General features: G+C 37.5%; 2 protein-coding genes and 1 long non-coding RNA gene across 7 annotated transcripts; 2 read left to right on the top strand and 1 right to left on the bottom strand.

The window, feature by feature from the left end:
* Nucleotides 1-18,517: 18,517 nt before the first annotated feature.
* On the top strand, nucleotides 18,518-20,311 carry LOC113360750 (pectinesterase-like). Its single transcript, XM_026604219.1, has 2 exons — nucleotides 18,518-19,487; nucleotides 19,599-20,311. The coding sequence occupies exons 1-2, from the start codon at nucleotides 18,518-18,520 to the stop codon at nucleotides 20,309-20,311; spliced, it is 1,683 nt and encodes a 560-aa protein (XP_026460004.1).
* Nucleotides 20,312-21,787: 1,476 nt separating this feature from the next.
* Nucleotides 21,788-24,223, top strand: LOC113316616. Its single transcript, XR_003343002.1, has 2 exons — nucleotides 21,788-23,396; nucleotides 23,980-24,223. It is a non-coding gene; the product is annotated as an uncharacterized LOC113316616 (long non-coding RNA).
* Nucleotides 24,224-28,833: 4,610 nt separating this feature from the next.
* On the bottom strand, nucleotides 28,834-32,589 carry LOC113316598 (50S ribosomal protein L9-like). 5 transcript variants are annotated; one of them, XM_026564772.1, is made up of 7 exons: nucleotides 32,459-32,589; nucleotides 32,161-32,347; nucleotides 31,921-32,055; nucleotides 31,152-31,262; nucleotides 30,237-30,329; nucleotides 29,713-29,881; nucleotides 28,834-29,395 (listed from the first exon to the last, which is right to left on the bottom strand). In XM_026564772.1, exons 2-6 carry the CDS (start codon nucleotides 32,308-32,310, stop codon nucleotides 29,717-29,719), a joined length of 654 nt encoding a protein of 217 aa, XP_026420557.1. In that variant the 5' UTR covers nucleotides 32,311-32,347; nucleotides 32,459-32,589; the 3' UTR covers nucleotides 28,834-29,395; nucleotides 29,713-29,716. The 5 variants fall into 5 exon arrangements, with proteins under 5 accessions (XP_026420557.1, XP_026420552.1, XP_026420545.1 ...); XM_026564767.1 differs by having other exon boundaries at nucleotides 28,834-29,157; XM_026564760.1 differs by having other exon boundaries at nucleotides 28,834-29,157; nucleotides 29,756-29,881.
* Between the last annotated feature and the right edge of the window lie 39,500 nt (nucleotides 32,590-72,089).

Below are 72,089 nucleotides of genomic sequence, written 5' to 3'. Positions count from 1 at the left end.
GCAATCCTTATTCACTGTTAGATGAAAACCTGATTTAGATTCAAACTAATATTTCTCAACCGTTAGATCGAAAAATTAGCTTGTCACACACACTTGGTTAAACGTTTACTGGGTTTGCGAAAACCATGCCCAAAAGTGTACGTGTATGTTGGTTCAACATAGTAACCAAAAAGGTTAACCATATGAGCATTTCATATTAACCTTGTTCTTCTTCACCATAACTAGTTCAATTGACTCAATTGAACTAGTTAAAGAGTTTTTCAATTGTTATGAGATCTTATGTAACTACACAAGACAAAATTAAAACAAAGATGATTCAGTTCGATTGAATCGTCTCATGAACATTATAGCCACGGTTTACATAAAGCATTCCTTAGTAATTTAATGTTTCATGTTCAGAGCACATCTTTAGATCATATCCTCTTAAGTTCACAAACAAGTTCGCGGACTTAAGTAAACCGGTTGAGTTTTCCAAACTCAGCAGAAATTATCGGAAAGAGAACTTCCGCCAGTTCGCGGACTAAGCACACAAACGAGTTTTGGAAAATCCAGCAAAAATTCTCGGTCGAGAACTTCCGACAGTTCGCGGACTGAGTCTGCGGACTGGGTTTGCGTACTTGGAAAGCCAATTCCACAATCCTTCCGATTTCTCTTGATCAACAAAGTTCGAAAACTTCGGTTCAAGGAGTACATGGTTATGTAATCTAAACTCTCATTTCAATCATTGATACATTCTCAGATGACGCTGTGTAGCCGTTATTCACAGACCGATTCACGTCAGAGAAATTCTCAAAGTGATTCAAACTTTTCATGACTTTCGTCACTAGGTGAAGATAAACTTGATCAAAGTAAAACGCTTTACCAATACATGATTTTGAGATATAGATAGGCAATGAATGCTCAGCTCGAAATGTCAAATGTGTATGATCTAGTCTATATAGCATACGACTTTTGTCTCATAAGAAGTAGGAGATAGAATAAATAGACTTTTGAGTGATAGATAAGTTCAAGTCTCCACATACCTTTTTGTTGATGAAGTTCCACGGTTCCTTTTATAGATATTCGTCGTAGTATGATGAATCGCCATGAAGTCTTTGAGATCAACTAAACTTTTATATCCTAGTCTGAGACTTAGCTATGTAGGCTAGAAATTAAGACTCATAGTTTTGATCACCAACATTGACAAACATGCTTGAGATAGCAATGCGAGGTTGACCCAGCTATGCTCTAAAAATCTCCCCATTTGTCAATTTTAGTGACAAAATTATTAATACATATGGAATACAAAAAAGATAAAATTTAGCGGCTCCTATTCCATAGTCTAATCTTCAACGTTCTCTGAAATCTTCGTCCTTCCAAGTACTCTAATGATCCCAAAGGTTGTAAGTTTAGCATCATTGTTGTTGAAGATCCGTAGTTATAACAATGAGAGAAATCGAGATTCTCAATCATTATTATGCAGTGTCATAGTATTATCATGTAACATCAAAGTCCAACTGCATCACGACTTTAACAATAATACTAAAGTGATATTTATCACTCCCCCTTAGTCAATACTCCATCTCGATCATGGAAACCACTCCCCTTTACACAATGATCCGAAAACCATATGTATTTGTAGTGTGAACTACATTATTTCTCCCCCTTTTTGTCAATAAAATTGGCAAAGGTACAAGAACGGGATCATAATGAAATTTCCACAAGATACATTTCATAGACTAAAACAAAAATACAGACCAACTTAATTTAGATGCAATCATAAAGCCGAAGCTAAATGCATTCATCAAGGAGTTTTAAGATACAAGATAACCCCTATAAAATTTCACAGCCGCACACCCCGCAAGATATTACCATTAAGCACAAGTTATAAAGAACTCTCCCCCATTTGATGTCATTCCCGAAAGAACAACAAGAGCGACCTTAATTTCGAAAGAAAAGAAGGATTTTTTAATTCGGACACCAAAAACCATAGAAATGATTTTCTATATCCAAAACTCAACTAAATTAATCACAAGTAAACCCATGATTAATTCAATTGGAATACGCAACCAAATGAAACCACAAAAGTGATCAATTTAATTGAAAGTGCTCAACATAGGTAAACTTACGGATCTACGACTAAGGTAATCATGCGGGGATGACTAACTTAATCGTTCACATACTCACATAAGGAAAACCTTACAGAATATACGACTACATCAACCAATAGAACATGATTATTATAGCCGTTCATATAATCAACACAAGAATTTGTGGAACATATGAAAACCCAACTAGACTAGATACAAGAGAACTTATAATTAATCTAATTGGAATACAAACAACCAAACTAATCACAAAATTAATCAATTTAATTGTCACAAGAATTTGCTCGACAAAAGAAGACTTTCGGAGCAAATAACTAAATAACCAACCAAGATGATTAATTTAGTTCATAATGCTCAACAAATAGCATCTTATGGAACAACCAACAAGCCAATAAGAGAAATAGACTTAGTTGTATCGTGCTCAACAAAAGACACACAATGGAGCCTTCACGGTAATACATAGCAAAATGGATCATTCAGATCAATATCGTGGATAACATACAAGGATCTATTCTATTTTCCATCATAACGATATAATAGACTTTATCCTTGTCAAACAAAAGATTTTATCATATTTTCCATCAAATACATGACTTCATAGGCATAACTTTTGTAATTGTCAAAAGTCCATTCGTCCTTTCATCAATACGAATACCAATTCATGAACGACTTTACTTTTGACCGCATATGGAACCTTCAAGTTCACGGACTCAAACAATACATATCCCATAAACAAATTGCAATATCACTAAATCATAAAGATCAATACTGCAATAACATCACCCTCCAAATATTTTGAGAATTTAATAACCAACAAACCTAAAAAATAACATAAGAAGATGAAAACAAAAATAACTATGTGTAGTCACAATCATCGCTATTCAAAGCACTAGTTATTCTTCCAACTAATAAAAAAAGACATATTAGGCAACAAAACCTCTTATAAATCATTTCATTTACCTTGAATATTCTTCTCGTATTCCCTATATTCTTCAAGATCATCTTCGATTAGGTCAATCCTTGATTCAAGACTATCCATTTTCTCCTCAAGTCTTTTGGAAGAAACTTCAAGTTCATTTTTCAGAGCACGAACTTGCTCCAACACGAGATTCATGGTTAAAGAGAGCTTATCAAACTGAGAGACAGTAGGGTTCTCATCAGAGGAAGAGACATGTTTATCATAGCACATCTCATTGTCAGAAGAATCGAAACGAATCTTCTTTGAAGGAAATAAAACCATTCATACATCACTATGTTTACTCGAAAGACTATATGAGGACATGATAGAGAAGATGAAATGAGAGTGATCAAGAGGTAGAGCTTTAAAAAGAAATACATGTGTAGAACTCCCAAAAACACCCTTTTTACGAAACCCTAACAGAAGTTGGTTATCCAAAAAGCTGAAGCCGTTCACAAACAAGACCTGGTAAAAGAACAAACAAAAAATAACAAGATTAAATTACAGTCCCCTTGTATATCATGATTCTTGTATAAGAGGAAGAGACCTCAAGAATTATTTTTCATCAAGATTACTGAGGGTAAGGCCTCCAATCCAAGGTTGGACTGGGATAATCTTTGCAAAGAGAGAAACCACCCATTCCACTAGGTTTTTGCTTATCCATATGAAAAAGAGAGTTATGAAGAACTTTTCTATCCAGTGTAATCACAGTTTTAAAAACATTGACTGCTAATCTTTGCAAATTCTGCACCGTTTTTGAAAACTCCTTTTGATGAAAGGTAGATTTCCTTTTCCTTTTCTGCATACAACGGTTAGCCGGGCAGGACTGTTTTTGATTTATCATGCTAAGATGATCCTGAGATGAACTCAAAGGAACAGAGAGATTTGGTAGGGCCTTCTCCGAGAAACTTCTGGAGTTCAACACAAAATCAGGAGAGGTTTGTTGACCCCACTCATGAGACATAGACGAACATGTCATGGAGGAATTATGAGAATGATTTTCAGCAAAAAGACTGTGAGAGAAATCATAGATTTCCTATGGACAATAATCAAGAATATTCATCCATGCTTTAGTTATCTCTCTTACCTCCGTTTCTGGATCTTTCGAAGTGACCAGAACACTTTTATAGCACGTGAGGCCAGTTTCATTAGTACGGCTTTTCTGGATATTCTTATCCTTTATATTGACTAACGGAGTATCTTTTTGAGACTTTCTTTTACTACGTCTGAGTATTTTCTTAAGTTTCTGTATAAACAGAGACAACATAGAAATAAAGCAATTCTCACATTTCTCGTTCGTCGACGACAGGTCTTACAATCAGGAGAAGTGACATGATTGCCAGAAAATTGATGCTCACCTCTTGACATGTATTCGCGATTGAAAATTCTAAGTTTTTCGACAAGTCTGTTTCGTGAAAGAGTATTAAGGTTATTTCCCTCAACGATGGCATGTTTTTTGGACTCGTATATGGATGGAAACGATCGAAGGATTTTCATCACAATTTTCTTTTCAGGAATGGTCTTAGCCAATGCACATGATGCATTAACAATTTCAGACAGTTTGTGATAAAAATTGTCAAACGATTCTTCTTCTGCCATATAAAAAAGGTTTTCCCATTCGGAATTAAGGTTTTGAAGCCTAGCTTCCTTTTCACTGGGGTTACCTTCAAATACGCTTTCCAAAGTATCCCAAGCTTATTTAGATGTCGTGCACAAGGCCACATGATGTCGAAGATTTGGGGTAATAGCATGTAGAATGGCATTCAGCTCGTCGTAGTTTTGCCTTGCAGCAATTAACTCGACAGCATTATACATAAGAAATTCTTTAGGTACAAATGCATCTCTTTCCATAACAACAGGAGTTTCATAGCCATTCACAACATAGATCCATGATTGGAAGTCACGCGACTGAAGAAATATGCGCATAGAAACTTTCCACCATAGATAGTTTGAGCCATCGAAGACTGGTGGTATGTTTACAGAGATAGCACTTCCGTCCATAGAGTCAGATCGCTACAAACAAAGACTTGTTAGGTCTTAAACGTGTTTGCCGCTATGATACCAATTGAAAAAACGGAGGTCTAACAACACCACCCAATATTTCGCTTAGCAATCTATATGGACTAACTCTGAAATACTTCGCTAGATAATCAACTAGACAGTCAGACTCAATCTAGATATAAGTATCTCAAGGAGTTAATATCTCTCTCTTGTTTTTGATATTACTCAAGCTAATAGAAATCAGCGAATCCTAATCAAAACACAAGGAATACTTGGAAGGTACCAAAGACCAATGTCCAAGGATCAATCAATAGCAATCAAAAACCAAAGGTTGGATTTCCAATTGATGATCACGAACACACAACCTGTATTATTTCAATTATATAAAATACAATGCGGAAAAGAAATAACACAGACACCAGAAATTTTGTTAACGAGGAAACGGCAAATGCAGAAAAACCCCGGGACCTAGTCCAGATTGAATACACAATGTATTAATCCGCTACAAACACTAGCCTACTCCAAGATAACTTCGGACTGGACTATATTTGAACCCCAATCATTCTACCACCGATCCAAGGTACAGTTGTACTACTACGCCTCTGATCCCAGCAGGATACTGCGCACTTGATTCCCTTAGCTGATCTCACCCACAACCAAGAGTTGCTGCAACCCAAAATCACAGACTTGATAATAAACATATCTGTCTCACACAAAAAAGTCTATCAAAGGATAAATCTGTCTCCCACAGGTAAATCCTAGGTTTTGTTCCATCTTAAGATATAAAATCAAGGTGAACATGAACCAATTGATAATCCGGTCTTATATTCCCGAAGAACAACCTAGATTAATCAATCACCTCTATACAATTCTTCCTGACTACACAGGAGGTTTGTCGAGGAATCACAAACAATGAGACGAAGATTTTTGTGACTTCTTTATCTTTCCTATCAGAGAACTCTCACGATCTCAAGCCAATCAATCGATTGTACTCGTACAATAAAAGATGCAAGATCAGAACACACAACTACAACAAAAGTAGTATCGGTCTGGCTTCACAATCCCAATGAAGTCTTTAAGTTGTTAACCTGGTTTTAGAGAAGAAAACCAAAGGTTAAAGGAGAATCGACTCTAGCGAGCGCACTAGTATCACACAGACGTGTGGGGATTAGTTTTGCTCAAAGTTAGATGTCTCCTTTATATAGCCTTCAAATCAGGGTTTTTCCTTAGTTACAAAGTAATCCTTATTCACCGTTAAATGAAAACCTGATTTAGATTCAAGATAATATTTCTCAACCGTTAGATCGAAAACTTAGCTTGTCACACACACTTGGGTAAACGTTTACTGGGTTGCGAAAACCATGCCCAAACGTGTACGTGTATGTTGGTTCAACATAGTAATCAAAAAGGTTAACCATATGAGCATTTCATATTAACCTTGTTCTTCTTCACCATAACTAGTTCAATTGACTCAACTAAACTAGTTAAAGAGTTGTTCAATTGCTATGAGATCTTATGTAACTAAACAAGACACAATTGAAACAAAGATGATTCAATTCGATTGAATCGTCTCATGAAAATTATAACCACGGTTTGCATAAAGCATTCCTTAGTAATTTAATGTTTCATGTTAAGAGCACATCTTTAGATCATAACCTCTTAAGTTCACAAACAAGTTCTCGGACTTAAGTAAACCGGTTGAGTCTTCCAAACTCAGCAGAAATTCTCGGAAAGAGAACTTCCGCCAGTTCGCGGACTGGGTTCGCGGACTAAGCACACAAACGAGTTTTGGAAAATCCAGCAGAAATTCTCGGTCGAGAACTTCCGACAGTTCGCGGGCTTGGCAAGCCAATTCCACAATCCTTCCAATTTCTCTTAATCAACAAAGTTCGAAAACTTCGGTTCAAGGAGTACATGGTTATGTAATCTAAACTCTCATTTCAATCATTGAGACATTCTCAGAGGACGCTATTTAGCCGTTATTCACAGACCGATTCACGTCAGAGCAATTCTCAAAGTGATTGAAACTTTTCATGACTTTCGTCATTAGAAGATAAACTGATCAAAGCGAAACGCTTTACCAACACATGATTTCGAGATATAGATAGGCAATGAATGCTCCGCTCGAAATGTCAAATGTGTATGATCTAGTCTATATAGCATATGACTTTTGTCTCATAAGAAGTAGGAGATAGAGTAAGTAGAATTTTGAGTGATAGATAAGTTCAAGTCTCCACATACCTTTTTGTTGATGAAGTTCCACGGTTCATTGTATAGATCTTCGTCGTTGTATGATGAATCGCCATGAATTCCTTGAGCTGAACTACACTTTTCTATCCTAGTCCGAGACTTAGCTATGTAGGCTAGAAATCAAGACTCATAGTTTTGATCACTAAAATTGACAAACATTTTTGAGATAGCAACGCATGCGAGGTTGACCGAGCTATGCTCTAACAATACCGATTAAGGGTTCTGCTGGGGAACATAGCACAGGAAAGTGCTTAGTGAGTCTCGTATTGGCGAGGTGCCGAAATTTACAGAGTGTTATGGATAAAAGTGTATTTAGAGGCTCAATAAATATGTCGGTGAAGAGGTTAGTACTCGCAGCACCGCTTCCTTGCAGAGTGACGTCACATCTGATGCAAGGTTTTACGATTTTAACCCTAAGATAAAAACCACCATCAGCACCTGCGTAACAGCCAACTGACGGGAGAGCACTTGAACCTGTCGTTCGATTTCCGTAATCCACTTAGACTCCATCACCTCCTCATCATGAGGGTTAGCACGAGTAGTCATTCGGCGTCCTCCTCCTCTTCCTCGAGCCATGAACGTGATTAGTTTCTAGCGCCAAAACTGGTGCAGGGTTACAAGATTGACAAAAACTGAACATAAGAAAACTCCGCGAGTTTTAAATTTTCTTCTTATTAATCAACTGCCTCATATAACATTCAAGAAAAACTTAAATAGAACCCTAAGACTTGGAAGTTAAGTAAAATATAAGAAGATAAACCAAATCTAAGATATGAAGAAATCTAAAACCCTAAACACGTGAGAATAAAATACCAATACTAAACTGGATTTCATAGGCATAAAACTCTATACTTGAATCCCCTGTTGGATCGCTACTGGATTACTTGACCCTTGTCGGGTTTCCAAGTATGCCAAGGCTAACTATTCTACGCCATCAATTATGCACTTAGGTGCAACTTGTAGAAAGTGTTTTCATGTCATACTGTGCTTTATGCACCTAGGTGTAACCTTTGCAGATGTGCATTATGCAGCCAGGTGCAATGTTCCAAAACGTAGTTTCATGTCCAAATTAAACATAAATTATGACATGATTATTACTGTTTACTAAAAGAAAACCAAAACTCTTATCACTACTACTGCTACTATTTTTCTTCCCCCTGATTCAATTTTTGCCAACATTATCTATCACAATGCAAATCGAAATCATACTTCCTTTAAGAATATTACAGATTCACCACAAAACTTAGCTTAATAAGTAAAAATCATTCATGGGTTTTTGTTCATTTACGAGATTAAGCCATAACATTGACAATTCTAAATAAAATCCCAAAATCTTAACAAAAACAGAGAACTCAGACCTAAATAACAAAAAAAAAAGATCATTCAATTTAACAAATAATTTCAAAGTCAGGTAGCATCAAATGGAATTCCTGGTATTTGTATTGGTGATGATGTTGCTGGTGATGATGGTAATGGTGGTGGAGGTGGGTGTTGATGTTGGCATTGACGGAAACTGGAATAGGAAAGAAGGAAGAAAATATCGAGTTTTGAGATGTGTACGAGATGTTGAGATTCTCTAGCTAAAAATATTATCGAAATCATGTTGAGACACGATCATCGATCAATTTCTGGTTAACCGGAGCTGGTTGAGAATAATACATTGGTACTCGTCTGTTTCAATCGGAGATATTGAGACTAAAATGAAGAGAGGGCATTTCTGTGAGATGGCTTAAAATTAGTTAGGTGAACCATGAATTTTGAATTCTTGGTTATTTGAAAGGTAGTCATATTTTGCTTGTTTTCTAGATCCAAAAATTCAAATTTACGTTATTTTTTCCGGATATGAAGTTGCGTATATATGCAATCGTAGAGCATATGTAATAGCAACTTGTCACGATCTCCCCACAGTAATATTTTTCATCAAATATATCTTCAAATGAATCCGAATTTAGGTATTTTTATAATATATCTTTTTTATCGGTTATATGGTTGCTTTAAAATTTAACTTTATCTACTTATTTAATTTTATTGTTAATTCGAAAAGTGATTGATAATGGTAATGGTGGTAATTCACTGTTTAGAACTAAATTTGGTTGTTTTCATTTAGTTTTAGATTTCAACAGTTCCACAGAGACGTACTAAATAAACACCATAAAACTGACTATCTCGGATTCGCCTTCCCAAACCTAGCAGGGAATCCCATTTTTAGGTGTATCTGTCCCAGTTATGTAAGCATTTTGGTTTACATTTTTTGTATGTGCAGAAAACCAGTATGTAACATGGTGCTTAGTTCTTGAACGATTTTTTAGGGACCATGGTTTTTTTGAAGGGATCATGATTTTATTAGGCCACCTTCCCTATAGTTATAAGTGGTATCCTAAAGCATTGAAATGACTAACCTATCATTAACCTAATTTAATTTAAAACCAACCCAATAACCACCACCTCCTCCCACCACCACCGCCGATTACCACCACCACCACCTCCGATTATCACCACCGATTACCACCACCACCACCGCCTCCGATTATCACCACCACCAACCACCAATTACCACCACCACCTCCTCCCATCACCACCACCGCCTATTTAAGAAATGTAACAACATCAATGCAATCACAATTAAGTTCGGTTACATAATAATTTTATCGAGTATAAAAGACGCCAGCTGCAACATGATTCTGCCATGGGACCACTCCGGAGGTATTTTCCAACAAACACTTCACTTTAATTTGATTTTGATTGTTTCAATCGAATAAAAATCATCAAAATAGGGTTTTAATAGGAGTTAGAGAGCCATGTTCGGTTAGGACGATTTTCTAAAAACCCTAGTTTACTAACCGAACTTCTTGAAAATGAAAAATACGAAGAACAGTTCGGCTCTATTGGATTTAAAACTAAGTCACTGAACTCTCTGTTCGGTTGTTTCGCAAAAAAAATTAAAACTACAAAGTAACCGAACTCCACCCTTAGAACCGAAAAAAAAAAATCCAGTCTAACCGAACTGTGTTGTTGTGGCCACTATATTGAGTTCCAAAATAACTGAACTTAGCCAATAGAGTTCGGTTTGTTCACAAAAACTTTTAAAACTACAAAGCAACCAAACTAAGCCAATAGACGCTGGAACTTCACATTTTTTTTGTTTGTTAAGTCGGTAACTTCACAATTTTATCGCAGAAACCGGACTCAGAGTTTGGTTGGTTAGCTGTTAGGTTTAAGTTTGCGAAACAACCGAACTTTGTAAACTTATATACTCTTATATTACGTAAAGTTCGGTTGGATAAAAAGTGCATGCAGTTTGCGAACCAACCGAACTTGGTACACCAAAGTTCGGTTAGTTGAGAACCAACCGAACATAACGCTTTAACTCCTAGAAATTCTATTATTTGAGAGTTCGGTAACCTGCGTGTTTGGAACAAGTAACCGAACTACACTTTCAGAGCAACCAAACTACAGCTTCAGATGAGTTCGGTTACTTGTTCTTCATATAAAGTAACCGAACTGTTCAAAATCCAGTTCAAATCCGGATCATTTTGAAGATTAACAAATATTCTAGGAGAGGATGGAGATGAAGAATCAGATGAGTTTTCATCATTTGAATACTCAAACTTAGTGAATTGGAAAAAAAAATTATTTTCCATGTTTTTCTCCTTCATCTTCTCTAACTCTACTCTCTCAATAATTCTACTCAACTAATAATAAACCCATCTTTTAATTTAATCTCACTAATTGTTTTTAACTAAATCATTCACTAATCATAACCTAAAATTAATTAAGAGGGTAGATTAGGTATTAAATAAATAACTAGATATGGGGTGACCTAGATTTACTTCTAATGCCTTTACCCAAAATAAAACCATGGCCCCCCCAAAAAAACCATGGTCCCCAAAAAATCGTTCTAGTTCTTTTACCTACCTAGTTGGGGGCCTAGGGCATTTATTTGGGCCTATCAAATTCCTCACCCACCTAGACTAAGGGGATAAGGGGTGTCTAAACTAGGTAAAAGTACTAAGTTACCCTCACTATCAAATTCAATCCCAAGCCATATCCTTCATCAAAACCTAAATCATTTATACGAACAATCTTTCGTCAAAACCTAATTTTTTTTCAATTTTCATGACAATTAAAAACTAAAACATAAACACAAAACAATTCAGTTCTCCATTTTTTAGGTTTTCAAACAATATTTCTCGGCAACCAAAAATTCGAGTGATTGAGTTAAATCCTTTCAAGACAAGCCTTTTAAGAGGGATTCATTAATGATTTAACTATTAATCTATGAAATTTCTTATCAAAATTTTCTTAAACTCTACCAAAATCGTTTGATGTAGACATTAACATAAATCGATTATTTTTGATTCAACCGACCGTTGTTGATGTTCCCCAAAATCGGTATGTATTTTACACCTACATAAACCGATTCTGGGTTTATGTTCTTCGTGTTTGATGAGCATCAACCACAATCGGTTTATGTTAATTCCTACATCAACCAATTCATTAACCATGTTTAATTTTTTGCACAAAACCTGAAATTTTTATCTTAATATTATAGAGGATGAGAATACGAATTGAACGCAAAAAGAATGAGGTCATTCCAACATCGGATGAAGATGTTATGAGAAAAACTGTCGAAGAAATGTCCAGATTTACAATCGGTTTATGTGGGCATTAACATAAACCGATTCTGGCGAAAACAAATCACAGAAAAACTGTTGAATTTTATAATCGGTCTATTGCTAAGTATTAGAAACCGATTCTTACAATCGGTTTATGTGGGATTAACATAAATCGGTTCTTGGTTGATTTTTTCAAAAAAAAAAAAAAATCAATATTTTTCCATGTTTTGATGATGAAGTAATATTAATTGATTTCTAGATTAACATGATTAAACATCAATTAATCAAGGATAAATTAGACATTATGTAAAAAAGTTGGATAACGGATTTTCCCTTTACCTTTTAATGATCTTTTTTGTCTTTTAGAACAGGCCCCAAATAAATTGGATAAGCCTCAAACTAGCCTGATTTTTTTTCTTTTTACGAAAACAAAATAATATTGACATGGTGCTAAGTTATATCACTTCAGTTCATTTATCTCTCTCTTTCCTGCCTAAATTGGGGCCTATGCCACTTAGTTGGGGCGTATAGCTAGATGGCAAAATAGGGTCATTAAGAAATATTTCATAGAAACCCCTTATCCACTAATTATGTTAATACCTAATATACCCTTGTTAAATTAGTGCTAATTCGTATTATTAAATATTACTTAATCAAGCTAATTCTGAAATTAACTTTCATTAATGCATAATTAACAGTTCTCAAAATTTTTAATTTTCTTTCGAAAGACTCGATCCAGAATCGGTTTATGTTAGTTAATTTGTAAACCGATTCTGGGTTGAGTATTTTCAAGTAAACCCATAATCGGAGTTTGAACAATACCCAGATAAACCGATTCCTAAAATCGGTGTTGATATATATATCTATATAATCTGATTATTCCCTACTTTCAGGAATAAAATATTCATTACATAGTTTAGGAAATTATCGCAATACATATAGGATTCAATATGGGAATTCTAGAATTTGACACATCAAATGCTCGTCAATGAACCTCCGAGCACGTCGGTACAACGTCGTGTATTCTTTTTGGTGAATGAACTTTCTTTCCCCATTACGAATTCTCCATAGCCCGTTGAAACGTTCCAGCTGAAATTCAATGAATTCTTAAATGTTAGTACGTAAACTTTTGATATTGGTATAAAAATGATCGCATTACTCACTTTTTGCGTAAGAGGAGCTCGTGGATGATAATCGTACACCATATTTCTAACTTTTACGTACTCTCGCATTGCACCTTTAATGTATTGGAATCGAAATGCCAAGTCTCTCCATTTGCGGTTATTGGGATTTCGATATGCTCGTAAAAGAACTCTTTAACTCTCTTCCAAAACATTGAATAGATTTCATTAAGACGTTCACGGAACGTATTAGAAAACGATTTAACGAGACACAAATCTTCATACGGTTCTCATTCCATTTTCTAGGCTAAGTGTGTGATATGGGAGTGGCTGAAAGAGGTTGTCCTTATATAGATAAGGACTCAACGGCTATGTTTTTCAAATTCAAATCAAACAATCGGATTTTAGGTATGTCCACATAAACCGATTGTGTCCTTGCAAAATCATATAAATTGTGCCTCTCAACAATCAGGCTTTTGTAATGTACATGTAAACCGATTGTCAAAGTTACAGAACTTTTCTTCTTAGCAATCAGATTACATTTATGTACATAAAAACCGATTCTTGGCTTCAAAAGTTACATGAGTTTTCTTCATAACAATCGGATTTTATAAAGGTACATGTAAACCGATTTTGAAACTGGACCTCTGGGAAATTATCAGAATCGGTTTACATATAGTTACATGCAAACCGATTTTGACTGAATAAATGCCAGAATCCTACAATTTTTGCACATATTGTGGTTGGTTATTTTATCGCGTCTTGGACAAACACAAACAATTTTTTAAAGTGACCAGATTAAGTAATTCATAAAATAGGAATATAACCAAACATAATTCGACAATAAGTTTAAGACGAGACATAAGTTTTGACTCCATAATTATCCATAGTTAAAGACATACACATGAATGTAACCATTCAGTCATCAACATCCCCACCACGACCACGTCCACCGCATCCTCGTTTAGGAAGTTGGGCACTGCTTGATACACCATCAGACATCCATTTTGGGGGTGCTCTCTTCATTTTTTTCTTTGGCTCCTCCTCCTCCTCCTATTTGCACCAGCTTCTACATCTTCGAGACCGTTCAATTCATCAATTAGCTTTTCATTGTCCTTCACACTTTTTCCTTCCCTGATTTCTAGCTTTGCTTGGGTTATCAAGTGTCCGACTCATCTTCTCTAATTCAATTTCAAATAACAAACATTCAATATATAATGTTAAAACCATTAAAAAAATCGTAATTGAGTAACAATACGCACCAAGTAATCTAGAGCCGTATCTTTGTCCTGTATCTTGGGCCTCTCATCTAATCGTATCACTCGAGTATGTGAAACTTTGAGGTACCACGGTATGTAACCCCGAATTGTCTCGTCATCTTCTCAAGATGGACCATCCAAAGGATATCTGTGAAACGCTTTGTCTTCCCAATAATCACATGATGGTAAAGGCTTGTGAACAATGAAAACATCATTATCATATGATTTGGTTTTTGTCCAATTGATGTTGAACATCTTGTGAGACTTTGGGATTTTTTGTACGTAACCGCATTGTCTTGCAACTCTCGTCGGGTTGTACATTACATATCCTCTTATCCTCTAGGGTGAAACAAAGGACCAAAATATTCACTTTACTCTCTGCATCCAACCTTATTTCCTTTTCCTTTATCCAAATCCTGTTTGTAAGGATCAAAGACAAATCCTTCGTCGTCAAGTTCTCTAACTAGCGTCTCAAATTCAGAAAATCCTTTTTTTTGTTTCTTCGTCTTATTTTTGTAGTTGTACTTGTCTCCATAATGCTATTCGTACCATTCCTTGTTCTCAAAAGCCCTTTTAGCAAATATTGGGAAGTGCAAATATATCCACGCCTGCAGAAAAGCCATATTCCCTCCGAGTTGGTTCCTGGATGCCCTAAAAGCATTTCTCAACTCCTTCAATGAGTGTGCAAGCATGGAAATTCCCCAAGAGTATTCATGCATCTTGTCAAATGGTTGCAACAGCTGGATAAAGTTGGCGTTCACACGCGCACCGGAAACGTCGGGGAAGATAACAGCTCCCAGGACATAGAGTACATACGCATTGGCCGTGGCGGTGATACATTGCGGCGTCACCTCTTTTCCATGAGCACGAAGCTTCTTTGTTACCATGAAGTTGTCCCTCATCTTCGAGAGATGGAATATCATCTGCTTTGACTTGCCTACTAGCATCTCCTTCTTGGTCTTCTCCTCATCCCATTGGAACACTTCCTTGGTCCGCGCATAAATCTTGTCCCACGCAAGCTCTTGCGCGTGCCCTTTGTGCTTCACGGCTTTAACTTCTATGCTTAGCCCGGTAACGAACTTCGCATCATTTGGAGTTATCGTCATTCATCCAAACAAAAGATGTAAGGTATCCGTTTCCCCGTAGTATCTCTCGGCAAAGGCGGAACAAAGAGGTCTGTCTAACCAAGGTGGTCCAAATTTTCGACCGCAGATACTAACCCCATAGAATTGACTAGATCGACTACTTCCGGAACTTCTCCTTCGGTGGATTCTGGTGCTATAAGTGGCCATTGCCTCATCATACTCACTGACGTTACTGTCTTCATAAGACGAACGGAATCCTTGTGATCCTATAAAACAAAACAACCACGATGGACAATCAAAACACTACACGGATAATAATGTTTACATCACATAGCATAAGGTTTAGGTACTTCCTATGGTATTGTAAACGACGGAGGCCCATTGTAACCCCATAATACATTTCCTCCATCAGCGGGTATCCCGAAAGGTGGATCATCAGGGCCGCGAGCAAACATCTTCAGCGGGTCAGGCATGTGGTCACCTTTCCTCTTCTTTGCTCCTTCTTTCTTCTTACCTTTTTCTTGAGCGTCTCCTCCTTGGTCTTGTTGTTGAACTTCTTGATCTTGCACTTTTCCTTGAACGACTTCTTTTATCTCTTCATCAACTTCCTTATCACTTTCATCCTCACCTTCTTCTTCATCACTTTCATCCTCACCTCCTTCTTCATCACTTTATCCTCACCTCCTTCTTCATCACTTTCACTCTCATCACTTTCTTCTTCAACACATTTCTTGCCACAACTTTCTTCTTCAACACCTTTATTTCCACGACTATCTTCATCACTTTCACTCTCATCACTTTCTTCTTCAACACCTTTCTTGCCAAGACTTTCTACTTCTACATTCATCTCCTCCTCACCACCTTCTTGTTCAGTAGGTGTATCAGAATCAGATTCCTCATGTGTTGGTTGTTTCACTGGAGGTGGTGGGTCATTGATGTTGATCCCTTTGGCTTTACTCCCGTGGCCCTTCAGTGGGAAGCATTCAAATTTTTACCGCCTTTTCGACGAGGTCCCAAAGGTTTAGGATTAGCAAGGTCATGTCTCTTCTTATATTTCTTTTCGGCTTGCTTTTGTTGGTTGTCCTTGTTTGGCATGTAGAATACGGAGTTAAGCGACAAACAAAAATGAAATCGAATGCATTTTTTCTAAATCAAGATACACAATCGGTTTTTGTTAAGTGTTAATGTAAACCGATTCCAGAAATCGATTTACTCGATATACATATAAAATCCGATTCCAACTACACAATCGGTTTTATGAAGACATATGTAATCCGATTTCAACAAAATAAAGATCCAGGAATATTGGCTACAACAATCGGGCTATTTATACATTAATGATCCACGATTCATTTTCACATGTAGAACAATCGGTTTATAAGTTGAAGAACATAATCCGTTTCTAACAAGCATCGGGTTACTTCGACATTAACGTAACCCGATTCTGCGAACACTGAAAATTTTTGATTTCAAAACTCTCGATTTCTAACCTAATGCATGTTACTAAAACCTAGTTTAGAGGATTGGGTTGATAGAAAAGTACCTGATTCGACCAATTTCTTCCTCTTGTGCGATAGGAGAGGCTTCAGATTGTTCTTGCACTTCCTTCGTTCTATTTCGAATCGCTTCAACAAGTCCGGGATTGTCCGCACTAGAATGATTCCTGTTAGTAGCATACTTAGTTCTTGGTTTTGACATTTTATAGAAGAAAGAAACGAATAATCGTTTTTGAATCGTCGATCATCGACGATTTTCGGTTTCAAAAATATAAAAAGAGAGGGAGTAGAGGAGATGAAGAATCGGTTTTTAGGTTAGAAATGAAAACTGATTTTTGTTAGTTATGTTTATTAAGGATTGATGGGATAATTTAGTAATATTAATATTTTTTGAGGGTAATTTTGATAGTTTACATAAATATTAGACATCCCTTATTATCGTGTATTAGGTAGATGAAGTAATCTATAGGTCCCAATGGCATAGGCCCCAATTTAGCCGGCCTTTCTTTCTTTCTCAGGTATTAGATTTTGGCATGTGTTGTCTGGATGATGTGTGGCCAACGAGTCTACGAAAAAAAATCAGCCTCTTAAACAAAGGTTTGTGGGTCAAATAGTAAAAAGGGAAAGGGTACTCGATGGCTCTCTAATATACCAAACAGTTGGTAAAAAAGTTCTCTTGTAGGTTCCAGGGTTCCACTGTTGAAGCTTCTTTTAAAAACATTTAAAAACACTATTTCTTTCATTTGGTTGCTCTTCTTTTGAAGTCTTGGTGTTCAAATTCTTACCACTCTGAGCTTGGGACGCTATTTAACACTTAGGGAGCACAGAAAGCGTGCGAGACGACAAAGATACAAGTATTATTGGTTTTAACGAAATGTAAATCCAGTCTACTACTCGGTCAATCAATGTAATCCGAAGATGATTAAGAATGTCATAAGTATGTATAATTCATTTTAGATATACAAATTTGGTATGCAAAATTTAGCATATATTATTAACGTGTAAAAAGTCTTTTTTTACGTAACCTCTCCTTAGATACTATGTTTCAATAATTTAAATGAACTATACATATAATATATACAGTATAATCAGTAAATACTAAATAACATGTATCTCAATTTTATAAAGCTTATATTGGCATAAGTAAATTTTTAAAAGTAAAAAATGAAAAATGTGATAGACAATGATAATTTTGTGATGAGGTGGCAAAATATTATACAGCCGTATAATTCAGTAATTCGTATTAGGCCGGAAGTTTGAAAAACTAAATATGTGTTACAAACGTACCGATGATACGGACCGATTCCGACGATACAGACGGATTTACTAATTATACGGATATAATTCTCAAATTTACGAACTAGGATGAGGAGTACAAGAGCAGTGAGTTAAATGAAAATTGCAAAAAGGAGAATTAACTTAAATTAAAAAATGAGGAGGTCGACGCCTTTAGGAGTGGGGTATATCCACTAAAGGGTATCTTTACACACCTTATCATTTTCCATATAAACAGCAACATGATGGGAAGGCAACTCAACTCAATCACAAAATTGTACTTTGAGAGGGGGAGATCTGATTTCCGAGGGCAAATAGGCATCCCTTTTCTTTCTTTTTTCTATGTTTTGTACTTGTTTTTGTTTTAAAATGGCATCATGTATTCCTTCCAATGATAATCTCCAAACTCTACTATTAGTAAACAACACTGATCTTGTTGATTACAAGAGACCATCATCAGCATCAACCTCTTATTCTTCTCTTAAGAAAATTTACACTGTTCTTTGTTTTGCCGCCATCGTTTGCTCTACTGCATTTATAGGTTACCATCTATTGCCATTGTCGACATCACAGTTTGTTGTCGTCCCTTCTCATTTATGTGATAAGGCCTACAACCAAACTTCATGCACAGACATGGATTTGCTTCCAATGTTTTTGGAAAAAACATTGTCACATATTAGCAACTCTAAAGATGTTATTACTAATGGTCTTAATAGCCATTCTAATGACTTGAAGGAAAAATCAGCTCTATCAGTTTGTGGCAACCTAATGAGCTTATCCATTGATGGAGTCATGGATTCAATAATGGCTTTAGAATCATTGACTCCTTCATCATATGTTGATGCTCACACATGGCTTAGTGCTGTACTTACAAACCATGTTACATGCTTAGATGAACTTAGTGAGTCAAGTAAGCAGGTTAACATAGTAGTGGAGGCAGAAGATTTGATAGCTAAAGCAAGAACTTCCTTAGCCATGATAACTGCAATATCACCTCCAAGGAACGACGACAACGATGGCCCGTACCCTTCATGGGTGAAATCAAGTGACCGGGCCAACTTTCTGGATGGTTCTTCGGAGATGGTGATACCAAATGTTGTTGTTGACATGTATGGTAGTGGAACATATATGACGGTTCAAGAGGCAGTTGAATCCGCACCGAATATGAGTCATACCCGGTATGTGATATATGTGAAGAAGGGTGTTTATAACGGGCAAGTCATTGTTGGGAAGCACAAGAGGAATTTGATGTTTGTTGGTGATGGCATGGATTTGACGATCATTACAGGGAGCCTTAATGTTGCTGACGGAATGCGAACTTTCACTTGCGGTACAGTTCGTAAGTAAAGTTAACTATTATTGATATATATATATATTATTTTTTTCGAAGCATATTGAGATATATCTGTGTTTTATTTATTCTCTATAATATGTTTTGTTGTTAATCCAGTTGTAGAAGGTGCTGGATTCATGGCTCAAGACATGGCATTTGTGAACGCAGCTGGTCCCGGTAAGGAACAAGCAGTGGCAATCCGAGTTAGTGCAGATAGAGCTGTTATAAATCGATGCAAAATGGACGCATACCAGGATACACTTTACGTTCATTCTCATCGTCAATTCTATAAAAATTGTGTGATCATAGGTACTGTTGATTTCATCTTTGGTGATGCGGCTGTGGTAATTCAGAGTAGCAAAATCATACCAAGAAAACCCCTGCCAGGCCAAAAAAATATGATAACAGCACAAAGTCGGTCCGATCTGAACCAAAATACTGGTATTTCGATCCAGAATTGCACAATAGAACCTAGCTTGGATTTAGCAGCAGAAATCACACTAACAAAAACATATCTGGGTCGTCCTTGGAGAAATTATTCAAGAACTGTTTTCCTCGAATCATATATCGGAGGTTTTATTGATCCAAAAGGATGGCATGAATGGAATGATGATGTGGGTATTGACAAATTGTATTATGGTGAGTTTGCGAATTGGGGACCGGGTGCCAACACGTCTGGAAGAGTTGATTGGCCGGGTTACCATGTGATCACAAATCCTCTTGACGCCATGAATTTCACAGTAGCGTCGTTCATTCAAGGAGATGAGTGGTTAGATTCAACAGGAGTGGACTATACTTTAGGGCTTTTCAATTACTCCAACTATGTATAATATGTGTAACACGTCACAATGGTAATGTAATAATTTAATATTTTATTACTTATTATCTGTTAGAAAATAATTTTTGCCTCTGGCTAATTAGACCAAGCACTGTGGTGAAGGATTTCGCTTTGCTATAGCTTAATCGGAGAGAAACCAACTATTATGGTCTTCCGTGTAGCTTAAACGTAGAGATATTCGTTAGATACATTTCAAAGTTCAGCACATTTGATGAGGTTTGTAGTCGTAGAGATATCACACGGAAACACGTGTGCTCTTTAATTTTGCAGAAACTGAGTTTCCGTTCAATTTTCGTGTATATTTAACGTATCTGTTTCTGGTTTTCTATTTTACACTAATATTTCTATTTTTCACTCTTTTTATTTATTTTCGTTCTTTTTATTTTTACTACACATATACTCAGTATCGGTTGGGAACTATTTATACGGAAACTGAATTTCCATGTAGTATAGCTAAGGGATGGCATAGCGTCATTGTGAGATTGGCTTTGGACCCATTTCCCTTATCTTCAAATATTCTATAGCTAAGGGAAATGGGTCACCATAGTGCTTGGTCTTAGTGAAATTAGAACATCTTATCTACATGAACTTTCCGGTTCTTCGTTAATCGTTTTTCTCATATTAATCGGCTTTAAGTTATCCACTTGCAATTAAAGTTTAGAGGATCTTCTCTAGTTTTTATTTTAGAAATGATATCATTTTCATAATTTGGTTAACAATTGAGGAGATATGGTCGTTGAATGGTTGTTAAATCATTGTTCGGTTGAACTCATCAAGCGTTGGCATGTCAAGTTTAGTTCCAAAAATCGGAGTCGCTCGATTTGATTACTAAATTCAACTTCGTTAGGTTAGACTAGCTACATAGAAATGTTGGGACTTGTTCTCGTTACTCACGAAGAACCTGGAGACATATTGGGAACAAGGATGACATTATCTTTCAGTTCAAGGTTAATTAGTAACTACGAACATGACTTGTTCCATTTCTATCATTTGTTCTTTCATGCAAGTATTTATTTAAAGCATATGAAGTAAAGTTTGTTTACAATGACTTTAGTATTAGTGACTTGGTCATCATATTATGATTGATCAAAGTATCAAGGAATGATGTAAGGACCCTCAGGCTCGTCAACGCTATTAGACTAGTCAAGAGGGATTTAGCCGATAATAACTCGATTAGTTTAACACGAACGATAATTAATAGGAATTAATCTAACAACGATCTCAATACGAAACTAGTACCATCGGTTATATCTCGAAAAGTTATGCGAAATGGACTACTGGAACGTATGAATCAGATATCGGAGGAAGAAGGAAATATCAGTGGATAAATATGAAGGGGAAAATAGTCATTTATCCTTTGTACCGACCTTGGATTCCCTTATCAAATGTGGTGCGTTCCTTAGTGTTTCCGTTGGTCTTATCTAAACCGAATCTAGAAGATATACTCTTCTTTTTTTTCTTTTCTTCTTCTTCATTCTTCTTCTTTCTTCTTCTTCTCCTTGTTCTTCTTCTTCTGTTATTCTGCTTCTGCGGGTTTGAGAGAATCAAATGGAAGTTCTACTTTCGGCAGAAGGTGGGGGGAAGACCTTTTAACAGTCGATGGTGATGGTGATGGTGTTTGTTGTTGATTCAAATTCGAATCTGAGATGAATTGAATTTAAGATTTCTCTGTAAATCGATGAAGGTGAAGATGATAATAAAATTAAGATTGAAAGATGAATAATAGAACTGTGGGGAGATGAAGAAGCGAGGATTGAAGTGTAATTTCAGTTTTGAAGTTGTTATGGATATGAATCAAAGGATTAGGGTTTGCCAGAAGATTGTGTAGAAGTTCGATTAGAAGATGAATTTGATGTTTTAAAGGGGATATTTGAGATGGATTTTGATCAGGTATGAAGTAGTAATGATTGCATGGGTTTAATTTTGATTTCAGTTCCTCATGTTCTTCCCCAAATTATAATTAGGGTTTCTGAATTTATTGGAAATTAGAGTGAAGTTGTTTAAGGAGAAATTAAAGGCTGGGTATGGTTGGTATGAGAAGTTGGAATTATCTTTTGAACTCAAAATTAGAAAATAGAGGGTTTGGAATTGGTTATAGTGTTTCTGAGAATCAATGATGGGTTGAAGAATTAGGGTATGGTTTCAGTTGTGCTGATGAGTTCTGGGTAGTCTTGAGATGTGTTGGTGAATCAAAATCAAGGTGGGAATCAGAATCTGATTCAGTTGTTTGAGGAAGATTACTTTGAGGTAATTGTGCTGAGTTAATTTAGTAGAACTATTAGATTTTATTGATTGGTCTTATGTGTTTGTGAATGAACTGAAATGAGATATTGCTTTGATTGAGAACTGGTAACACAAGTGGTGGTAGTGTTGATGTTAGTGGTTTGGTAATAGAGATTATGATGTTGTGTTGATGGTGGTGGATATGATTGTTGCAGGACAATAATATTGCTCTGGTTATAATTAGAATTACAAGTGGTGGTGGTCTGGTAAGGTACAGAGTTGGAGATATTATGGCTTGGTCAATACAAGGATTTGGAGATAAAGATGTTGATTATGCAGGATGTATGGTTAGGTTGCTATGGTGGTTTGTTAGTGACTAGTGAATGGTTGAAGAGAACTGACATGAAGATACAAGGTCAGTAATCTGGAGATAGAATGAATGTGGTTATAATGAAGATATGAATGTATTGGTGGTGGTTCTATTTTATGAACAGAATTATTATTAAAGTGGTGTATTGTTGTTGAAGTTAATGAAACTGTGGTTAGATATTAGGTTTGTGTTTTGGATTGCATTTAAGGATGACATGTTTGGATTGACCTGGCTGAGATGGGAATGTTGCAGTTGAGGATGAATCTAAACTGAGAGTAGGAGTAAGATGAATGGTTTAGAAATTTTGGTTATGCAGGTGGTTGTGTTGAGAGTCAAGTTACAGAAATGACGGTGTCATGTTGGTGGTGATGATATGAACTGAGTTTGAGTAAGCCTATGAGATGTTATTGTTATTGAGGCTAAGAGAAATTGGTAGAAGTTTAGTTGATTTTGAAGAATCTATGGCTTAGTACTGCAATTGCAGGTAATAAGAGTTTATATTTGTAAATGAAATTTAAAGTTTATTATGAATGAGTAATTTGAAGTTGATATGAATCTATATGACAGGGAGGAATGATTGCTCTGTTTGAGCTTAGTTGATGCTTAACAAACTTATGCATTGTCTGTCTGTGCATTCCATGCTTTGCTTAAATTGCATTATGATAATTTTGTTGACTCTATGAATCTTTCCACGATTTGGAAATGAATTACAATGTTTTGTTTGTCATTATGAATTTTTATGGGAAATGAGAATTTCCACGTATGGTATATAGGATACGCTCCTTCACATTTATACCTACATGAATTCACCTTTTATTGCTTAGAGTGGGTCATCATGGTCTTGGTGATATCAATAGCTAATGAGTGTGGTTAGCACGAATATTATACATTGTTTGAAGAAGGAGTTTGTCCATATATATGTTTGTATTTCAGTGACTTGGTCACTTTTTAATGTTTGGGAAAACATTATTGTTTTCCAAATCTTGCCATGATTACTTGAAAGTTAAATGTTATTCCTGCTGGGCACCCCTTTTAGGGATGATGTGCTCACCCATTCCCACTTTCAGTTTCAGTGACACATCATAGTTGCGCAGCGGAAGCTTCAAGGGTTGAGTTCGCTAGCTGATTAACTTCTGTTATGTTTTTTATGTTGTATATTTTATTTGTAAACCAAATGATTATTGTATATGTATCATTTGAGAGGAATCCTTGTATATATATATATTTCTGAGCGGGGCTAGTTTTGGGTTAAGTTTTGGTAGCAGATTTGTAAATTGAATGTTTAAGTAAATGATTTAGATTCTTAGTGCCTCTTTATTTAGTTAATCTCTTGGATTAGTCAGCTGCTAGCTTAGGGGCGCTACAAATGATATAGTTGTTGTTTTTCTAAAACTTGAGTATATATAGTTAAAGAGTACAATTTATTGTTTGTACCCAAAAATATTTCAGGGCACATAACACAATTAATCTGATGATGTTGATGAAAATAGGGTTATAACATGAAACAAGTATAAAGACGAGAGACGCGAATTTTACGTGGTCGGCAAGTTTTGCCTACAACCACAGACGAATCCCCGTATGGAGAGATATTTTATTGATGTATGGATTACAATGGTTTTCTGATTCCTTTTAGGGTTTTCTGGTGTATTTCTCCGTGTACTATATATGGTGTATAATGTCTATCCCTTTTAGGATTGAGATTCCCCTCTATTTATGCAATTGAATATATGGGTTAAACCTTAATTTTGAGATAACTTCATATGAAAGTAACTTGGCCAGCAAGTCATCTGGCACATTCCATAACTCCCCTCTAGCAACTTGGTCGGCAAGTCATCCAGAAACTTCCCGAATCTTCTTCCAGGGTTTATGCACTTGATCGGTGGAAACGGGCCAAATCGACATGGGCTTGCGGGTTTGACCAACGACATTGACTTTGACTGGTAGGGTTGACTTTTGTTTTTGACTGCGACTATCGATCTTCGACTGTGCCAGACTGCCTTGACTGGAGACATGGCTAGAGACTGGATGGAGGCTGGCTGGCATCGCGTCTAAGTACATGGCTGGAAACTAGCTGGCAGCGCAACTGATAACTTGGCAGGATGCTGGTTGGCAACACCGCTGGCGACATGGATGAAAACTGGTTGGAAGCACCACTGGCAACTTGGCCTCGACAGGTGAAAGTTGACTATGACCATTGACTGAATGTTGACTTTTTCCATTTATCGGCCGAAAGATTCAGTAGCCTACATAATGAGTTGGTTAGCTGAGTGGCAGACTTGAGTTGGTTGACATTGCACAAATTGGTAAGTCATTATTATTTAGTGTATTGAACTTCCGGATAAATCCCTACCTTGGAATTAGGTTATGTAACATACCTCGGTAATGTTAGTTGATCAAAACTATTTCTTTATTTCTAGTCTATTAATTCAAGTCTCGGACTAGTGTAGAATTTTGTAGTTGAGTATTAGACATCACCCTCGAATACTGAAGATCAACGAAGACATTTGAAGAACTTCTGTATCAGCTGGTATATGAAGACTGAATCATTCTATTTACTCACTAGTAGATTTACAAAGAAGAAGATTCGAGTCAAATTTGTCTTGTTAAAAATCTCGAAATATGACTCTAGCAAAGATGTTCAAAGGTCCTTCACATTTTTAGTTAGAAACAACTTATTATTTGAGATTTAATTTGTGGACCAATTGAAAAATCGCCCGTACAAGTGATTTTCTCATTTGGGAATGTTTCAAGCATCATAAGAGAGAAATTTCAGAATTTTGATATTTCTACTCAGGGTAAGTTGTCGAACCAGTTTGCAAACCATAGATATCGGAGTTTCTGAAATAAAGGGAAGGTTAGAGATCCAGTTCGTAAGTCATAAGTTCAGATTGGTATAGTTCATGAATCGTATTGAACTGAATTTTTAAAGGTTGATATATAAGGCTAGCGCACTTGGCAAACCCGGTTCACGAACCGTAGCACACTAACTCGTGAACAAGTCTTATGGTTCACGAACAGCTCCACCAACGGTCCCAGTAAAATATAGAATATGCTCCAAGACTTATTTTTTAAATATGTTTAACATTGCTATGATTCTCTCAAACACTTTTAAGACTTCATCGATCACTAAAACACTTATGTTATGCATCATGAACAAGGTCTCAGGTGTTTAAATGAATACCAAATTGCTTGTGGTTTTCATCGCACATTTGCCAAACCGAACAGTCATAATCAATATTATCATCATCTGTTTCAGCTAAAGGACTATTACTAGCTAGCGTAAGCACTCTCCCTAATGATTCCCAACTGGTTCGGAACCTCATGACCCTCTGAATGCTTAGTACTTGCTACAGATCATTAGCATGGTTACTATAACTTTGGACAAAAAGTGAACTAATATTATCTCTGGCTACATACCTCTTTAGCTCAAGCCTACGAGACGATGAAGGGGTGTCGTATGTGGTTGAATATGCAGGACTAGTGTCATTAGGTGGTAAGATATATGTTGTTGCAGGAGAAGAGTGGAACAGGAACCTGTTACTACGCCTAGAATGCGTATGAGAGCCAATTGGTGTAGTCGAAATAGATTGTTGGCGTTAATCGGTTGTTGTTGTATAGTGACGCTGTCGTCGATACCCACGGGAAAGACTCGAGGTAGAGTAGAATGAATCACCCACTTTTCATGAATAGACGACTGAAAATCTGATATGGGGTGAATCAGTGATGAGAAAAAACATGATTCCTGATGATGATAAATTATGAATGGTGGGTAAAATATGTATATATAAGAAGTAGAAAATGTGTTGTGAAGAACAGGGGAGAGCATCTGAGGATTGATAAACGCGCTGTCTTGGATTAACCCGCTTGCATGTCCAGAGTAAATCGTCAATGATATGGAATAGATAAAGAATCACATCTTGCAATAATTTGGTGAGATTTTTTTCTCTACGCCATAGATGGAAATGGGGAATAATTGCCTGCAAGCTGCAAAAACATGTGAGCAGTGGTAACGATTAAAAATAACCAACAATAGGGGTTAGCCCCATTGGCCAGGAGCCGGACTCTCAAATAGGAGGTTGGAAATTTAGAGTTTGGAGATCTTATTATGTAATTTTTAATGAACGATTTTTTGGGAACCATGGTTTTTTGGGGACCATGATTTTATTTTGGGTAAAGGCATTAGAAGTAATTCTAGGTCACCCCATATCTAGTTATTTATTTAATACCTAATCTATCCTCTTAATTAATTTTAGGTTATGATTAGTGAATGATTTAGTTAAAAACAATTAGTGAGATTAAATTAAAAGATGGGTTTATTATTAGTTGAGTAGAATTATTGAGAGAGTAGAGTTAGAGAAGATGAAGGAGAAAAACATGGAAAATAGATTTTTTTTTCCAATTCACTAAGTTTGAGTATTCAAATGATGAAAAATCATCTGATTCTTCATCTCCATCCTCTCCTAGAATATTTGTTAATCTTTAAAATAATCCGGATTTGAACTGGATTTTGAACAGTTCGGTATCTTTATATGAAGAACAAGTAACCGAACTCATCTGAAGTTGTAGTTCGGTTGCCCCGTGAGATGAACAAGTAACCGAACTCATCTGAAAGTGTAGTTCGGTTACTTGTTCCAAACACGCAGGTTACCGAACTCTCTAATAATATAATTTCTAGGAGTTACCGCGTTATGTTCGGTTAGTTCTCAACTAACCGAACTTTGGTGTACAAAGTTTGGTTGGTTCGCAAACTGCATGCACTTTTGATCTAACCGAACTTTACGTAATATAAGAGTATATAAGTTCACAAAGTTCGGTTATTTCGCAAACTTGAACCTAACAGCTAACCAACCGAACTTTGAGTTCGGTTTCTGCGATAAAATTGTGAAGTTACCGAACTTAACAAACAAAAAAATGTGAAGTTCCAGCGTCTATTGGCTAAGTTCGGTTACTTTGTAGTTTTAAAATTTTTGCGAAAAAACCGAACTCTATTGGCTAAGTTCGGTTATTTTGGAACTCAACATAGTGGCCACAACAACACAGTTCGGTTAGACTGGATTTGTTTTTTTTTCGGTTCTAAGGGTGGAGTTCGGTTACTTTGTAGTTTTAAAATTTTTTGCGAAACAACCGAACAGAGAGTTCGGTGACTTAGTTTTAAATCCAATAGAACCGAACTGTTCTTCGTGTTCTTCATTTTCAAGAAGTTCGGTTAGTAAACTAGGGTTTTTTGGAAAATCGGCCTAACCGAACATGGCTCTGTAACTCCTACTAAAACCCTATTTTGATGATTTCTATTCGATTGAAGCAATCAAAATCAAATTAAAGTGAAGGGTTTGTTGGAAAATACCTCCGGAGTGGTTCCGTGGCAGAATCAGGCTGCGGCTGGCGTCTTTTATACTCGATAAAATTATCATGTAACAGAACTTAATTGTGATTGCATTGATGTTGTTACATTTCTTAAATAGGCGGTGGTGGTGGTAGTGGGAGGAGGTGGTGGTGGTAATCGGTGGTTGATGGTGGTGATAATCGGAGGTGGTGGTGGTGGTGGGCGGTGGTGGTGGTAATCGGTGGTTGGTGGTGGTGATAATCGGAGGTGGTGGTGGTGGTAATCGTCGGTGGTGGGCGGCGGTGGTGGTTATATATATATATATAAAGGTGGTTATTAGGTTGGTTTTAAATTAAATTAAGTTAAGGGTAGATTAGTCATTTCAACGTTTTAGGACACCCCTTATCACTATAGGGAAGGTGGCCTAATAAAACCATGGTCCCTTCAAAAAAAATCATGATTTCTAAAAAATCATTCTTACAAAAGAAAAAGAAAAAAAGAACCTGGCGTTAAGTTCAGAGTTTGAGTTTCCGTTCTAGTTTGTTGATCTGTTGAGAATTTAACTTTCAACTGTTCAGATTTTCGAAGAGCCAGATTCTATAAATACCATTCGACTAAACAAAATCAATTAGTATCATTTCATTAGAAGAATTTTCTTCTCGTCTAGGATTGATTGATGTCTCATACATAAATTACATAACCAGCTGATAAGCATGTTTAAGGGTAATGATAAAATATAGCCGACGACTCGCAATGGAAATTGACATGTCCAGAACGATCCAGGGGAGTAAAATGAAGCCGACTCGAGATAATTCGAGAATGCCTCATTTAAATCCTTGTCCAAGTCTTGAGATGATCAAGGTAACCTTTGTACTGTAAGTCTGAAACTCTGCTTTTGAATCACCGGAGGTAGGTTTTCGGCCTGCATCATGGTCAACAGAAGTCAATTGTACTGGACCGAAGTCAATCATTTATCTGGTCTGTAAATATGGGTTTCGCCATCTGTTAGACACAACAGTTACTGCACACAAGAAGCTCCATCACTATCTCGTGGTCATAAGACACATAACAATCGGAGCAAGGAAGCGGGATGCCCAGTCAGCTATCCTGTGGTCGAAAAGGTTGGTGCATGAAGAAGACAGGTTTTGACTGGATGCGTGCTGTTTCAAGTAATTCAGTTTCATTGTAAAATGAAATCTACAACATTATTAGCAAACATCAATACAAACAAAATGAGATTCTCCGATGAATCTACAAACTGCTTTACTCATGTAAAATCTGTAATTCAAACAAAGAATTATTTTTCCTCCAGTAACAAGTTTCGTTCGCATTGATAAGCACGGAAAGGGCCTAAAGAGACAAAATGGATCAACGAAGCTAACTGATACCACATTTTTGATAGTATCCACAAAAAACTGACAGTTCTTCCATAAAAAGAACATTAAAGACGAGTCAAGATATATTTAAGAAAACATACTAATTTATTTTCCTCTGACTTTAACATCTAGAGTCCAGCGAACCTTTCCCTCTGGCAATGGAATGGATTTCGGCAGATGCAGTGGCACCTCAAATGAGTCCACAGTTGAAAAGGGTTCAGGTAAGTACAAGTTTTCTGGCTGGATATTCACACAAAGTTGTCTTGCCACCTGATATAGTTAAAAAACAATAGTTAACATTTTGAGGACAAAAACTACAGCAAGGGTTATCATCCACAAATGAATCCTTTAACACCGGCTAAGACACATTTCAGTAAATCAAAGGAAGGCACTGATCTGGATACCATACTACCACTTCAATATGTTATTATCAGTAAGTGTGGTCTCATGAAGTTATGGATAGCGATGAGTGGTTGTAATCCAAATTCCCCGATTATGTCAATCTAATTTCTTTAGATGTTGGAAATGATAGAGCCCTAAATCACATTTTGGCCCCCTCTTCCTAAAAAGATGCTAAACTCTTTGTTACCAGAAAATATCTACAGAGAACAAAAAGGATGCATACCTCAGCCGCAAGCTCATCTCTGGTCACAGGTGATTGCAGTTCATATACTGACGTACCTGAGTCTTTGTTTACTCGAATTTGCCTCCTCAGCACCTATAAAATTCAAATCACTCAGGTTATGCTAAATCAAAATATCTATGTTATTAAAAGGATTAAATAATACAGGATGACTAAAGCATCAACCGAACATTCTATAAATGCCAGTTTGCAGCACACCAAGCTGAAAACTTCCAAACTTGGCTTGAAAACTCTACTTTACAACAGTTGCATCCCTGGAAAACTTCCAAACTGAAAACTTCCAACAATCATGCATAACAAACAAAGCAGTAATAGCATCCCTGGAAGTGTAGATGAGACAAGGTCTAACATAACCCCATACCTTAACTCTGTCATGCGCAAAATTAAGTTCTATCCACATGATGCAGCAGATTATTATTGATACAGTTGCGTAAACTAAGGAAAGCAATGCTGGAATTTGCATACTAATATCGATCCACCAGGCGGATACCATGGGAAGATACCATGGAGCTCGATGATCTAAAAGTGCGGTAAAAGACACATTCCGGCTAAAGCCAAAGCACTCATGGAAGCTATTGTACAGGCTAACACAACTACAATTGCAAGTTTTGGGGATTGTTTAATTGTAATGGATGCCGTATTTTTAAAAAAAAAAAAATATCTAAAGTAAGATGGAAGGATTCAATCCTTATCCCGGATTTTCGAAATGTATGTAGAACTCTAAATGTTGTGGCTGACAGCTTAGTTAAACAACACCTATGTACAAATTGTTGGATGGATATCCCACCCAATTTCTTGGATGATAGTATGATACCTTCTCAAACACCTATGCACGAATTGCAAGTTCAGTAAAAATTTGCTGTTTTTTCAAAAGAAAAAGGATAAAAGATAACCCACCAGTCGAGCATTATCTAAGCGTTTAGCTGCTGCCTGATATTTTTTCATCTTATCCTCCTTCGTTTGAGGAACAACTTTCACCACTGCCTCCACTTCCTCAGGCTGGTGAAGCTGGTCGAAACATTCAAACAAGTTGACGAATATAAATCTAGCTACTTATAAAGCTGCACTCAGAAGTTCATGACTAATTCTCGACAGGAACTACATATATATGAATTGATCATTCAGGTGGCACATAAGCATGAGTTTGAAGGGATTTTCAGTACTACACATGCTTCAATTTACTCGTCTTATCCAGGGGATTGAGTAGGAGATGCATAATGAATTACCAATTATGAAAGTAAGAAAAATGGACACATGCTCCTAAGTGACAAGGTAATTAAAATTACTGCACGGAACAAATAATACTACAAAGTACTGAGAACTTCAACTTAACAACTCCCACTGCTTGTCACAAGGTTGTTACCGTGAAATAGAACAATAATCAGATGAGTCAAGTAAATGTTCACTTCCATGACAAAACTTAAGCTTTTTGCCCATGGAAAGCTTACAACAAATGGCGGGCGGCACCACTTGGCTGAATAAATTTTGAGCCAAGGTACTCTCTTAAATATGTTCTTCCTAAAATAAGCGAGCTCATGATGATACATCCGATTATCCGAACGCAACTAGAAGGGATGTGATGACATCCCTTAAGTATTTGTAATTCACAACACCTAAAATGAACCAACTCAATAAAAATTAAAACATCAATTGAAGGTGGAAGAACCTTGCATTGTTCCCTGATAAGGTAGGCATACTTTTCGATATTTGGTACAGCAAACATCTTGGGCATCAAATGATTCCTGAAATATCCAGGCGCTACTTTCACAGTCTCACCAGCCTTCCCAAGCTTCTCTACACTCTAATAAATAATCAAAACACCAAATCCCTAGTTAAGACGAAATTAAAAAATGAAAAATCTTGCAGAAAGCCAGAAACTTAATGATTATCATGCACATTTGCTTACCGTAGTAAGTATGATTTCCAATTTTCTGTATCTTATACCTTGACTGGCAAATAGGAAGGGATTATACAATGAATCAGAACAGCGATGTAAGACCGTCTTCTTAACGAGTCCCCGTAGAACATTTCTGCCACATTGAATGAGAGCAGCCATTGTTGAAAATACTTATATTCCTTGATCACCTTTCCTCCTGTATCAAACAAATCAAGAACAAATTAAAAGAAATGTCTGCAAAACCCCTGAATTAAGAGTAAAAAGATTTGGAAAAAAACCAAAAAGTCAGGATTATTAAGATACTGACCTTACAATCTTCCTCTGATTATTGAGGGATTCAAAGATGGGTTTTGGATTTGATGATGATGAGGATGAAGTGAGAATCTCCTCACTCTAAAACCCTCTTTGGCTCTGTGTTCTGAGAAAATGAAGATGAATACGAAAATGTGATATAGTGTATTGAAAGGGTACTAAAGTTATAGTGCACTTTAAATCAGAGCCTTTAGATTGTGGTAGGTGTTTCCAGAGGAATGGGGTTTTGGATCCGTCAGTGGTCGTCTGGATTTGACTCGTCTGGATCCGACTAATCTCAGCTAACTCAAAAATATGTGAGTCAGTGGTTTGATCCCATGAGTCGGAGACATTTTATTTGTTGACTCAAATAAGTCCGAGTTAGAGATTATGTCTAAATTAGATCTGACTCAAAATAAAAAACAAACGGTATGACATCTTACTCGAACCAAATCAAGGGCTGAATTAGATACAAACGTTGAGTTAGTAAAAAACAAACGCACTCTTAAAGACCATTTAATAACCAAACGGTCTGACATTTGAATCATTTATTTTTAATTGTTTATTATATGTGACTTGAGGTCTAATTCTGTTTATAAGTTATTTGAATCACCGTTTTATCCTTGACTCGTTGACCATATATTTGGCTAGAATCATAAATTTCTTAAAATTGTTAATATTTCATAATTTTGAGTTTCAACTTGCTGGAAAAAAGAAAGGGGGCGAAGAAGAAAAAACGGGCAAGTTTTGGGCCTAGATTAATTATTTGGGGCATAATACTAAAAAACAAAAAGAGTCATTAAAAAGTAATCTCTAGAAACCCCTTATCCACATATTTATGTTAATGGCGAATATGCCTTTACTTATTATTAATGATTAATTAAGTTAGTATCAGTTAAACTAATTAGTGTTTGAGTTTGATTATAGTGTCAGGATTAGAGTAGAATTTTTTTCTCTTTCAAGGTTCGGAAAAGAAGAAGAAATAGAAGAAGAAAAAAACAGAATTTGTGATATTGTTTGTGTAGCTGCATATATTCTGACTGCCACACCCAAGTAAGATTAAAGACTAAAAACTACTTAAACATACAAGATTCATCATGAACAAGATGTAAATAGCATGAAATGTAAAGATTGACACAAGCATATAACGTGGTTCGGCCATGAAGACCTACGTCCACAGAGAAGAAGATGTTTTCTTATTGATTATAAGGTCTTACCCTTGAAAGTGTTACAGATCTCTTCTAGATTTCTCACTTTCTCTCTATCTAAATCTCTCTCAGGAATTCTTTGTAGAAAAACCATCTTACATTACATAAGTCGTACATCTCCATGTACACGGACTGGTATTTATAAACAGAATAAACTCGTAGTCGCTTGATCGTCTGAGCTGGGTGAGTTTTCAACCATCGTCCTGGCTCCCTCGGACTCGTTCTATACCGTCCCTCGCGATGGCATACTTGGTCCTGCCTCTGAGTTGTCTTGCTCTCCCTTGGATCGTGCTTCCCTTCTGTGGAGAACCTCGTGCTCCATCGCCTCTGGGTCGTAGTATAGATCGTCTGAGCCTTCTGTCACGATGCCCAACTACCCAATTCATGTTCTTATCCTACATTAAATGCGGTCTTGCTTTTTAGACTTGACCGTCTGAGCAGATTAAACCTTTACATAAACGCGTCATTCATGTGGCGCTTGTGCAGTTGCCTCGACTGAGATAAATCCTTCTCTCTCAACGAATGATTCGGTACTTCAACCTCCTCATCTTATCATGTATTCATCCCTTGGGATGTTGACACGTGGCCGTCGGGTATTTTACCCACACATTTTTCTCCTTTTCTTTGCAACTTGCCGAGGGCATGATGGGAAGAAAACTGTGTAACTGTCCAACCTTTTTCGACACGTGTGTACCTGCCAGCTCGTTTTAAGATATCTATTGGTTCTCTCAGATTTTCTAGGAACATGATGTATTTTCTTTTGTACTTTTCCTCCGGAATTCTTATCGTCTAGCTTTCCGCTCCTTTGATCTTCTTGGGTTTGGGAGATCTAGTTAGTTTTCCAAAGATTTCCTCTTCTATTTAAGAAGGGTCTTTTTGTGATGAGGGTATGGTCTCCTTCATTCTTTTCTCAGATGTATGCTAAATTTTTTCCTCCTCGTCCTCCATGGGAACAAGGTAGTTATTAATGTATTTTTTACCATGATGGTATGTCCTCTCATTCATGTATTGCTTCTTTTTTTCTTGATCTTGTTCTAGATCATCACCAATGTCTTCTCGGACAGACCTATCTTTTCGCATGACGTCTTTAGTCTCGTATGTTTGTCAAGTGTCTGCACCTCCTGTTATGGGGTCTCGTATTTATCACTGATTTTCCTTCCACGGGCAAGCTTCGAAACACTTCGTGTGTTGTTTTTCTTCTTACGATTGGCCTTGGGAGCACTGTATGTTGTGTGGAGGTGCTAGGGTATAAAATACTATTTCTGTTTTCAAACGTATATATACATACATTGCCCCTGTTTTATGTCGTAGCGCCGGAGGCTTGTCATATGTTTAAAGCGGTGGGAAATTGATTGGTGGCTTGCTCCAGTCCAGGGTATGTGTGAAGAGAAGGGTTGGTTGTGCTCCTTCTCATGGATGCTTCCTCGAACGAGGAACTAGTAGGTGAGGAACCCGTTGCTCCAAGCGAGGCGCGAGCGCGATACTCTTGTCCGAAGGCATCGTGTAATTTGTAGCTCTGTACTGCTCAGAGTTTGTTTATTTGATTGCTTTGTGCGAGTTGTGTGGCTCGGAGGAGTGGTCATATGTAATGTTGATCCGATCATGGATGTCAAAGCCAAGGAGTGATCAGTTCATGTATTTGGATAAGGCACCGCTTATAGTATTGGAAGTTTATACATAGGATCTTTTCCTTCGCGCTCTCTCAATTTTATTTTATTTTTTTATTTTTATTTATTTTTATTTTTTATTTTTTTTGGTTCCCTGTTTGGGACTAGATTTCCCCCATATGGCTTAGAGGGTGATACCTCGGTCGAGTGATACTTGCCCCGGCCAGGGGCAGGCATCTCAATTCTGGATATCTCCTGCTGTAGAGGACATCACCCGATTATGTGATCGTGATGGCATTACCTTAGGTCTATGTCCGTGTCGGGTAGCTTAGGTAAAGTCCTGCATCATTCTGTGTAGAATGGAAGGTGTGGCTAGCACCGTGCCATAGTGGTGTATGGGCTTTTGTAGTATGTAAGTATGGGATGAAGTACTTAACAAAAAACAAAAAAGGAAAACAAAACAGAAAAGAATAAAAGTAAATCAAATAAACAAAGCAAAAAAGAAAAATTAACACAAAATGAGCAGTTTTATTATTTGTCAAAAGAGAGCTTGCTAAGCTCTGAGTATATTCTATGAAGGTTCTATGACCTGTGTACAAGTAGGGATCGTGTCCCATTCTAGGACCGTTGGACGGTCTTCCTAAGCATTGTAAGCTTTTAGGTACTTGATGTTCCATGGGAGTTCAAGTTCTTCGCCATTGGATTTGAGCAATCTGTATGCTCCATCCCCTGCCTTAGCTAGGACTGTTAGTGGTCCTTCCCATACGGGTGCAAATTTGCCTGACTCGCGTTGGTAGGGTGGAATCTCGCGCCAGACTTTATCGCCTGGGCTGAATTGTCGCTGGTGAACACGTTTGTTGTATTCCCAAGCCAATTTTCTGTGATAGTTTTTTATTGCTTGGAGAGCAATTTCTCTATTTTCTTCCAAATCGTCCAGTTTGGAGAGTATCATGTCTGAGGTCAGGTTTTTCTCCCATGCCTCGGTCTTCGTTGTGGGGATCGTGGCTTCTGTTGGTATGATTGCTTCTGTTCCATATGTGAGGGCCCTTTTAGTGGTTCGATAGGCCCATAGGACGTTGTGTAGTTGTTCACACCAACTAGCTCCATATCTGTCAAGTTTCTTCTTGAGGATGTCGGCGATGGTTTGTTTGTGGGCGCTACCTGACCATTGCTCTCAGGATAGATTGGCGTAGATTTGTTTTTTCTGATCTTTAAACAATTGAAGATAAGGTCGATGTGTTTCCCTCGGAGTTGTGCCCCATTATCAGATACAATGGCAGCCTGGATACCGAAGCGGCATATAATATGCTCGAAGAGAAATTTAAAGACATCATGGTCTCTTATGTGTCTTAAAGCCGAGGCCTCCACCCATTTAGTGAAGTAGTCTGTGGCCACGATTAAATACTTCCTTTGTCCAGTACCGGATCTTAGGGGTCCGACAATATCCACCCCCATTTGGCGAATGGCCAAGGACTTAGAACGGACTTTAAGTCCATTAAAGGTGCATGTCTTCTTTTGCCAAATTTTTGGCACTCTATGCAAGTTTTTGCCATTTGCTTCGAGTCCTCGTTCATGCGAGGCCAAAAATACCCCTGTAGTCTCGCTTTGTGAGCGAGGGATCGTCCTCCACTATGGTTTCCTGCGTAGCCATAGTGTATTTTTTTAGTATGGTTTGTCCTTCCGCAAATGAGAGACATCTGAGGAGAGGTCCAAGGTAGGATTGTTTGTATAACACGCCATCCCGGAGTTGGTAGTTCCCAGACCTTGATATTATCTTGTGTGCGATTAATTGATCGCTGGGGAGGTACCCGTTATCTAGATACTTGTTGATTGGTGTCCTCCAGTCGTCCTCTGGCAGACTTTCCTCCTGGGATACTGAGTCGACAGCGAGGATGTCCATGTTTCCTTCCAAGGGGATGGAGGGAAGTAGAACCCTTTCAATTCTGACATTGGTAGCTTCATGGCTAACTGTCATAGAAGCTATGAATGTTAAGGCATCAGCATATCTGTTGTTGATTTGATTTAAGTGGCGGAATGTGATGTTTGGTATCTACTAGATATAGTGCTTAACGAGTTGAAGGTATCGCTGCAGACATGGATTCGAGGCTTGGTGCGTTCCATCTATCTTTCGGATAATGAGTTGTGAATCGCTTGTGAGACGCATATTATGGATGCCCAGTGCGATGATTACTTGGAGGGCATGTATTACTGCCTCGTATTCGATTATATTGTTAGTGGCAGGGAATTCGAGCCTTAAGCTATAGACGATCCTTCGGCCTGTTGGGGTTGTAAAAACCATTCTAATACCTGATCCTTCCGAGTTACACGACCCATCGACGAAGACTTATCATCGGTTGGGGTCCTCGGAGCAAAGTAGTTCGGAAGGATCCTCTAACTCGTCTTCCATCCCCGGGATTTCCTCAATCTTATCAGTATCGTTCATCGGGAAATCCACTAAGAAATATGCGACTACCTGGGTCTTAATTGTCGTATGGGCTTGGTATTTGACACCGAATTGTTTGATGTGGGCCCCTCACTTGGAGATTCTACCTGCTCTGTCGGCATGGTCTAACACGGACTCTATGGGGGCTTTAGTGATGACTATTATAGTATGCGCATGAAAATAAGTGTGAAGCTTCTGTGTTGCGTAGACCAGAGATATCACTATCTTCTCGATCTTTGAATAGTTTTTCTCAGCCGACGTCATAGTTTTGCTGATGAAATAAATTGGTTGTACCGCATCTGCATCTATGCGAGTGATTACTGCACTAATCGAAGTATTGGTTGCCGATTTGTAGATGTAGAGGTTTTCACCTAGGTTGGGCTTTTGGAGAATCGTCAAGGTTGCCAGATGTTCCTTGATTTTTTGAAAGGATTCCTCAGAAGCACTAGTCCAAGAAAACTTTTCACCCTTCTTTAAGGTGTTGAAAAAGTCTCTGCATTTTTCAGAGGATCGGGCGATAAATCTGCCCAAGGCCGCCAGCCAGCTATTCAGTCTTTGTACATCCTTGACCGTGGCTGGGGAAGGCATTTCCAATATGGCCCGTACCTTTTCGGGGTCAACCTCGATTCCTCGTTTGGTGACCAAGTAGCCCAAGAATTTTCTTGAGGTTACTCCGAAGGCACATTTAGCGGGATTGATCTTCATGTTAAATTTTCTCATTTGTGCGAAGATTTCCCTGAGATCATGTGCATGATCTTGTGGGAGTTTGCTTTTAACAAGCATATCGTCTACGTATACCTCTAGGATTTTGTGTATCCAACCGTCAAACATCTTTTCCACCATTCTTTGGTAGGTGGACCCTGTGTTTTTTAACCCAAATGGCATCTTGGTATAGCAGTATAGGCCACGATGGGTGAAGAAAGCGGTATGTTCTTGATCTTCCTCGGCGAGGGGGGTCTGGTTATAACCAGAGTATCCGTCCATCAGAGATGGCAATCTATATCCTGAGGTTGCTTCTACAAGTTGGTATATGTTAGGGAGTGGGAAGCTGTCCTTAGAGAAAGATTTGTTAAGGTCGCTAAAGTCGATACCGATCCTTACTCCCCCGTTTTTCTTTGGTACGATCACCATGTTAGATATCCATGTTGGATGATGGACTTCTCGAATCACCCTTGAACCTTCCATTTTCTTTAGCTCTTTCTGGATGGCTTCATGGTATTCTGGTGCCACTTTTCTCATTTTTTGCCGCATGGGCTTGTGCTTTGGGTCAATTTTTAGGTGATGACAGCACACTTCGGGGTCTATTCCTGGCATATCTTCCATACGCCACGCGAAGACATCGGAATATTCCCTTAGAACATGTATTAGCTTCTCTTCTTCTTCCTTGTTGAGGAGTGTCCCTATTTTTACCATACCCGGGTTTTCGGGTGTTCTGATGTTGACCTCCTTGGTTGGCTCCGAGGCCGAGAAATTTGATTTTAATTCCCCTATGTGGGAGAGGTTTTGTATTGGTCCCATGGGTGAGTCCGATGGGAGGTTATTGTCCATTGCGAGTTTGTTGCATGATCGTCTCGCCTCATTCGTTCTATCTATGTAAGCATCGATTTCGGCCTGATTTTTGGCTTTCTTAGCTCGTTTCTTTTTTGCTCTGGCAGAGTTTATTTTGTTCTCTCCGTATTGAACTTCTATCTCGTAGCAGTATTTTGCTTCGAAAATATCTCCAATGATTTCTGCCACTCCATCAGGCGTAGGAAATCTTAGCCTTTGATGGTAAGTTGAGGCCACTCCCTTGATTCCGTGGACCCAGGATCGCCCCATAATGGCTGTGTAAAGTGATAATACATCTACCACGCAGAAGGTGGTTAGGGTGAGGATCTTTCCCACCCGAATTTCTAACGTTATCTCACCCTTTGGGAGGGTTGATGACCCGTTGAAGACAAATATGTTGTAAGTGGAGGGGACAAGACATTCGTCTTTGAGACCCATTTGTTTAAATGTTTCATAGAATAATATCTCCACAGAACTGCCTCCATCGATCAGGATTCTGGGCATCGCCCATGGGAGTGCCTTTTTTTTGTCTCCTCGCCCTCGTACTCGGGGAGTGTGATGGCCATCGTGACCACTAGTGGGTCATTGTGGTTTTGTCCTCCTTCAGGTGCTTCTGAGGTTGCAAATGTAATGGGAAGTTTCATCCATTCTTCCAATTGGGGTTCTCTGGATGCACTGAAAACTTCATCGTCGTAGAAGTTTCGTTTGTGAAGTCGTCCAATGATATTTCCTTCTCATATGGGGGTGGCTATCGCCGAGTGTGATATGGTGTTACATTCTAAGTACCGTGCCTCGTGGCGGATCTCCACACAACATATGGGTGCCCCCGTGGTCAGTGTCATACGATAAGTTCTAAGGTGCTCAATTGCATCTCTTGTTCCTGTGAATGGAGGTGTATACACCGGTAGAGAGCATTTCCTTGGGAATAACAATATTAATAGATTTTCGGATAAGGGAGATTGTCCTGCTTCTTGCAGGACTACTGCCAACTTCTTATTTTCCTGCTTCCCTGTTGCTTCTCTATACATTGCTTCGAGTCGGTTGACTCGGGTTTGGAGTTCGTCCTTATCTCGCCTGGTTTCGGCCTTCTTTCTTCTTCCCAGAGCTCTCTCGGGAGAGAAAGATGGTTCATGAGGGCGATGCCTTGATCGCCCTGAGTCATCGTAAGAATGTTCAACGTATGGCACAATCTTAGAGCGAGTTGACCTCGGGTTCTCCCCTCACTTTGGGTTTGTGGCTGCGAGATTCTCGGTCTCGTAGTCAATATTTAATTCTCCGATTTGGTTCTTGTTTCGTATGTGTTTGGGATCAACTTCTGACGACCCCTCGGATAGGCTATCCTTGTGGTCGGACACACTTCTACTTCCCTTAGGAAATCGACCCGTTGTTTCCTCATTCGAGGTGTCAGGGATGTTAATTCGTTCGTCGTCTTGCAGATGCTCGAAAGGGTTTTCCTCCTCGGGGATTTCTTCAATGGTGGTGAGTGGTACATGATGAGTGCTAAAAAGTGCATATTTCTATATATTTTTCTTGGCATTTAACTCATCTTTTGTGCATTAATTCTACATTTTATCCCATATTCTGTATTTTCATTGTTTTCAAGAATAAATATTTTTCTTACTTAATTTTGCATTTTTAGGTAATAAATAAAGTCTGGATAACTTGCGGAGCGGAAAAGAGCTGAAGAGTGGTGAAAAGCCGGGAGGAATTACACAAGGAAGCCGCGAAGAATGTTGTGCACAAGACCAAGAGGCTAGGAATGGGCTTGAAGAAGAAGAATTGTCCTTAAAGAAGATATGGGATTGGCATACCCAAGGCCCAAAGCCCTTTCTCAAACCCATTTCCACTATCCAAGCCCGTCTCGGATTTCAGCCGTCAGATCGAAGCATTTCAGCATCCTACGGTCGCTCCATCATCGCACATCAAACTCCGAAGCTCCCGCTTTACATCGCAACGCCCATCTCCATCTTGGGCCGTCCTTTTCGTTGCATTCCTCCATCCGACGGTCGCTACCCACAGCCTCCCATCTCACCGTTGGATCCACCTACCATCGTCACATCCCACAGACCAGATCGCGAAACGTCATCCCTCGCTGAAACCGCTCAACACTACAGTACCAAACACCCTACACCTCTACCAAACACCCCCCTACCCCAAACTCAGTCGACCTCTTTCTTCTCCACCTTACCCTGCTGCAAAACCACCTCTCCCTGCAACTGTCGCCACCACCTTCTCCCTGCCACAGCCACCCTAGTTCCGCCACCATCATCACCCTATCGACGCAAACAAACCAAAACCCATCTCCCCCTAGCCCTCTAGTTCCCTATTTTCTCACTTTTCACGCTTCTTTGCCTGAACCCCTAGGCGTGAAAAACTGATGAATTAGGTAACCTAGAGTTGCAATTGGCGCATGAGAAGAGGTCAGGGAGCAATTACAAAGCATGGGTCGACGATTTCAAGGATCAATTTCAAAAAATTAGGTAACCCTAATTCAACTGATTTTTGGGGAAGAACCCTAATTTTGTAGTTTTGGGAAATTGGGTCTGTGGGTATAAATATGTATTGTTGGGTTGTGTTAAAGACATGCCTGGATTAGCCAGTGTGTCCAGAACCAAGTTCTGTTAATGATCATTTTTGTGTGTTGTTGTGTTCATGTTTAGTGTAATATCCTGTTGTGTTCTGTGTGTGATGTTTGTTCCTGTGATGTTTTGTATCCATCTGTCATGTTATGTTTGTGTTAATTAGCATGTTTGTATTGTTTCTACACATGATCATGTATTTTTCCTGTTTAAATCTCAGAGAAGCCAACTAAACCATGATGGTTAGCTATTAGGATGGTTTTTGTTGAACTCAAAATAGCTTAGGCTAGTTAGATTCCTAAAAGCCCAACTGATTTGTGATTAGTGGTGCTGTAAGAAGACCACTAATGCTAGGGGTCAGTGGTGGCTCTAAGGGGTTAATCAGCTACATTAGTTAGTGAGCCACTGCCTAGTTAGTCTGTGATTGGTTGTGCCTTAAACAGACAGCCAATACTAGGGGTTAGCTAAGGCTGTAAGGTTAGTTAACTAGACATATGACAAAAACTTAACCTAGATGAACTAGCTAGGTGAAGGGAATTCTCATCCATCTCCTTACACTTCCCATCCACAATTTCTTTTCCATGTTCTGTTTTGGTTAAGTTGTTCTTAGTTTTTCTTATTCTTTGCCACTGCCTTTGGCTCACTGCCACTGAATTTTCTTTGTTTCTTTGTCTCTTAACTTCACTGCCTGTCACTAGCTCAGACTATCTAGGAAACTTCAATACACCCCAAGTCCCTGTGGAATGATCCCTTGCTTACTTTCTATACTAAAACTTGGCCTTGTATACTTGCAAGAGTTTTTGTGTGTTTTCCAACCACACCAAGTTTTTGGCGCCGCTGCCGGGGACTTGGCGTTGTGTTTTCGAAGCATTCTTATTTGCTGTTCTCCTTGCATTTAGTTCATCTAGCCTCACTTGCATATTCATCTTGCATATTCTCTGCACTGCATATCTTGCATCATGCATTGCATTCTTGCATCTTAGATTAACTTGCTGTTTTAGTAGCTGCTGTGTAGTGCAGCTGAAAGAAACTGATCTTTGCTGAGTCCAGGTACCTGCTGTGAAGCCCAAATAGAGCTGAGCTGCTTCTCCTGCTGCTTCTCCTGATCCTGCTGCTGCTCCTGATCCTGCTGCTGCTATTGCTGCTGTGCTCCTGTTGCTATTCCCTGCTGCTGCTGCCTGCTGAAGCTGATGTAAGAAAAGCCCAACTGGGCTGTAAGCTGCAGAAGGAGAGGAAATTGAACCAAGCCCAACTGGGCTGTAAGCTGCAGAAGGAGAAGAAATTGAACCAAGCCCAACTGGGCCTTGAGTGTTGAAGCCAAAGCTTAGGATGATCCAAAGCCCAACTGGGCTTTTGCAACCTAACTGAGCAGCTGGGCTGTGCTTTATAGGTAAGCCTAAACCCATTAAGAGAACCCAACCTGTGGGCTTCCATTTTTAATTTGTGGGCTTGTAATAATTTTTTCCATTTTTTTTGTTGGGCTTGTAATGTAAGTTAACTTTTGGGTTTGTATTTGAGCATTAACTGTGGGATTGTCCCTATCAAAATTTTGGGTTTCAAAAACCCAACAAACAACCTAAACAAGGTTAACTGAACCTACCAACTCAGCTGGGCTTCATTAGTTTCTGGGCTTGCTGAAGTCGTTAGTGGGTCGTGTACCCAAACTCTAGGCCGAAAGTTGGGCTCTGTTTCACAACAGTTCCCCAAACCCATTGCCTCACCAAAGCACAACCAAAACAGTGGGCTTATCCCCATAAAAACCAAATGTTTCCCATCAAAAACCAAATGTTTTTCATTCCCACAAAAACCAAATTTTTCCCAAAAATCCAAACCCATTAAAAACCAAATTTTGGGCTTTGTAACATAGTTACTTAGCTTTTGAGCCCAATCATGTCTAGATCTTGGTCTACAGTTGGGGAATACAACAAATCCCTTAGAGAACTTGCGTGTGGACATACTTCACGTTATGAACCTCCCATAGACCATGATGTCAATAGTCATAGGAATTATTATGGACATTTTCAAAGTCCCGAGCCTCAATACTTGAACCCTAATGACTATTCACACATGCATCATTCGCCACAACGTGAAAATGAACATTTTGCTAGTGCCTCACCCACACAATCATCACTGATCGATCAATTAGAAGCTCGGATCGCAGCTTTAGAAATGCAATCACATGAGGAATCTGTCACATCTAATTTTCTTAGGCAACCTAAAATCTATGCATGTCCCGCATGTGGTAGTTTAGACCACCCTGTTGAGAATTGTCATATTTTGCATAATTTTAGGCAATCTAGAGAAAATCCAAGGTATGAAATGCCCATAAATTGTGAGAATGGTAGTCATTGGGACCATAATCAATCATTTGAGGGTTGCGATCAATCTTTTATAAACCCTAATGACCATGCACACATGTACCAATCACCACAATTTGAACATGAAGAATTTTGTACTCCCATGAATTTAGACTCCACCACAGAAGCTTTCAGACTCAGTGAGCAAAACTTCGATAGATCTACATCACGAATTCAGGCACATTTAGATCAGATTTTGCTTCACCTACAAAAGGAGGAAATTCATGAGGAAATGTATGTTGTCCCTAATGAAGTGTCTAGTCCCATTCATGTAAATGATGTTGAATATGAACCTAATTTAGAGGAACATGAATCGACTAACGACACCACCACTTTTAATGAGGACCAACATGCATGCTACCATGATGATGATTATGATGATGTGTTAGAAGAACATGAAAATATTGTGGAACCTGTTGGTTCAATAACATATGGCTTCTCGCCCTCGACCTTCATGAATGTTGTTTTTTCTGATACTCATTGTAATTCATATGATTTTGATATTGACATGGGATTCGTACAATTATTCTGTGAAGATGAACATGACATAGGAATAGTTGAATCTTCTGTAGACACTAATATGCATGAAAATATATTTGATGTGTCTGATTCTCTACCTAGGTCACAGTGTGATATTTCTCCTGATTTGCCAATGCATGAGAATGAATCTGTTAATGATGTTGATGACTCTGATTGTGATCTTGCCAATTTGTTTGATGATTGTGAGCATGTTGTGACACTTGTAGAAGACTTAGGAGATGTTGATGTGATTAGTAATGATGTGCCTATCCTCCTACACGAGTCACAATCTGATGGCCTTCCACCCAACCTAGATTTGGTTTGTACCAATATTGTAAAACCAATTTTTCTGAGAATGCCTAATCTAGGTTTGGAACTGTGTGCTTCCCAAGTCCTCTTGGACAATCTTGCATTTAAATATAATATCTTGGAGGAACCACAGTTGGAAATTGCATGTTTGCCCGTCCATAGCAAAGTACACTTTGAGTTAGATCTTGTGCATGATGAACCCCCAAAACTGCGCGATTTTGTTTTCAAAATTATATCTTCTGTAAAATCCAGGTTTGGGGGTAGCTCATTTGGTTTCACAGCTTCACGTGCTTTTCTTTCATGTGTGAAGTTGTTGAAACCGCTACACTTTGTCTTTTGGGTTGATCCTCAACTCTTTAGATTGTTAGTGTATGGTGAATTTTTGTATATAATCCAGTAGCTAAAATTTCTTAAAAACCTTTTTGTTCCTTTTGTATATATTTTGCTAATCCAATATGATCTCGGCTGAAATATGTTGGATTTTTGCCTTGAATAACGGAGTTTTAATTCTGCTTTCGCCGAAATCGGGTATTCTCTCTCCTTTTACTCTACTCAGCATGTCCCTTTCCATATGTTGCATTTTAATTCTTTCCATATTTTGAAACATTGAGGACAATGTTTAGTTTAGGTTTGGGGGTATAGAGTAGATACCACGATAATATGCTATAATTGAAAACAAAACTCCATCTTTTTAAAAAAATTGAAAAATTCCAAAAAAAAATTAAAAAAATGAAAAAAACATAAAAAATGGAGCTCATTTACCTTGAAATGTTGACTCTTGTGCAAATATGTATTTTTATTAGGAGTCTTAGTCTAGATATTTAGGCACCCTGATTCTAGCACAATTCACATTGTGATAAGAAATTTGCACGCGCACGATCTACCAATACATGTATGGCCTCGATCTTCAAGGTGTTTGATAGGAAGTTACGATTGCCAATCACTTTAGAATACTGAACGAAACTTGACTAGCTTGTTCTTTGGTTGGTTGGGATAGAAGGTGGAGGTTACATTAAGAAAAGCAACCATCGAATTTAACTGGGTGCATCAAAAAGGGCTACCTCTTGCAAAGTGTCATGTAATTTTTGTTTCCTTTTGTATATGTATCAAAAGTGTTTCCTTGTTCTCAAAAAAAAAAAAAAAAAAAAAAAAAAAAAAAAAAAAAAACGATGTGTATATTTCAGAAAAAAAAAAAAAAAATATCAGAAAAACAAAAAAATCAGTATTTATCAATTCCATCATCTCTTGTTCCAAAAATAAAAAGAGAGTAGTCAATGTAAATAAGAGTCATGTAAATAGTCATTTTGTTGTTTCATTGTAATAAGCAAGGAGGGTGTATGCCATTGATGTACAACGCGAGTAATTGTGAAATACCTCCAACTCATTCACAATTCTCGTAAAGTCCGGACAGCTAGCTAGATTTCGACCTTGTTCTTAGCCTGAGAAACTATCTCTTGGTGATTAGTAGTCATAACTTCAGATCTTTCTTTACACATGTGTAGATACACTTTACACTCTTATCACATGTCTTTTTTTGTTATCAGTGCTAGGATTGTGCCTTTGATAGCTAGATTGACATCTCCATTTTGCTGTGAGCTTAACTGTTGCACATGTCACATTTGATGGAATCTGAGCTTATATTTTGACCTAGAACTTTGTAGGTACGTTCTAAGCAAACCTTCACGAGACTTCAACTCGTCCACTAGGGACACTTAGTGGTTTAAAAGGCTTAGTGCATACGCTAAATGCATTCGAGAGACCAGCGACAGTGGTATAGGTAGGATTTCCTTAGTTTTGTTTTACTTGAGGACAAGTAAAATTCAGGTTTGGGGGTATTTGATGAGTGCTAAAAAGTGCATATTTATATATTTTTCTTGGCATTTAACTCATCTTTTGTGCATTAATTCTACATTTTATCCCATATTCTGTATTTTCATTGTTTTCAAGAATAAATATTTTTCTTACTTAATTTTGCATTTTTAGGTAATAAATAAAGTCTGGATAACTTGCGGAGCGGAAAGAGCTGAAGAGTGGTGAAAAGCCGGGAGGAATTACACAAGGAAGCCGCGAAGAATGTTGTGCACAAGACCAAGAGGCTAGGAATGGGCTTGAAGAAGAAGAATTGTCCTTAAAGAAGATATGGGATTGGCATACCCAAGGCCCAAAGCCCTTTCTCAAACCCATTTCCACTATCCAAGCCCGTCTCGGATTTCAGCCGTCAGATCGAAGCATTTCAGCATCCTACGGTCGCTCCATCATCGCACATCAAACTCCGAAGCTCCCGCTTTACATCGCAACGCCCATCTCCATCTTGGGCCGTCCTTTTCGTTGCATTCCTCCATCCGACGGTCGCTACCCACAGCCTCCCATCTCACCGTTGGATCCACCTACCATCGTCACATCCCACAGACCAGATCGCGAAACGTCATCCCTCGCTGAAACCGCTCAACACTACAGTACCAAACACCCTACACCTCTACCAAACGCCCCCTACCCCAAACTCAGTCGACCTCTTTCTTCTCCACCTTACCCTGCTGCAAAACCACCTCTCCCTGCAACTGTCGCCACCACCTTCTCCCTGCCACAGCCACCCTAGTTCCGCCACCATCATCACCCTATCGACCAACAACCAAAACCCATCTCCCCCCTAGCCCTCTAGTTCCCTATTTTCTCACTTTTTCACGCTTCTTTGCCTGAACCCCTAGGCGTGAAAAACTGATGAATTAGGTAACCTAGAGTTGCAATTGGCGCATGAGAAGAGGTCAGGGAGCAATTACAAAGCATGGGTCGACGATTTCAAGGATCAATTTCAAAAAATTAGGTAACCCTAATTCAACTGATTTTTGGGGAAGAACCCTAATTTTGTAGTTTTGGGAAATTGGGTCTGTGGGTATAAATATGTATTGTTGGGTTGTGTTAAAGACATGCCTGGATTAGCCAGTGTGTCCAGAACCAAGTTCTGTTAATGATCATTTTTGTGCTGTTCATGTTGTGTTCATGTTTAGTGTAATATCCTGTTGTGTTCTGTGTGTGATGTTTGTTCCTGTGATGTTTTGTATCCATCTGTCATGTTATGTTTGTGTTAATTAGCATGTTTGTATTGTTTCTACACATGATCATGTATTTTTCCTGTTTAAATCTCAGAGAAGCCAACTGAACCATGATGGTTAGCTATTAGGATGGTTTTTGTTGAACTCAAAATAGCTTAGGCTAGTTAGATTCCTAAAAGCCCAACTGATTTGTGATTAGTGGTGCTGTAAGAAGACCACTAATGCTAGGAGTCAGTGGTGGCTCTAAGGAGTTAATCAGCTACATTAGTTAGTAAGCCACTGCCTAGTTAGTCTGTGATTGGTTGTGCTTTAAACAGACAGCCAATACTAGGGGTTAGCTAAGGCTGTAAGGTTAGTTAACTAGACATATGACAAAAACTTAACCTAGGTGAACTAGCTAGGTGAAGGGAATTCTCATCCATCTCCTTACACTTCCCATCCACAATTTCTTTTCCATGTTTTGTTTTGGTTAAGTTGTTCTTAGTTTTTCTTATTCTTTGCCACTGCCTTTGGCTCACTGCCACTGAATTTTCTTTGTTTCTTTGTCTCTTAACTTCACTGCCTGTCACTAGCTCAGACTATCTAGGAAACTTCAATACACCCCAAGTCCCTGTGGAATGATCCCTTGCTTACTTTCTATACTAAAACTTGGCCTTGTATACTTGCAAGAGTTTTTGTGTGTTTTCCAACCAAACCAGTACATTCTTTATTACTTTGTGTTTTATCCTGCAGTTTCTCTATTCCATCTCTCTATTGCGCCTTTCTAGTTTCATCGTTCTCTTATCCTGTGCCTCTTTGGTTTTCAGAATGGCTGCAATAGAAGCATTAGCATCGACGAGGTCTGAAGGGTTATCCTTCTTGGCCCCACTGTTTGCTGCTTGTCTCGGCAAGCGGCTCAACCCTCCTGGCTGAGTAAGATGAATATCATCATGCTTCTCGAAGGGGTTTCCCTCGCCTTCGGAGCTAGAATTATCAGTTAGTCTTTCCCGATATTGGTCATCAGGTTGTCCCTCGCCTGGGATCAGAGCCTCGCTTGGCTCCATATCGTCGAGTCCTACTGTTTGGGCTCCACCATTTTCTCCTTGGCTCGCACGAGTAGATCGTCGCGTCACCATTACCTTCCCTGCAACATATGCAATAATACTTAATTTCGTTTTTTCTTTTAGAAAAGTGGGACCCTAAATTTGCAGGTCACATGCAATTACTAAGTCATAGTTCAGACTGGACAGTTTAGTACAGGAACACTTTGCAGTAGATTTTGGATACATGTGAGAATGTCAAAACATCCCGCTTTGCATGAGGTGTTGATGATGGAGAAAAGGTGTTTTTCCAATCCCCTCTTTTCGAGGAAATATCTCTTTCAACACGCCATACCCCTATAGGAAAAGAATCTAATTATGACGATGGAGTATGTTTTCCCATTTTAGGAAATATATCTCATCATCTTTTAACTTATGATTTCAAACAAACTTTGAGTTTGATGGATGATTATATACTCATTAATTCCTCCCCTTGACTTAAATTTGAAGGAGATTCCAAGATTATGGTGAGTTTGATGATGAACATCATGAAAAGTTCGTCATTTTCAACTCTCATAAGGTGATTGCTTCCTTATGTAGCCTATTGACTAGCATCTCTTCCCACCTCTTTCATGGAGGAGATTGTTTGAGCACCGAAGCATTTAGAACACCATGTTTACTCCGATCTACAACTCTCCTGAGCTACTTGAGGAAGACTTTGAAAATCTTGAAAATAACAAGAAATCTTAAATAAAACTAGTGAAAAAACGTAGATCTGTTGATGTTCTCCTAGACTTCTTAGATCGTGAAGATCATTTTTGAGTCCGAGCTCTACTCATTCATCTCAATAGAAATCTACTTTGTAGTGTGAAAACACTTCTCTTACAGAGATTATGAAAGCAATATAGAGTTGTTGTTAGGGAGATAGATTAGATCTTCATACCTCCATGTTTCTAACGCCAAAATGTAGCTGCATATTTTCTGACTGCTACACCCAAGTAAGATTAAAGACTAAAAACTACTTAAACATACAAGATTCATCATGAACAAGATGTAAATAGCATGAAATGTAAAGATTGACATAAGCATATAACGTGGTTCGGCCATGAAGACCTACGTCCACGGAGAAGAAGATGTTTTCTTATTGATTATAAGGTCTTACCCTTGAAAGTGTTACAGATCTCTTCTAGATTTCTCATTTTCTCTCTATCTAAATCTCTCTCAGGAATTCTCTGTAGAAAAACCATCTAAGATTACATAAGTCGTCCATCTCCTGGAACATGGACTGGTATTTATAGACAGAATAAACTCGTAGTCACTTGATCGTCCGAGATGGGTGAGCTGTCATCCATCGTCCTGGCTCCCTCGGACTCGTTCTATACCGTCTCTCGCAATGGCATACTTGGTCCTCCCTCCGAGTTGTCTGGCTCTCCCTTGGATCGTGCTTCCCTTCTGTGGAGAACCTCGTGCTACATCTCCTTTGGGTCGTAGTATAGATCGTCTGAGCCTTCTGTCACGATACCCAACTACCCAAGTCCTGTTCTTATCCTTCATTAAATGCGGTCTTGCTTTTTAGACCTGACCGTATGAGCATATTAGACCATTACATACACGCGTCATTCATGTGGCGCTTTTGTAGTTTCCTCGACTGAGACAAATCCTTCTCTTTCAACGAATGATTCGGTGATTCAACCTCCTCATATTATCATGTATTCATCCCTTGGGATGTTGACACGTGGCCGTCGGGTATTTTACCCACACAGTTTGCAAAAATGAAACTTTATAGCGATGATGGAGACTCTAATAGTGATGAAGAAGTGGGTGGATCTTATGATCACCCATATATGGAAAAACATTCAAAATTTTAACCCACAATCGGTTTATTCGATAGCACCACAAAAACGGATTCTGGGTTAAATTCCCAAATTAGGAACGACAATCGGTCGTTGTTCATACACAAACCGATTGTAGTACATATATATGTAATCCGATTGTGGAGACAAAAATTGTACAGGAAAATGCAAACATAAATCCGATTACATGTTACACAACGTGAAACGATTGTTGTTTTGGGGTTTCTCTAAAGCCATCAAATCCTTAATCGGTTGATCTACTTAGATATAAAAACCGATTGTTACACATATACCGATTCTTGATATTTGTGCAATCTCAAACATGGTTCCAAAATCGGTTTATGTATGCATTAGCGTAAATAGATTGTGGTTGATGTAAGTGTACCATATCTACCGATTCTAGGGAACATCAACAATTCGGTTTACGTTAATGCTTATATCAACCGATTCTGGTTTGGTTTCATAAAAATTTGATGAGAAATTTCAAAGATTCATAATTGAATCATTGATGAAACTCTTTTAAAAGGAACGTATTAAAGGGATTTAACTCAATCATTCGAAATTGTTTGTCGACGATTGTCCGAAAACCAAAATATGGAGAATTGAATTGTTGTTTGTTATTAGGTTTTAGTTTTTAATTTTTATGGATTGGATTTTAGTTTTTTGATAGAAGATTGTCAAACAAAAATGATTTTGGTTTTAGTATTTGTTTTAGATAGTTAGAATTATTAAGTTTGTCTAAGGGTAATTTAGTATTTTAATACACTTTAGACAACCCTTATCCTTCTATATTGGGTGGATGGAGAAATCCCTAGGACCCAAACTAGGAGGCATACAACATGATACCACATGGAGCATGTTGGACCAGATAAAAGAGGTTACAGAACTTAGAAAATGTGGTATATTTCATCCAAAATCATTATACAACCACACACATTTCGAATGGCGATTACCAAAAAAAACAGACTACTTTGCTCGAGATAATTGTTACACAATCTTCACATGGAAACATAAGGCCATCCATGGACAAATTAATGAGGTATCATTATCAATAACGTTTGAACTTTTCACTAGGCTTCATCATCTTAGAAGATTCAGCTAAAGTGCGACAGCAAGCACCGCTCTCTCATCAGTATTGTAGCTGTAATAGCATGAGTCACATCCCGCTTCAAATTTTCAGAGATGCGTACACCAGATATTTTGGAAATTTGGAAAGTTTTTGGGTTTTGGAATAGGGCCAATATCGGAATTCAAAACGAGAAATATATACAGTTTGTTAGTTTTGGTTAAATTCAACTCAGCTTTGTCTACCTCAGGCATCCATGAAATTATTGGAAGAAAAACTTGAGCTTGATTGTAGGTTTTGATACATTGTTGTTAATGGATCAATTTCCAGGTAAATTTCAGAATATATTGCTCTGGGGTAGCATGTTCGATCCTATCACCGTTCACTATTCTTTTATGGGATTCCCACATCTTTCTTGGGAAGGCCTGGATATGTCTGAGGAGCTAGTCTTCAGGATTGATGTTTAGCCAGAGCATCAACAGCTTTGTCACATTTCCTGTTACATGCAAGCAGTCCCACAGTTATCAAAATATGAATGCATGGACTTTATATCTGAGATAATATCTTTTACAACATACAACTGCAAACCAACAGAACCCGTCCAAATAGATTTGACAATAGTCTCCAGATTTAGCTCCAAAGCCCGTTGAAATGCAGTTATAAGTGGCATTGAATTGCATTCATATAGTTAAGTGGTTATTATGATAACATGGTGTAAATGGTGATGAAAATAAAAATGATTAACAGAGAAATCTTTAGATCTCATTACAGACTAGACAAGCTGTGAAGATAGTATTTATAGTTGTTTGTACATGCAATCAAAAAATACACGTAAACTCACACGTGCAAAGGACACAAAAAAATAAAACATGAAACACGTGAAACTTTTATGCTGCACCACTGACATTTTTATCCTGCACGGCTTCCTTGGCATGAGTTATATATTCAATTGTTATGTCTTTAACCCCCTCAAAATGATGGGTACCTGAGAGACCATGAGTTTGGATCTGAGCATATGAAACCTTGTACTACGAAGACCCTTTGTAAAAATATCTGCAACCTGGTCAAGAGAGTGAACATAGAATACATCTAGTGTCTTATCCTGCACAAGTTCTCTAATGAAATGAAAGTCTAACTGAACATACCTCATTTTAGTATGCAAAACAGGATTTTTAGCAAGAGAGATGGAACTACTGTTATCACGCCGTAATCTAGGAATGCATGGAACCTGAAAGTGAAGATCATTCAAAATATAACTCATCCAGACCATCTCAGCATCACTGTTGGCTAATGTTTTTTTATTCAGCCTATATGCTGGATCTTGGTACAGTTGACTGCTTCTTAGATGATCAGGAAAAAAATGATCACTGACAAGTTTACTGGAGTTACCAGTGTGAGAAATTTATGTACCTCCTCCATTAGTTGTATTAATAATTTGTGTGCCATCATAAGGAGTGGTCTCATGTAGAGCTGCAACATTTGAAGTGATATGATTGTTTGTACCACTATCAATAATACATTCTTCATTATCAAAAATATCAGGTGCAGCCAACAATGCGCTGAGATTTATTGGAGGGGCTCTTCCTGTGTATAAGAAGTTCAATCTATGACTGCATTTTGGAGAAAGATGGCTATCTGAATTGCATATCTGACATGGAATTTTCTCAGGAGCAGGATATCCTCTCCATAATTGTTTCTAGCAAACATTACTATATTTGGAAATATTACAACATTGGAGTGTCTGCCTCTATAATTGCCTCTATTAGAATAGCCTCTAGATGAACCTCTATAATTGCTTGCCATAAAATCCTTAGCATCCAAATCACTTTTGTTAAGTTTAGCTCTCTCACTAACAACTGCTTCTTCACTGAGCAAGTTGTTATGTAATTTAATACTGGTAATTAATGGATTTTATGCCTCATTGAAGTTGCAAAAGGAATATAATCAGAATTCAGTGCTTTGGGAGTAATAACCACCAATTCTCTGTCTGAGACAAACTGTCCATAAGTTGCTAGTTGGTCAGACAAAAGCTTAATTTCATTAATAAGATTTGGAATTGATTTGTCACCTTGAGAAATGTTGAGAAGTTTTGTATGTAACTGAATTGCATGAGTTGGTGATGCTTTGGAAAATATTTATGTAATACTCTCCAAAAATGATAAGATGAAGCAAATCTTAAGAAGTAGGAGATAATAGAATCAGAAATTGTTGAGTTAATCCACATTCTGATTGTAGAATCTTCTTCATTCCAGTCTGAGTAGTTAGGATTTTCAATTCCATTAGCTTCATTTCGTAGAGATGTGTATTGTGGTAGACATGGATATGAACCATCCAAGAACCTCATTAACTTGTATCTCTAGATAACAAGTTTCTCCAAGTGAAATAGTTATCTTCTTTGAGCTTCAAAGTAAAAAAATTGTTGATTTGATTTAGAGAAACTTTGGAAAATGTAATTGATGTTGGATTTTCCATTGTTGATGATGTTGTTAATGAGAATTATTGAATCATAAAACAGATATGAGATTCAAGATGAAAGAAATAATAAAAAAATATGGAAGAAATCGAAATATATATATATATATATATATTGTTCACAAATCTTGTGAAGGTGAAAGACAGTGTAAGCACACAAGATCAAGAGAATGAGATCTTGAAACAAGAAAATATGAAGAATCACCAAAGAAACACCACGAGAAGAAAGTAAATCTTCTATATAATGAAGAATTACAAAGAAGCAGCAGATGCATGTGAAAGTACTGTGAATATGCAGGATCGAAAAAGAGAGAAGAATGATAAAACCCTAATCTATCATGTCTGGTACCATGATAACATGGTGTAAATGGTGATGAAAATCAAAATGATTAACAGAGAAATATTTAGATCTCATTACAGACTAGACAAGTTGTGAAGACAGCATTTATGGTTGTTCGTACATGCAATTATATGATAAATACACGTTAACTCACACGTGCAAAGAACACAAAAGAATAAAACAGGAAACACGTGAAACTGTTATCCTGCGCCAGTGACAGTCTTATCACGCACTACTTCTGTCGCCTGAGTTATATCTTCAATTAGTCTGTCTTTATATTGCTTTTATTATTGTGTAGGTTACACGCGGTTGATCATCAAGCGCCAGGATTAGGGACACTCGCTCGCGTGTGTAGGTTACACGCGGCGTGTTAACGTTAGACGCGGCATTGGTAGCAAAAACGCTGGAGTGCAAGACACAAACTCTGGCGTTGGTCACATAAACGCGGGCATGAGAAACAAAATCGCCAACGGTCAATTATTCAACGTCCATATTTTCAACGTTATAATTTTCAAAACTATAAATTCCTTCAACTGAATTCATTTTCAGTCGCACCACTACTATTTCGTTCTTCTAAAACTCTTCTAAACCAAAATATTTTGATACAGTATGAGCAACTTAATAAGAAATGCGGTCAATACTGTAAAGAAAAGAAGAGATAGAAGAAATGAACCGGTATCGCGGCCTGCCACATGTGTAGATTATTCTCAAAATCGGGAAGCAGAGTTTGCTTCGTCGAGTTTCGTTGTTGCTCTATCATTATTCGAAGGTCATGAGTCGGGGCATCAAGATCGGTCTAAGGGTTATTATAGAATGAGATGTGGATTTTTCAGACTTAAATGTTGTTTATGAAGGCCTACCCCCTCAAGTACGAGAAAGGGTTGAGATATCCCTGGTGTGCGCTTTATAGTATGAAGCCTACAAGACACAACAACAGAATTACAACAATATTGATAGAAAGGTGGTGGCCGACGACACACACGTTCCATTTTATGGATTTTGAAATTGGTAAGCTTGTTTAACTTAACTTAAATTTTATTTTTTAAATAATTATTAAATAATCAAAAGAATTAATCATAGTTGACATTATTCTTGTAGTAGGAATTACGCCCCTTGATTTGTATTTCATTCGTGGGATCCCAAGTGGCGTGGAAGATCCGGCACCATACGACCAATGGATATAAAATAGCAAATGGAAGACACTTCTTCCCTCGTTTATAGAAGCAAATATACATAAAGATTATAAAGAATTGAAAGGAGGTGGGATATTATGCTCAGCCTTGAAGCTTTTTTTACCCAAGACAGAAACTTCGAAAATGTAGATGACTATCTTAAACTCGAAAGGGTGTTTATATATTATGGGTAATGGATCATACGTTCTTTCCAAATTCAACTTTTGTTTCTCGTGTTGGTTGGGTTGAAGCGTTAGAAGTTCTTGAAAAAGCAACAGATTATGACTAGGGCTCTGCAATTTTAGCAGAAATGCAGTATGGGCTGGATCAAGCGTCCATGGGTATAGATAACTTCACTGGTTTCTGGGGCATCATAGAGGTAAATATCAAAATTATTATTTTTAAATTTAAATAATTTTTATGAACAAATGTATATTAAGTCAAAGTACTAAAATTATGGAGTAATTTACAGTATCGGTGGTATACCTACATCCGTGCTGGTAAACCATTCCTTAAAGACGATACCCTTAAATTTCCAATCTTGGACATGTACGTCTCCACCAACTGGGCGAAGGACACTGGCAGCGACATCTCGGGTTCCAATTTTATTTAAAGGTTTCAACAGATGACTCGGGAGCCGCAAGAATGTTGTTGTTCACCCTTACATTGATTTTCTTGAGTATGGTGGTAATGATGGAGAACGTATTCTTGATTATTCTCTCCGTACAATTGGTTTTTACAAAAGAGCCATGCCTACCCCACCACACGTCCATGTTCTTCATCATCTTCGTTATATATGCCAGAAATTTGTCGGGAGATGCCAAGTATTACTTCACAAGGTGATCCAACCACGATCCCCATTGTTTCCCAATATATGGAACGTGATTATCCTCACTACAATGTGATTGCTAGTTACGAAGAGTTGAAGAGCCAACCGAACGATACGTATTGGCTGAATCGGAAAATGAAGGCTATACACTTGGGTTCGTGTCGGAAATGGCACGAGGACACAATGCTTGGATTGAGTCCAACTGTAAATGATGATGGGTATTCACCACCGTCTACCGATTCCACCAGGAGCAATAGATCATTGCACGATAGTGATAATACAGTAGTGGGAGAAACACAAGTACGACAAAGTTCTTCACCACAAGTACGACACAGTACTTCATCACAAACTGTGCATGTATCTCAATAACCTCGAGTAATTCTGCTAGATCCTAGGCGCATTTCATCATCATTCTCGCCCTACAACCCAAATAATTGCTACACTGTTACACCATCACCACAACAACAACAACAAACATCTTATATGTTTGGAGGACCGAGTGCTTTCCAATCGCCTAACGTTGTTCAACCAGTTTTTCCCCCTATAGAAATTTAGTTAATATGTTGAAAATTGGGGATATCCTAGGTCTTGAGAAGTCTTGACTCTAGAAGATAACAATGAAGGAGTTAGCGATGAGCGACGTTAGAGAGATTGTAATTTTTAATTCTGCTACATTTTTAATTCTAGTTTTAAAAGTACGACGGTTTGACTTAAATGAAATTACATATGTTTAAAATTAAGCGTTTTACATTAGCTTCACTGGATTACATATGTTTAAAACTTAAGCATTTTACATTAGCATGATCGGTGAGAAGTACTATGTGGAACAACAACTACATAGAAGGGGTTGAAATTATTCAACATCTTAAGGATTTCGAAACATTTTTCGAAACGAAAACCCACATTTTTCCATCTTCGCCATTCATCCAAATATCATGTTACCATTTCAGCATCAGTTTCACCTCTCAGTCTATATCGATTGACTTGCATAGTTAAAGATACAAACTCATTTACTTCTTTCTTAATTGTACCAAGACGAATTTCTATTTCGCATATAGCACGACGACTCGGATTACGGGTGTCACTGCAGAACCATTCGTGAATAACCGCCCAGAAATTCACCCATAGATAGTTTGATGAAGCAAGCTGAGTAAATAAAAAAACATAGTTTCTGCAAATAGATTCATCTTCTTCTTCAGTATACAGAGCTCGTCGAACTAATAAGGGCCGAGACATTTTCTTTCGACCAATTTGTTGAATCAGGAATTGAATATTTTTTTTAAGCTCAGAGAAGAAGAGTAAAGAATCCTAGATGTGTGAATCTTGAGTTGAAATTGGGAGTATTTATAGAACTCAAAATTCTAAACGTTGGATGACAATAATTTACAGCCATCCATATTTAATCGTTGGCGATTTTGTGTCAAACGCTGGAGGATTCAGTACAGACCTTGGCGTTTGATGGAATAACGGGCATTTGTGAGACACACACCAGCATTTCTGGCTCAAACACCAGCGATTTCCCCACAACCGCCCGACCTTCCATCGAGAGCGTACCCGTTCTTCCGTCTCACTCAACAAACCAATAAATTTGTTGGTTTGTTCATCCGTTTTTCATGTTCGTTGAGTCCACAGTGGGTTTTAAAATGAACAAATCTTTGATTTGTTGAGTCCATAGAAACTACTCTAAGCTCATCAATTTAGTCCACCAAACAAACAGTTTAATCCACTACTTTCATATCAGTGGCTTCTTATTAGTCCATCATATTCGTATCAATGGTTAATATAAATGCTCGCAAGGTGTTTGTCGTTAGTTCTAACACAACAAATGGCGAGGGATTAATTCGGTTTTATAAATGTATGCAACATGTTTCTTGATAGTTCTAAGACGTTAAATGTTTGGCTATCACTGGGATGAAAGGTACTCTTTAGATTCATTGAATGTAGGTGGGTTGAGGATTTCAACTAAGAAAACTGATTCGTATTATTTGGCAACACAAAAGAAAATTTGCATTTTTTTCTTTTAACAGAGGTTTGAGTTCTTTGGTATTCTCTATAGAATTTGTTAAAAGAATTATGCAACTGTCTACTGTACCTAATAACTATATATTGAATGAATTAGAATCATTTTTTATCAATGAATTTAGGGATTTCATAAAAGACAATCAAAATGTATCTAACTTGATTAAGTATGCGCAAAGAGTAACATTTTCCTTCCCTTGATCATGGTGTTGGTTAGATAGGTTATAATCTAATTCCATCATAAGATCATGGTAAGTATGCCCACTGAAAATGTATTATGTAAGATTTCACATATCGTCTCTCTGTTTCGATGAAACCTGAACGAGTGATATCTGCAGAAACTTGAGGATGGAACGGTTTTTGTCCGACTGGCACACCATTGCAAGGTAAAACAAAGCTGCCACATGTTTCTTGATGTTTTACTAAAGTTGGGGATATAGAGATCAGTCTTCTTATCCCGCCAGAAGTAGACACTGGTTGGTGCGCGACAAAAAAAATCTTTTTAGCTTTCATTCTAAATTCCTGGTTCCGCAACTGATTATCCCAGATGATTCAGCTAACTAGTTACTCAAAGCAAAATTCCATGCTCTACTCTGCATTACCCTTGAGCTGCGATTTCATGATATCCATCACGTAATTAATTACACTTCAAATATTTTTGATACTGAAATCAAAATAAAATTAATGATCATTCAAAGCGGCATTAATTAATTGTAATTAAAAGAAAATATGATTCTCTATTCATTTTGAGTTTATTATTTAGATCTCTTACTTTTTTTACTTTCAACTATCTATTCTATTATATAAAGCCAACACCCTTTGCTGTAGCAGGTGAAGCTGTAAAAAGTATTTTTTGAATTTACCCTCAGACTTTATTTTTTTCATTTAACCATTCCATGAATAAATGGGCTACAAAAGTAATTTACGGGAACTGAAATCCCCATAGAAATATCATAACCATCAGAAGTTCTCTTTATAAAAAACAAAAAAAAATCAGAATCATTTTGTAGTATCAATTGGGTTAAAGCAAGAGATAGAGATAGAGATGGAGAAGGAGAAGAACTTCTTATTGATAAAGATGCATCAGGGATTACATATATACAATGTTCTCTATATATAGGAAAGGGAAAATCTAGTTATCTAATGGACCGCACATCCATGGGCCACAGGCCCTGTAACACTCCCCTTGTGTGGTTCAATAACAAAGCTTTATACATAGTACTTCACATATAGTTCTTTGAATGTAGTTCTTCAAATGTCGTCCTTTTCTTGATGACTTGTGCCTAAATCAATCGCCTCATTAAAACTTTGACAAGGAAAAACCCAGTGGGATAAAACCTTGGTAAAACTCTTCACATGTAGCACTTAACATGTTGTCACGTACTTTACATGTAGTTCATCACATGCAAGACGATTTTCAAAGATCGACGAGTCTAAGTTAATTGCCTCGTTAAAACTTCACCAGGGAAACCCAAAGGGACAAAACCTGAACTAAAGAAAAAGAGTATAATATTAAGCAAACTTAGAACATAGTTGGACTCGAATATTTTTCCTTATGAAAACCTTGACAAGGAAAACCCAGTGGGATAAAACCTTGACGAAGGGAAAAGAGTACAACGTAACAGATGCAATTAAAGGTGATCCGTTACAGATGATCACTTTGCTCCATTGAAGTTGACTAATTTCTTCACAACTCTTAAGGCAGAAAATCCTCGTGGGAAAGACAATATGCTTAGATGGGAAATTACATTCCCGATGTTTGTTGTTGTCTCATTAAAAACCTTGTCGAGTAACAAAACCCTTTGGGAAAAAGCAACCTATGTGAAGGAAAATAGTTCAACAAACCATTAGATGTTCCTCCTGATGTCAGACAATTTTCATTAGTCTAATGCATTCAAAAGGAGTTTATCACACTTTAATTTGGTGACTTTAATGTTTATAAGATCATGTTGTTGATTCTGGAAGTTACATTGCTTAACAGACTATCGCGTTTCATTTCTTTGATTCAGATATTTTCAGTAATATCAACGACGATCTTTGTGTCTTCAACGTTCAACATTCTTGATGTTTTTAGTGTTGTCTCGCTAAAAACCTTGTCGAGTAACAAAACCCTTTGGGAAAAACTATTCTCGATCGAAGGGAAAAAGTGTACAACACGACTTCAATTTCGAAGTAAAATATGTCGACATCATAGCCTTGGATCCTCCACCTGATGTCGGCATCTCCCCTTGATTACTTTCAGAGTTGTTCCACACAGTTTCTTTAGTCATGTACTTTTCGAAATTGAATATCGGTAATAACCTATAAAATAATCTACCATATCTCCCTCTGATTACTTTCGTTGGAGGAGAGATTATTGTTCCTTCATAATAAACAACTTTTGGATTGCACTTTCATTAGCACTCCTTTTAATGTCTTTGTAGGGATAATACAAATTTATGTCAATGGTTACTTTTGAGTACATGATTACATTCACTATACTATTCCTTTGACGTTGCATTGGCGCTGAGCTATATCTAGCTAACAAGTTCACTGAGGATGTAAAATTTAATCGAGTACATTATTATACTAAGTACAACAGTGCATCTATTGTACTTAGATATGGGAATTTCATCTCCCAACACATATTCTTCATTTTCTTTTAGACGAAATGGTCACTTACTTACATTTGAACCTCGACTAATCATGGGAGTGCTATCAGGATGTATGTCTTTGTTAAATTGCCTGACAATTTTAGACATATGCAAACTGGTGGAATAATATCTCACAAGCTCAGTACTCGGTCGAGCTTTCCCTGGATTTTTCATCTCAAATCCAGATTTTTAAATAGCTTTTAAGGTCTCTTATTACATCAAGAGTACCCATCGTGTCTGTACCGTCGACATAAATAGCTACGATTCCAAATTAGGAACTTTCTTGTGAATACGCAAGAAAAATAACTTATTTGTCTATCCCCTCCAAATCAAATAGCCACTTAGACGGGTATACCACTTCCGCCTGATTTCTTCAATCTATAAGTGAACGTTCTATCTAATTGTAAACGCACTCTGTGGTTTAGAGTTACTTTATTTGGGAAACAAAAGTATATCAAGTACTTTTGTAAATATCTTCTACCTCTTGATTATTTCAGAGGTACGTAACAACCATATACAAGCGGAACTCTATAACATTCATTACAAGAGAACAACTCCAGGGCTTTGTGAGAAACCTCGCGCCACAAGGCGAGTCTTTGTACTTTAAAACTACTTTAATATCATTATGCTTTATGACAAACTAATTATGTATGTTCAATAAGCTTTACACTTGGTTGGTTAGCACTACCACACCAAATACCCGTATATTTGCCAAAGAAGTAAGTTCTACCTGGATTGTGTAGGCCAAATATGTTATTTATTTGAAATTAATCAAAATAAAGCATGGTTCGATCTCATTGTGCTTTGCTTCTGGAGCAACTATTTATATATTATATCATCACTGTGCACGCATGATCCTTCCATTGACTCATGTGCATTCTCATTATCCGTCAGGATTTCATTGTTCTCTAGAATCATTTAGAACTTCGGAGCGTCCTCCAGTATTGATTCATGGACATAGTCAGAGACAATCAAATGAGATGATTTCATTAATAATACAAATTAGGTTGTGCCTTACTCATCTACTTCCTTTCTAGGTGACCATTGATCGAACCTGGTGGTCTCTCCATCTTCCTATATGGAGCCACGGCCTCAACTACCCTTCCACCAAGTGTAGTTGCAACACCTTAGTTTATGGTGTACCTCATACTAAGGATTTCTAACCTTGCAGGAATATTTGCAGCTGGTATGTGTGATCTTGTCACTTTAGCGATATCAGTGTACATTCTGAAAATCGATTATTCTTTGTCACTTCACATATACATTTGTGGAGTACAAGAATCAATATGAGACACAGTAGGAACACACCACAAAAATTCCTGTCGTTCCCTTAGAAAATATGTTTTCTTATCTCCCCCTAACTACGGGAAGACTGTCTCATTAAATTGACAACCCGCAAATCTAGCGGTAAAAGATCTCCTTCCAAAGGTATTAAAATGCGGATAATTGTTGGGAACTCATTTCAAACATAACTACTTATCAGTTTTGAAGACCCTTCATAGTACGATGTGGAGTCGCAATGGCACATAAGTAGTGCAACAAAAAATGCATAAAAATACGAATGTCAGGCTTAAATCCAGTAACCAACTGGTACGCAGAAAAGGTTGACTAATATTGGGTTCTAAAACGAATTAAGTAAAGATGTGTGTAATATTGCATTATCCCCAAAGAAATAAAAGGTAGGTTGGTACGCATAACCTATTCCTTAAAAATCAACTATAACATTTGATGGTAGTCTGTGCGAGACCATTGGGTATAAGATGCTCTATATTGAGCCTATCAAACATGCAATATTCATCAAGTCGTTTTGATGTTAAATTCTCTAGCATTAACAAGGGTGGTGATCCTTTGCACTTTGGACTGTGAAATGTTCTAGGAGTTCTACAAAAATTAAACGCATCGTTTGTTGTGACCAATAATTGATTCAACGCGGAAAATCATCCACCAGAGCCATAAATTACTTGAATGGTCCGCATTCTGCATGGATATATGTTCACTAACAACACTTTATTTCTTTGAAGAATGAGTTATTTTCTATTTGCATCTAAGTAAAACAGGGTGGTCTCAATCATGTTTTACTAAAGAAAGACTTTGTAAGATGAGTGACGTGCTTTTGTACTTTAAATCATAATGGGAAGGGGGGTGGTGTATCTAGTATTTTAGAAAACACTTATTGTGAGATATTTCGTCACTTCGCATTATGTCAATATTTTTCCCGTTTTCGTTCACTCAAATAAAGTGATGTTTGTACGAGTTCTTTCAAAACAATCATCATGTCATAACCAATGTTTCTTTACGGTTATTCCCAAAGCATGTATGAGTCAGTTTCCAACATTTCATCGTCGGAGTCAATATGGATTCAATAATCCAAATATTATAGTGAACTACATGCACTAGATTGACTCATTAGTTTCTCTAAAATATATTTCCTTCCAAATATATTAGAGACTATAAAAGATGCAATCAGTTACATTCTCATCATTTTGATGTTCCACATGATATCCATTTGCACGGGTTACTTGGAAATTTAACAAGGTGTGATTATTTCTTGGTACATTTAGAGATTTTGCGACGTTTTTGTTCTATCTTGAAAAAATAAATGAGATGTGCTGCGCTCGATAAGATAGGGAATTGGCCAAAAAAAGTTCTTTTTGCCATTAAAGTTGATGTGGAAATTGGTTGTTACTATGATACACATACACATTACATTGTATATACCAACACCTATGACCAGGTGCACTTCCAACTCTTTTTATTATGATGGGAGCTAGAATTACATCTTAGATGATCCCATGTTCAATTGATACCTATACGTTGGTGTCATTACTGCTGGGGAAAAAAAAAATTTGTCTCATGATATATATGTCCCTTTTCACATGCTTTATATGAGTCATTACGTCTAACCCTTATTACTTCGGGGTTCTTTCCATTTCCAATTTTGCTACATTTAACTTAATTTGAGAAATTTCTTTATCTCAATAGGCCAAGAGAATTCACTGCACATGTCAACCACTTACTTTAGGTTGAGTAGATTACTAAAGGTAGTTCTCTTGTTGTCACACTTCAAATATACTATTTCATTAGTATCATGGATGAAGTAGAGAAATGAAATTTTTTTGACTCAAATAAAAAAAAATTGTGAGTTCTTCCACAAAAAAATTGGAATACATGTGATTTTATTTGAATGTATCTTCTGAAACTACAGACATATTAATAGCGAGCAAGTGGATTACATTCCACGGATCATTCAAAATTTGGGAAGAAAAAATCATGTACGTAATGGTGTTCAAGTACTTCTAAACCCCAAATAAATATATTTGAATTGAGTTGGTACAACCAATTGAACAAAAGACATCATTTAATTAAAACCGATATCATATTCAATAGAACAAATAAAAATAATAACATTACGACCAAAATTCTTAATGGACGAGATCAATAGTCATAATTTAAATTGACCATTTATATGGTATGGACTTATCTTAAGGTAGAACTAGGCATGTTCTAGAAAAAAAAAAAAAAAAAAAAAAAGTCCATCAAATATTCATGTTCGATTAGTTACATGCCTCGAGCCCAAGCTTTGGTTTCATACATATATATCTGGAATTGGAACCCACTCAGACATGCACCGTCGACGGATACCAGAACGGAGAGAACAGGATAGGGCTAACCCCGGTCAGGGAACTGGGTCGGGCCGGCTGGACCGAGACTGAACCAGTTTGGCTGGACCAAAAATAAACCGGATCAGCTGGACCGGGAACTGGATCGGATCTGGTTTGGAAAGGATACCACCTAGAACAGGATAGGGGATGGGACGGGGGGGCTCCCTTCCAGTTCTTTTCCGAGATGAACAAAACAATTGTCTTTTTTTTTTTGAACAAATTTCTTTCTTTTTTTTTCTTGTGAACGCGAACAGATGGGATCTCGGAAAGCGAACATATTTTCTTCCATAGGATTTTCCTTCGCAAGTTAACACACGTATATGCAAATTAATATATGTAGAATACAATCCAATAAATCCATCGTAGATTTATAATCAAACCATCAATCATCATCATATATTTAATAGCTATAATGTGGAAAAAAAAAATACAATACAATTCAATCAACCCAAAGAAAAATGGGAGAAAGTCAAACCAACTTAGCTTTGACGATGATCGCATAACTGGCTTGATCTAAATCAAAATTCCTAAATTTTCATTTGTAGGCTTTTCATGGTTAATAAAAAAAAATCTCCTCTGGTTGATGAGAACCCAAAAAAAATATTCTTTAGCAGCAGGAAAGTGCTCGTGCATGATAACGTTTTGTAGTATCAATTGGGTTAAAGCAAGAGATGGAAAAGGAGAAGAACTTTTTCTTGATAAAGAGGCATCAGGGATTACATACATACAATGTTGTCTATATATAGGAAAGAGGAAACCTAATCATCTAATGGACCGCACATCCACGGACCACAGGCCCTATAACAAATCAAACAATTTCTCACCCCAAAAGACAAGATCAGGATGAAGTCTGTTAGATTAAATAAAATTTACAATTTATTACCCCAACAAACAACCTTGTTATCCATAATTAAAATCAGAATTTAAAACAAAACAAAAAATGAAAAATTAGAACTAATAGATATCATGTCTTAGGAAATCTCATCAATGTGATAGAATTCCATAAATTACATTAACAAAAACAATGAAATTAAAATTTATCTTCACTGCAAACTTGAAGTTGAATGGACAATTCTTCTATTAATTTCTTCGATCACCATCAAACAAGGAAATAACAAAATACATAAACTAGACCTTACCAATTAAAAGGACAGAGAAGAATTTGTGAGAGGAGAAAATCAGCAGCAATGACGGAGGGAGGCGAAGATTAAAGACGGGGAGTCCTCATGCTAATAAGTCAATTAATTGACCAATTATTTCTTCCACCTGTTGGACATGCATGTTAGGTCTTAGTGTGATCGTGCACATTAATGTGTGATTTAATTAACTTATTGTAACTTATAGATTCCTTTCAGCCGTTGATTGAAGCACGTGCGCAACATTCTTGTGTATATAAATGTCGCAAGCTGATTGAAATATGTGTTTGTGGTTTTAAAAATAGTGTTTGATCCCAAGGGTTTTCTTTTTCTTCTTTTTTTCTTTCTTGTCAGGTTCATGATGGATCGTTTCAGACCTTATGCTGCTGTTGAAGACATGTGAAAGTGCATAAATTGGCAGAATGAATACTAAATATGGATATCACATACTGGTAACTACATGTTTCCTGAACTTGTATACTCTCGTGCAGCTGGTAACTCAATCCAAGCTTTCTCATGTTCTAAAGAAGAAAATACTTTTACCTGCATATTTCCATACAGAACAAATACTCCCTTGGTTGAGTCAATAACGGTTGAATCGAAAGAAGGTAGCGTGCGTATCATACCAGTGTACGGATTGCACATGTATGATGAATTGTCAAATTTAGATACAAAACACACAAGTCCACCTGATCCAGCAATAGGAACGACATATGTTTCCTTTGGTAGTTTTAACTTTATGGGATTCAAATCACCAGTTTCCATATTGTACACATAACTATCTGCAACATTGGCAAGTAAAAACCATGGGCATCGCTCGAATAACTGATTTGACGGCAAATGAAATGATGCAGAGTGTAAAATCGTATACCATGTCTTACGAACCATTTGGCACCAGAAGATATCTTTTGCGTGAAGTAGTCCCAGTAACGTCTCGACCATGTCACTGGGGAGTTTGTCCCACTGGTTCGTTGTGTCACCCCCATTGCAAAATTCCATGGCCTTCCCTAAATAGGTGCTTTGCTGGTTTTGGCTATCGTTGTTGTTGCTTGCCATATGAGATTGATAAAAGAGCTCCTGAACCTGGGATTCAACCCAAACAGAAATACAAAAACTGCTGCCAGAAGCAAGCAAGACGAGGAAACCTAGGGGTACTCGACAGTGAAGGTCCTTCACTCTCATTTTTACTTCTTAATTGATACGTTCATGTTAGAGCATTGCTCGGTCGAACTCGCATGCGTTGCTATCTCAAACATGTTTGTCAATGTTAGTGATCAAAACTATAAGTCTTGATTTCTAGTCTACTATAGCTAAGTCTTGGACTAGGATAGTAAGTGTAGTTGAGCTAATGGACTCCATGACGATTCATCAAACAAGAAGAAGAGCTACTCAAGGAACTGGTGGAACTTCTCGACAAAGAGGTATGTGGAGACTTGAACTTATCTGTCACTGAAAAGTCTATCTATTCTATCTCCTACTCTTTGAGACAAAAAGTCGTATGCTATATATATAGACTATGATTATACACATTTGGTATTTCGAGCCGAGTATACCTCGCCTATTTATATCTCGAAATATGTGTTGGTAAGCTTTTCGCTTCGACCTAGTTTATCTTTACCTAGTGACGAAAGTCATGATATGTTTCAATCACTTTGAAAATTGCTTTGACGAGAAATGGTGTAACAACTATATAACATCCTCCAAGAATGTTTCAATGATTGGAATGAGAGTTTAGATTACATAACCAATGGTGGACATAAACATTGTTGTGGAAACACGTGTATGTATAAGTCTTATTCCTTATACCAAAGTTTTCGAACTTTGTTGATCAAGAGAACCGGAAGAATGGTAAGTGCCAAGTACGCGAACTCAGTCCGTGAACTGCCGAAGTTCTCAAACCCGATAATTTCTGCTGGAGTTGACAAACTACTTGAGTGAAGCTAAGTCCGCGAACCCATTCCGCGAACCTGCGAAGTTCTCATCCCGAGAATTTCTGCTGGAGTTTGTAAACTCTGTCCGGTATCTTAAGTCCGCGAACCTAGTCTGCGAACTTGAGAAGATTATATATCTAAAGATGATTTCTAAACTTAAACTTAAAAAGACTAAGGAATGTATTTGAAAACCTTGGCTATAAAAGTTCATGAACCGATTCGAGTGAATCAAATCATCTTTGCTTCAATTGTGTCTTGTGTAGTTACATGAGATTTCCTTGCAATTGAACAACTCTCTAACTAGTTCATTTGAGTTATTTGAACTAGTTATGGTGAAGAAGAACATGGTTGATATGAAATGCTCATATGGCTAACCTTTTGGTTGACTATTGTTGAACCAACAATGTATACTTTTGGGTGTGGTTAACAAACCTATAAGCGTGCATTTCATTTTTGTATAACAAGCTAAGTTTTCGATCTAACGGTTGAGAAATATTAGCTTGAATATAAATCAGGTTTTCGTCCAACGGTGGATATTGATTGCTTTGTTACCAAGGAAAAACCCTGATTTGAAAGACTGTATAAGGGGATATCTAGCAACTCTGCAAAACTAATCCCCAAACCTTACGTGTGATACTATTTTGCGTGCTAAAGTTGGTTCTCCTTTAACCTTTGGTTTTCTTCTTCTAAAACCAGTTAAACGACTTACAGACTTCATTGGGATTGAAGCCAGACCGATACTACTTTTATCGTAGTTGTGTGATCTGATCTTGCATATTCTATCGTACGAGTACAATCATATTGATTGGCTTGAGATTGATATCTCCGATAGGCAAGATATAAAAAGTAATCACAAACACCTTCGTCTCATTTTTTGTGATTCTGCAACATCTTGTTTCGCTACCATACGATTAAGATTGTTGTGAGGTGATTGATAACTCTAGGCTGTACTTCGGGAATATAAGACCAGATTATCAATTGGTTCCTGTTCACCTTGATTATCATCAAAATACGGAACCAAAACTTTTAGGGTTTATCTGTAGGAGACAGATTGATCCTTCGATAGACTTGTCTGTGTGAGACAGATTTGTTTATCATCAAGTCTTCTACTTTGGGTCATAGAAACTCTTAGTTGTGGGTGAGATCATCTAAGGGAATCAAGTGCGCAGTATCCTGCTGGGATCAGAGGCGTAGGGAGTACAACTGTACCTTGGATCAGTGGGAGACTGATTGGGGTTCAACTATAGTCCAGTCTGAAGTTAGCTTGGAGTAGGCTAGTGTCTGTAGCGGCTTAATACAGTGTGTATTCAATCCGGACTAGGTCCCGGGATTTTTCTGCATTTGCGGTTTCCTCGTTAACAAAATTTCTAGTGTCTATGTTATTTCAGTTTCCGCATTATATTGTTTTATCTTTATAATTGAAATAATACATGTTGTGCGTGTAGATCATCAATTAGTAAAATCCAACCTTTGGTTGTCGATTGTCATTGATTGATCCTTGGACATTGGTCTTTGGTACGGTCCAAGTAATTCCTTGTGTTTGATTAAAGACTCGCTGATTTCTATTAGCTTGAGTAAATCAAAACAAGAGAGAGATATTAACTCGTTGAGATACTTCTACCTAGATTGAGTCTGACTGTCTAGTTGATTATGTAGAAAGTGTTTCGGAGTTTGTCCATACAGATTGCTAAGCGAAATATTGGGTGGTGTTGTCAGACCCCCGCTTTTTCAGTTCAATTCCCTCGTATTGTGTCAGCCATTTAAGAATCACCCATGGTCAAGGAGGGGGATCACCATCACAACGCAAAAACAAAAGTTTGAAGGTTAACAAGGAAAATGTTGATTTGTACCTTTCCTTAATGTTTTTTGGTTCTTAGTTTGATCTTCACAAACTGCAAATTCTTACATTCAACAACATAAACCGAGAATGATAAGCAAGCATTTTAAGCTAAAATCCACTAATTTCCTAACACAACAACAACAAATTTTAAGTTTTCTTTTTTGTTCTGAAGGGAAAAGTTTAGATTGAAAATGAAAAGGAAAAAAAAACATGGAGAGATTTGTTTTTTTGATCGGCCAATAGGAAAAATTCATTGAACAAGAGGTACTTAAGGGGGTGCCTCAACCCAATAAGCTTGTTAGATTTTGTAGATGTGTACATTATTGTACACAGATGCATCATGTCATGGACATATGACCTGTAATATATATAGTTTTTAATGTTGGATATGTGTCATTTATGTAGGTATGTACATGTACACTGATGTATTATGTCATAATTGTATACACTTACGTGTACACATGTTGTTTAATGTGTACATAGTAAGGTAAAATAATGTCTTGATTCTTCATAAGATTTTTGTAGGAGCATGATACAATAATAGCTTGAGTTTAACTAGAACTTTTTCATTTCATCTCCATGTAGGCTTGAGCTTGCTCGATAACTAAACGCTGCATAACCTTTGGCATACTTATAGCTTTATATGTTCTCAGTTTTTGTTAGTTATCGTTCTTTCCTGGAAAAGCGTGCACTCTTTATCCAACATGTGTAGATAGTTTTACATATATCTATTGTTAAAGTATACATAATTGTACACATGTTGATTCTTTTTGAAGCTGACTATAGTTTTTGAATTATGAATCCCTTGACCTGACTTTTTTGATTACGGTCGAAAATTTGACTTCAATCTCATACCTGAATCTTGTTTTGTATATGTTTCTTTTCGATGAAATTTAAAAAGAACATCTTGACGACATGTATGTAACTGCAATTTTTCTTTACTCTATGATTTTTTGTTATCTGTACAAAGTGGTGCCTACTTTTTTTTTTAATATTCGTATTTGTCTGCAGACGCCCAGGTGCTGATAAAATGTACAATGTTTTCAACAATCAACTTCCTGCAGCTCTGAAAAATTGAAATTTGATAAGCAAATCGTGATGGAGGACGTACGAAAGATAATTACTGAAGCAGTTGCTTACCAATCACATCTTATCACCCCTGGACAAGGATATTGATGTCTCATTGAATCATCGTTAATTGCTATTAGAGGTCGTGTAGAGGTAGCAGTTGATGTAGTAGGCATTACTCTAATTCACTGCATATATTCCATGTCAAACATAGTAGTACACACTAGTGTAAATCAACATTTTTAAAAAATGAAAATTATATAGTCATATGGGTATTCTTTTTGTTGATCTCGGAAAGAGATTTCCGAATGTATATAAAGTTTGTGAATTTTGGATGAGCAGTTCAAAAGATAAATTGATTTTTCATTATTTTTATATTATTTAACGTGACATCATCATGAATCATTTTGAACTAAACTGTAAATATTTGAACTAGATTGTAAATCAGGAAGGTTATTTATGTATTTTTCATATTATAAATAATTTTTGGACTACTAGTTGACTGATCGGCCTGGACTAAATTGTACTTTCTGACGCGTTTTTGGACTAAACATTATTTTCCCCTTACTACTAATCATACAGACATAAAACCTGTAAGAATAGTCCCGTCAACCGTTGACAATAGTTGACCTCATATTAGGATCAAGTTCTAGGTAAATTTCACACAATCTTGGCCAGGGGTAGCCTGTTCGATCCTATCAACGGTTCGCGCCATTGTGTCGTGGGATTCCCACATTTTTCTTGGGACCTGGGTATCTCTGAGGAGCTAGTCTTCGGGAGTGATGTTTAGCTAAGGGCGATACAGCTTTGTCACATTTCCTGGCAAAAGATGAAGACATGGACTTTATATCCGAGATAATATTTTTTTACAACATCCTACTGCAAACAAACAGAACCATTCCAAATAGGTTTGACAGCAGTCTCCAGGTTTAGCTCCATGGCCCATTGAACTGCAGTCATAAGTGCCATTGAATTGCAGTCATAAGT

Source organism: Papaver somniferum, chromosome 1 (assembly GCF_003573695.1).
Source record: "Papaver somniferum cultivar HN1 chromosome 1, ASM357369v1, whole genome shotgun sequence".
In the NCBI taxonomy this organism is placed as follows: Eukaryota; Viridiplantae; Streptophyta; class Magnoliopsida; order Ranunculales; family Papaveraceae; genus Papaver; species Papaver somniferum.
The sequence above is the reverse complement of the archived record's forward strand: the minus strand, read 5'-3'. Positions and strand labels throughout refer to the sequence as shown.

What these genes read in the sequence shown, in the direction of transcription:
- LOC113316598 (XM_026564760.1), bottom strand. Translation starts at nt 32,310, where the DNA reads ATGGCTGCTCTCATTCAATGTGGCAGAAATGTTCTACGGGGACTCGTT. An exon ending in TTATCAGGGAACAATGCAAG is followed by an intron (nt 31,263 to 31,920) that starts GTTCTTCCACCT and finishes TGTTTCGACCAG; the next exon opens with CTTCACCAGCCTGAGGAAGT. An exon ending in GCTTAGATAATGCTCGACTG is followed by an intron (nt 30,330 to 31,151) that starts GTGGGTTATCTT and finishes TGAATTTTATAG; the next exon opens with GTGCTGAGGAGGCAAATTCG.
- LOC113360750 (XM_026604219.1), top strand. Translation starts at nt 18,518, where the DNA reads ATGGCATCATGTATTCCTTCCAATGATAATCTCCAAACTCTACTATTA. An exon ending in TTTCACTTGCGGTACAGTTC is followed by an intron (nt 19,488 to 19,598) that starts GTAAGTAAAGTT and finishes TTGTTAATCCAG; the next exon opens with TTGTAGAAGGTGCTGGATTC.